We start from the raw sequence: 71,835 nt of genomic DNA on the forward strand, positions 1-71,835 counted from the left end.
TATAGCCTCCCACTTGAGGAGCCACCACTAAGGCCAGGTGGCCCGGGTTATCCACCCGGGGAGGGTGATCCTCCCTACTCCACACTATAGGCTGCTCCGACCACCGTAAGTAGCGTGGAACCGCCGGCTCAACAGCATTAACAGCCCTCTTGTGAAGCTTCTCGTCTCGTTTGCACAAACTAGTGGTGAACACGTGATACTGTCCGCCGCTGAGCTGCTTTGGGTTGGTCTGATAGCCCCCCTGTTGCTGTTGATGACCCTGACCAGACTGTTGATTAAAGCCCCCTTGACCGTTCTGAGGACCGGAGTTTGAGCCACCTCCCGGGCCATGAAAGCCGCCAGCGCCGGAGCCGCCGGCGCCTGAGCCGCCGCCCGGGCCATTGTAGTTTTTAAAGGCCTTCATGATAGCACAATCCTTCCACAGATGAGTCGCTGGCTTCTCTCTAGAGCCGTGTCTCGGACAAGGTTCATTCAACAGCTGCTCCAGAGAAGGTCCTGACCCGCCGCCTCGGGGAGGGGGCCTCCCCTTGCGTCGCTGGTTGTTACCTTGGGTGTTGGCTACGAACTCCAGGCTGCCATCGGCCTTACGCTTGCCTCCTCCTTGATTCCTCGGGTTAAACTGAGGACTCTTGCCATTGCCGTTCTTCTTTCCCTTCCCTGCCCTTTCATCATCTGAAGGGGGATCCTTGGTACCGTCAGAATCAGCGTACTTGACAAGAGCCGCCATTAGTGTACCCATATCCGTGCAGTCACGTTTAAGCCGCCCAAGTTTCATCTTTAGGGGCACAAAGCGACAGTTCTGTTCCAACATCAAGACTGCAGAGCCGGCATCCATCTTATCTGATGAATGTATGATCTCTTTGACCCGGCGAACCCAATGGGTCGTGGATTCACCCTCCTGCTGCTTACAGTTAGTCAAGTCCACAATTGACATAGACTGCCTACAGGTATCCTTGAAGTTTTGAATGAAACGGGCTTTCAGCTCAGCCCAAGACCCAATGGAATTCGGTGGTAGCCCTTTTAACCATGTGCGGGCAGTTCCATCTAACATCATGGAGAAATATTTAGCCATGGCCGCCTCGCTGACCTCTAGCAGTTCCATAGCCATTTCATAACTCTCAATCCAGGCCGCAGGCTGTAAGTCAGCTGTATAGTTAGGCACCTTCCTAGGGCCCTTGAAATCCTTAGGTAGACGTTCATTACGGATGGCTGGCACCAAACAAGGGACACCTCCGGTCCTGGTAGAAATACCCACATCAACGGACGCCGTCGGATAAGCCGGGGGGGGGGTCTGATAAGCCGTCAATTGCGGCACCCGCTCCGCCTCTTGCCGTGCTTGGTCTGCTGCGTAGAAGGCTCCAACATGAGCTGGGCCATGGCCAGGGGGTGGGTCATGGTGTCGGACATTACTTGAGCCGGTCGCTGAGACCATGTGCCGGCTGTAACTCGGGCTCTGGCCTGGGCGAGGAGTTGAGTGGATCCTGTCCCGGCTGTAGGAGTACGCCTCTTGCTGTGCTAGAGCTGTCTGCAGGAGTTCCCTGACCCGGCGGGTTTCGACGGCTGCCGGGGAATTGCCGTCAACGGGAAGAGCCGCCAGTCGTGCTGCCGCAGCTACCATGTTCTCCAGCGGGTTATCATAATGACCCGGGGGTATTGGCACATACTGAGGCGGGGCAGGGGCACCCGGGGAGGCCCCATTACTCGTGGCTGAATAAGGGGTCCCGACCCGGGCGCAATGACCCCTGTCGGGTTACTGGATCCCGCACCCGGCGTGTTGAAGAGATTGCGCGGATCGTAAACCGGCGGGAGTCGGGACCGGGCCTTCTGATGCCTCCTTCTCATGACCTCGTTGGCCGCGTTCTGATCCATCGTGAGTTGGAAGGACTGCGCCTGAATCAACTGAGTCTGGGCATCGAGAGCCGCCCGCTCCGCAGCCAGCCTGATTCCTTCTGCTGCAAGATCCTCTTTAGCTTTTATCAAATCCAGTTTCAACTGTGCCACCTCCGCATCGTACTGGGCTTGATCCACCGGGTCAACCGTGGCGGTTAACAGGGCCGTCATCTTGTCTGTGAGATCCATCAGCACCTGAGCCGGAGAAGGCACCGGGTTTCCCGATCCAGCAGCGGGGTTCTGAACAGGCTGTGCACCAGCCATAAAAACTCCAACCTGACTTGGCGGCTCAAAGAGGTCCGGAATACTGTTGCCATCGGAATAACTCATGAGCCTGCCATCTTGAAGTTGGTACAACGAGTTTGACTCATCAGTGGCCGACTCGCCGTCAGAGCCGGCGGCCGCCTCATCCCCAGTCCCAGATGGATCCGAGGGCCCTCCGTGGATGCATCCTACAAAAGCGCGTTTTAAGGCAGGCCGGGCCCGGGCAGGTCGCGCGCGCTGAGCCGTTTCGATGAGGTCGGTGCGGAGATCTGGCTCGGGGCCCGGTTCTCCAATCTTGCCGATGAAGACATGAATTCCACCGAAGGGGACCCGGTACCCGTACTTCATTGAGCCGGCGTCGGGGCCCCAGTCCGCATCGTCGATGTAGAGCTTGCCGCGACGACTCTTGGTCATCCGGCCCACAGCGTATCCCTTGAGCCCTTCGAAGCTGCCCTTAACACCCTTTATATTACGCCTCTCTCTACCCATTTCGCCGTGATCTGCCTCCGCTGGCCGTATCTGTTCTGGAGTTTTACGGCGGCGATCTTCTAGAGCAGCGTGTGTACCCCATGGAAAGACCCAGCAGCGGGGAGGATGGAGAGGGGGACTCTCCCAACGAGACGAGGATCTCGCTGGAGACGGCGGCGGCAGAGGCGGACGACTCCGTCCCGTACATAGGGCAGCGGTTCCCGACACACGAAGCGGCGTACGAGCTCTACAGCGGGTTCGCAAAGCAGTGCGGGTTCTCGATCCGGCGGCACCGTACGGAGGGGAAGGACGGCGTGGGCAAGGGGCTGACCCGGCGGTACTTCGTGTGCCACCGCGCCGGCAACACGCCAGCGAAGCCCTTCGACGACGGCGCCAAGCAGCAGAGGAACAGGAAGTCCTCTCGCTGCGGCTGCCAGGCGTACCTACGCATTGGCAGGGATGCGGGAGCCGGCGGTCTGGAGTGGCGAGTCACGGGGTTCTCTAACCACCACAACCATGAGCTCCTCCGGCAGGATGAGGTGCGTTTTCTCCCGGCGTACCGTATCATCTCGAACTCGGACAGAGACAGGATCTTGGTGTTTGCAAAATCTGGGATCTCTGTGCAGCAGATGATGAGGATAATGGAGCTGGAGAAGTGCGTCCAGCCGGGGAGCCTCCCATTTACTGAGAAGGATGTGAGGAATCTCATACACTCCTTCAGGAGGTTCGAGCTGGAGGAGGAGAGTGTCGACCTGCTTCAGATGTGCAGAAATGTTAAGGAGAAGGATCCCAATTTCAAGTATGACTTCACCAAAGACGCCAACAACTGCGTTGAGAATATCGCCTGGTCGTACGCATCATCGATCCAGTCTTACGAGGTATTTGGTGATGCTGTTGTGTTGGACACCACTCATCGGCTAACTTCTATTGACATGACACTGGGTATTTGGATTGGAATGAACAATCATGGGATGCCTTGCTTCTTCAGTTGTGCGCTTCTGAGGGAAGGAAATCTGCAATCCTTCATATGGGCATTACAGGTAACCATTGAGGGTGAAAAACTCACAGTCCTCTTTACAACAGTTCTCTTAGGAAGTCTTTGTTGTTGACAGGTATTTCTCAACTTCATGAACAGAAAAGCTCCACAGACAGTATTGACTGATCAAAATATGCATCTCAAAGAAGCAGTTCAAAAGGAGCTACCAAACACAAAGCATGCCCTCTCCATCGGGCTTATTGCATCCAGGTTTCCATCTTGGTTCAATGCAGTTCTCGGGAGACACTATAATGACTGGGAAAACGAGTTCTATAGGCTGCACAACATGGAAAGCACAATGGACTTCGATCTTGGATGGAGTGACATGGTGAGCTGCTATGGATTACATGGAAATAGGCACATTGCTAGCTTATTTGCATCACGGAAGCTTTGGGCATCGCCATATTTGAGAGGACATTTTTTGGCAGGGCTGGCTGCTTTGCCGGGAATTTCAAAAATAAAGGATTTCATTCAGCGGTTGTTGAGCGCCCAGACATGCCTATCCCGTTTGATTGAGCAGGTGACCATTTCATCTCATGTTTACCAAATGCCAAGTTTTTTTCGCCCCTTGTAAGAAAAATGTGATACCCTTTCACTAGTCACTACTGCTCCTGTTGAGTTCATTATAGTTTGCTGCAAGCCAACTTTGTGCAAAGTAAAAGAGTAATGTAATTTAGTGTTCATTGTTTTTACATAGGTTGCGGTAGTTGTTGACTACAAAGATCAAGCTGGGGAACAACAAATAGCGCAACAAAACTCGGAAAATACAATTCTCAAGACGGCAGCTCCAGTGGAAGGACATGCTGCAGCTGTTTTCACCCCATATGCATTCTATGAGCTACAGGATGAGCTTGTAGAGGCTGCCCATTATGCCTACTTCCACTTGGAAGGGAATGCTTTTCTTGTCCGGCACCATACCAAGACAGATGGCGGTTGCAATGTCACATGGAACCAAAAGGAGGAACTAATTTCTTGCAGCTGCCAAATGTTTGAGTCATCAGGGATCCTCTGCCGGCATGCCCTCCGTGTGCTCACAACGTTAAACTACTTTCAGATCCCGGACCATTACCTTCCTGTCCGATGGCATAGAACCCAGCCACAACCTTCCAAGTCATTGATTGGCGGTCCTGATCATGGCAGATCATATGAAAGGGTGAAAGCGCTCCAGTCCATGGTCTCAGTTCTGGTGAGCGAAGCAGGCAAATCGGAGGAACGGATGGATCTCGCGACACAGGAGGTCTCTGTCCTACTGTCCCGGATAAGGCAGCAACCTGTTGTGCCGAATGTATCAGGTGATAGTGTTCGTCGGCAGCGGTGACTGACAATTTTGGTAGCTTTCCAAGGGGCAACCATTTTGAACTGTCCAACCAGTTCTTTATAAGTATTTAGGCTCAGTTTGCAGTTACTGAACTGTATGGTTTATTTGATCATTTTTGCTAAATTTCAATAGACTGATTTTGATTTCGTGCTCGGTCAAATTTTGGGGCCGTTAGATCTGGAGACGCACATCTCAGCGCGCGATTCTGAAAGCATCCGTCTTTTTTGGTTTCGGGTTTTCTGTTCGTGCCTTTTTACGGGGTGTGGGTTTCAGTGTTTTCCCTAATGACTGACCCGGGTGGTGGTGGTGGGGGGGGGGGGGGGTGGGGTGGGGGGTGGAGAGGGCTTGGTGTCTTCTCTTTCTGGATTTTCCTATGCGTGTGTCACTTCATCAGTTTTGCCTCTGTCCCCAGTCAAGGAGAGAGGGGCGAGCTGCTAGTTGGGGGAGAGAGGTGGAAATGGAGGGGAGGGGCCGACCGGCGGCAGCGAAGTAGTCTCCGCGCACTGATTTCCTGAAAGAAAAAAAAACAGCCGGTTTGGGTCTGTTAGTACTCGACACGGTTGAGGTCTGTGTTGGGGTGTGGTTTGTGTAGAGAGCAGGGGTTTCAGGAAATCGGTAGGGAGCTGTTCTGTACATGGTCTGCTTGTATGTAGAGTAGCCAGCCCTGTGTGTTCTCATCGATTTAAGTCAAGTGCTATGCTAGAAGTGGACATGTTTGTATGCTTATCTGAATTTAAACCGGAACCAGATGCTTGAGGTGGTCAGGTTTCCCAACCTAGTTTTCTTGATGTGGTCAGGCTTTCAAAAAAGCATTTGGGGTATTAGTTAGTTGAGCTCTAGCTTTTTCAGAAGACCACCACCGGTGAATGGGTACAGAATTTTGCATGTCATTATACACTACTGTTTTTTCTTTGATACCACTGTTTGCGCCACTAAAATCTTCATTTCTTCTTAGGATAGCAAAATTTGCATGTGTATACTTATATTTGCTTTTGCTGAGTGATGCTGTGTTTACGAGAGCATTTCATAATAAAATTTGTGTTTGAGGTAAGAATTATATCTTCATGTGATATTCTCTGTCATCTATCTCTCCATTTTGTTGCACAGATCCATATCTGTTTTTCTGCCTATTCTTAATAAATTTTATTTTAGACAATCATGGAGGCCCTCACCTGCCCCATTTATATAAATGAAACCAACTTCGCACACAACAATCTTCTTCATAAAATGTACTGCCTCTGTAAACTAATATAAGATCGTTTAGATCACTAAAGATCACTAAAGTAGTAATCTAAACGATATTATATTAGTTTACAGAGGGAGTATTAGATTACCAATCAATGAGGCAAGCTACCTCTGGCTCTGCAAGTTTTTTCTCTTCCGAATTTCTGTAGCTATTTTGTTGCCCCTAATTATCTATACCGATTCATAGCTAAAGTGAGCGGTTAGTTTTGTACTAACATGACAGCCCATCAATATTTCTTGTCATTCTTCAGTTTACTTTTTAGCCCCTCGGTATGTATCTTTTTTCTTCAGTTTATCTATTTTTCTCAATTTGTTATCAGTCTTTTTCAGTCAATGTTTAGTTCCCTTGCCTATACAGTTTCTTTTCATTTAGTCAGTGTTTCAATTGTTCAATTTTACTTGTGCATTTGATTTTCAGTCTCATGTTTCATTATTCATTCTTCAGTTAGTGAGATCTTTTTCCCACGGCTCTTGTAGTTAGGACTTAGGACAATGACCTCTTATTTTCAGAATTTTACGTGTAGCATTATTCAGTTTGTTTTTGTTCTATGCAGTTACTTTTTATTTAGTTCATGTTCAGTCCTTTATGCTCATTGTTCATTAAGTCAACATATCTATGGAATTTTCGTTTCTATATCAGTTTTAATTTATTTGCCTTATCTTCTTCAGTACTCCCTCCGTCCCAAAAAGCTTGTCTTAGATTTGTCTAGATATGGATGTATCTACTAGATACTCCCTCCGTCCCGAAAAGCTTGTCTTAGATTTGTCTAGATATGGATGTATCTACTAGATACTCCCTCCGTCCCATAATGTAAGACGTTTTTTGGGACGGAGGTAATATATCAGTTAATCTTCAGTTTTCAGTCTATAAACAAGAGTGTCATCACTCACTTTATTTCTTCTTTATTTAGTTCTCTTCAGTTTGCTCAGTCTTGTTTAGCATTTCTCTCAACCCCTTATTTCCTCTTTAGCCAATTTGTCTATTATTTTGTTCTTTCATTCACTCAGTTTTAGATTTTCAGTGCACACATACAAGGCTGTGTTTTTGCCTTTTGGAGCAGAACCCCGCATGCTTTTATCTCAAATTTTTTTCTCCTTTCCCCAGGCTAGGGGTATCATCCAACCTTTCTCTGAAAGATTAAAAGAGTCTAATTAGTTTCACTCTGTAGAATTTTTTCAGACTCTAGGTTTTGGAAGGGTATCACCAAAGAACTAGCTATGGACAGGGGTGCGTGGAAGCTTGCTATCCATGTGCCATAGCCATGAGTTGGTCGCGAGATCTTATGGGTTTCACCTCTAGCCTACCCCAACTTGTTTGGGACTAAAGGCTTTGTTGTTGTTGTTGTAGGTTTTGGAAGGGTAGGTAGCTCTGGTTGTCCATTTAGGTATAGCGTTATTATGTTGATGCATGCATGCCTCTAATTTAAACATGAGTATTGTATCTAATTTAAACATGGTTCTGGCTGTCCATTTTGTCAGTTTCTTTATTCTGTCTTTGGTTTGGGTATCATTTCTTCTTCAGTGTTTCATTCTTCTTCAGTATTCAGTCCTCCATTTTTTTCGTGAGTATTCTTTTCTATGTCTATGGGATAGAATGCAACAAGTAGTCATACGAGACGGGGATTTGGATCATTTGCCCCACTTTCCATGGGGTTTGATGATTTGCCCCAGGGTTGTCTCAATGGCGAGTGGCCCCGTCCCCACCCGTCAATATCGGGGGGGGGGGGGGGGGGGGGGGGGGGCGGCAAATGATCAAAGTTAGAAGTAAAGTGGGGCAAAAGATCCAGTTTCTCCATACGAGACTATCTTCGATTTGATTTACTTTCTTCAGTTTATCCTTGTTACTGTTAAGTTCGCAGTGGTTCAGTTTCTATGATTTAGCCTTTAACTTTAGTTAGTTCAGTTCTCCCAGTCATGTTTTGTCGTCTATCTGATGAGATTATCATCATCAGCTTTGGTTGGTTCAGTTATCATTTATTTCTTCAGTTATTCATTATTCCTTAGTATTACATATTTTCCCATTCTTTGAGCTTACATCATTGTTCGATCTCCCAGTCTCCACAGTTTTCTTCAGTACAATTTTCAGTACTTATCGTCTACTCCCTCCGTCTCATTATGGGACGGAGGGAGTACCATTTTTCCAGTTTCGATTTCTTCAATTTCGTAAGTTTCTTCTTCATTTTGTTTCTTCATTATATACTTCTTCAATCTACTTTTCAAATCTTCCCTTGTCACTTTTCATTCTAATCCTTCTGTTCTGGGTCTGTGTATTTTCTATCCTTTTTCATTGTCTTTCGCCATTCTTCCCTTGTCAATCCGTGCTGGTGTCGTATGGACTTTGTGCAGAGAAACAAGTGAGCAACACCTCTGTTTTATTTCGTCTACAACATTTTTTCCATTTATTTAGCCGATTTTTTTGGGTTCTCTTTTGTTCTGATGTTGATTAGTGATTACTCCCTATTTAAAGAGATATAAGAGCATCTCGCAAAAAAAAGGAGATATAAGAGCATTTAGATCACTATTTCTTTAGAGGGAGTACCATATAACTTCTAACTGGTTTTGTGTCTGCAGAAAATCGATAAGTACATTGCTTTTGAGCTCAACACCCGAGGGTGGTTGCATTGGCGATTACACAAATTCAGGCATATGAAACTACACCTGACGAGCTCGTGTATCTTTTAAAGGCGGGATGTATTGTCGTTTTAAGGCTGACCTCAAGACAGGAATAGCTTATCAATTGTTTTCGGTGCTCTCTAGTATTCATGTAAGCATGATGGTTCTACTGTCGAATTCCATGTTGTGAGGGCTAGGGTTTGTATTAGGCTGTCGCCATGAATCTGGAGCTACAAGGAGTAGAATGACGAGAGGAAGGGGATCAGCTCAAGCAGGAGCGCACGCCACACACGCAACACACTAGCCGTTCTGCCATCGCCATTCGAATCTTATTGCTTACCGGTTTAAGTACAAAGTTATTGGACCCACTCTGGCCCAGCAAGCCAGCCGGAAGGCGAGGTTGCCTCTTGGGCCGGCCCATTGTTTGAGCCTCCTCTTGGCGCTTGTCTCTGCCGCTGACAATCCCTCCTCCCTTGACACGGCTTGACCCCAAGCCTGAGCTCTCAGGAACCTTTGCTGAAGCGCAACCTTGTCTTCCCAGGTAGCCAGCTCCGCTGGCGCCGAATTCCATTTGATCAGGACCTGAGCAACTGAATCAGAGCCACGACGCGCCACTCGTTGATGCAAGACTTGCTCAGGGATTTGGAACTGATCGTCAGGTGAGGGAAGAAGAGGTAAAACTTAACAGTCTGGTGTAAGCACTTTCTTCAGCAGGGAAACATGAAACACAGGGTGGACCTTACTGTAGAGGGCAAGTCCAGACGATAGGCTACTTGCCCAATCCGTTCCAGTACTTCAAATGGACCATAAAATTTGAATGCCAGTTTATGATTTGCCCGGGGAGGTACTAACGACTGAAGATACAGTTGCAGTTTAAGGAATACCTTGTCACCTACTGCAAATTCTCGATCATAGCGGTATTTGTTAGCTTGGTGTTTCATCCTTTGTTGAGCTCGGAGCAAATGCTGCTTCACTGAGTCCAGAACTATAGTACGATCAAATAGCCATTGTTGCAAATCACCATTTTCAATTGTATCATCAGCAGAGAGGCCAAAGTGGCGAGGAGCGTGCCCATAGATAATCTCCAATGGTGTCTTTCTTGTCGTTGAATGCCAATTGGTATTATACCAGTATTCACACAGAGGGATCCACTTTGCCCAGTGGGTCGGGTGTCCACTGACGAAACAGCGCAAGAAACACTCCACTTGCTGATTTACTCGCTCGGTTTGCTCATCAGACTGTGGGTGTCGAGCTGAGCTCATCTGAAGTAGTATGCCTGATTTCTGAAAAGGCTCACTTCAGAATTTGCTAGTGAAGATTTTGTCACGGTCAGACACAATGGAAAGGGGCATGCCATGCAACTTGTAGACAAAGTTCAAAATGCATCAGCCACAGATTTAGCAGTAAACGGATGGTGCAGGGGAATGAAATGTCCATACTTGGACAACTTATCAATGACCACAAGCAAGCAGTTGTAACGCCCTGATGGAGGCACTCCTTCCACGAAATCCATCGTGACCATCTCCCAAGGAAGAGAAGGTATGGGCAGAGGCTGAAGTAGACTAGGGTAAGGCACTCGTTCAGGTTTAGCCCGCTGACAGGTAATGCAGTGTTGCACATAGGATTTGATGAATCCCCGCATTTTCTTCCATCTGAACAGCTCCCTGATACGTTTGTAAGTTACTGGAAAACCTGAGTGGCCGCCCAATGGGCTGTCATGGAAATCAGCACAAATTTTGCTGTGGAGGGAAGGACTGTTACCAACCCACACACTTTTTCCTTGCCTGAGTATTCCAGCCTTAAGAGAGAACTTGTCATTGGAGGTGGGAGACACTGTGAGTTGCTGCATCAGTTCAGTTGCAAAGGGGTCATTGCAATAACTCTGTGCAATTTCATCCAACCAAGCTGGTTGTGCAACAGAAAGGTGTTGCAGCTCTGGCAACACATCAGTAGCTATGGGAGTTCTCCTGGACAAGGAATCTGCAGCACTATTTTCCACACCTTTCTTGTACTCAATAGAATATTGCAATCCTAGCAGTTTAGTCAAAGCCTTCTGCTGCCATCTGGTGTGCAATCTTTGTTCAGTTAAACAAGCCAAGCTCCTTTGATCAGTTCTGATGACAAATTCAGATACTTGCTGATATTGTCTCCAACGCTCCACTGCCAACAAGATTGCAAGATATTCCTTCTCATATACAGATAAAGTTTGATTTCTAGGTCCCAATGCTTTACTGACATAAGCAATAGGATGCCCTTTTTGCATTAGTACTGCTCCGACCCCTATATCACAAGCATCAGTTTCCACCACAAATTTCTGTGAGAAATCTAGCAATGCTAGCACATGAGCTGAGATTAGGGCCTGTTTCAGGAGTATGAAAGCTTGTTGTTCATTATCTGTCCAATGGAATGGTACCCCTTTTTTCAACAGGTTTGACAAGGGTTTGCTCAGTATACCATAATGGGAGATAAATTTCCTGAAATATCCTGCAAGACCCAAGAACCCTCCAACTTCTTTAGCAGATTGAGGTACTGACCATTCCTTTATAGCAGATATTTTAGCAGGATCAGTGGCCACTCCCTGCCCACTGATAATGTGTCATAAATAGGCAATCTTGGTCTGAGCAAAAGCACATTTAGATAGTTTGACCTGCCACTGGTGTTGAAGAAGTAGTTTCAAAACTTCAGCCAAATGTTGCAGGTGCAATTCATAAGAAGCACTGAACACGAGTATGTCATCAAAGAAGACCAATACAAATTTCCTAATGCATGGAGCCAATGTGTCATTCATCCCAAAGTTGAAAGTGTTAGGTCCACCAGTAAGGCCAAATGATAACACTAAAAATTCAAAGTGACCAATATGAGTTTGGAAAGCAATCTTATGTTCTTCTCCTGGTGCCAGCCTGATCTGGTGATATCCTGATCTCAGATCCAACTTAGAAAACCAGCCAGCACCTGCAAGCTCATCCAGCAGTTCATCAATAATTGGGATGGGGTACTTGCCTTTTATGGTGATAGCATTTAATTTCCTATAGTCAAATGCTGGTCTCCATGTTTTATCCTTTTTCTGCACCATAATCATGGGTGAAGAGAAAGCACTATTGCTAGGTCTGATAATCCCAGCTGCAAGCATTTCTTTGACTTGTTTCCCCATTTCATCTTTTAGGACTGGAGGAATTCTGTAAGGTCTGCTCTACACAGGTTGAGCTCCAGGAATTAAGGGAATTGTGTGGTCATATTTTCTTCGAGGAGGAAGACCAGTTGGAGCTTCAAATACTGGAGTAAATTGTTGTAATAGCTCCTTAACTTCAGGAGGTATATCAGTCTCATCAGTATTTTCAGTGGCTAACATAGCTGACAGTTCAACCAAAGCAATCATTTGAGGAGCAGCATCCTGGCCCAGTAGTGTGATATTACTCCCCCCTAACTGAAATGACATCCAATTATCAGCCCAATCAATTTGCATGGGGCTATGAGTAGCTAACCAGTCCAAACCCAATATGCCATCATATGATCCCAGAGCAAATATCTTAAAGTTGCTGACAAATTCATGTCCATCACAGCACCAACTGCCATTCAGTAGCTCTTGGTTGCAAGAAACCATATCACCAATAGCTACTTTGACCATCCTGACTGGCATCTGGGAAATCTCCTTAACTGAATCTGCAATTGCACAATCCTGAAATGTGTGGGTACTACCTGAGTCGACCAGGAACACAAGAGATTTTCCTTTGCAGATAAACCTTCAGTTTCATAGTGGTAGTTGCTGGAGCTGATAAATCCCCCATTGCTGCAGCAGAAATACTAATGGCATTTGCTTCAGCACTGTAACGGCCCGAGACCGACTCTCCAGACGCCTGCCATGTTTTGCGTGACCGTCGTGTGTTTATTTTTTTTGTTGCTTTCATCATGTCTTCATTTGCATTGCATCGGCACTCGTTGCCGTCATTGTTTTTAAAACATGCATCCGCTCGTAGTTGCCGCGTTCCCCCTTGCTTTCGTGACCGTTCCGAGACCAACCTTGTTCTTCGTTTTCCCTCTTGCTTAAACCGAAGTCCCTCTTTGCACAGTGCATCGCCCCCTCGCCCGTGTCCGAAACTTCCCCGAACCCGAATCGGACTATCGTTACCATTGGGTTCGGATCATCCCCAAACATCTATAAAACATCACCGTTTTCTTTGTTGGACTCTCCTAGCTTATTTTTCTTAACCGTCCGATTTAAATCGGAGGGACCAAATATCCCCTAACCTAAATTCATCTGCTATATATATTAGTCTAACCCTAGCCTTGTCCCATCCAACCATCAAATCCTCCCCGCCGCCGCCAGCCCACCTGGTCTCCTCCTCGTCTTCCCCACCGAGCCAACCACCATCCACCTCAGATCCGCCCCCTCCAACCGTAGCCTCCGACCAACTCCCGTGATTTCCGCGCCACCCAAATCACCAGCAAGCCGCAGCCTCCTCCTTCCCGCGCCTGCAACCAGCTCCTTATCCCAAGTGTCCCCGCTTTCCGGGCGCGTCCCGCACCAAGGAGAGGAGCTCCTCGAGCCCCTCGGCTCCAGCGCCTGGCCTCGACTACAGCCGCCCTGCCGGCGAGCTGCACCACAGATGAGCCCCGCGCCGCCCCTTCCTTCCTTTCCTGCTTCTCTCTTCTCCCTCTCACATCTCTCGCTCTCTGCAACAGGAACATCATGGAGCCCCGCAGCAGATGCTCGCCGTTGCCGCTGCTCGCCCCGCGTCCCCGAGCACCTCGTCGCTGCTGCCCAAACAACCGCCGGCGACCAGCAGGTCACCAGCGCCACGCCCCTGTCTTCCTTCTTCTTCCCCTGCTCCACTTCCTCCTTCCTTCACGCGCCCCTCTCTCTCGACCTGCAGGAACCATGGTGCGCGAAGGCCTCCGAGCTCGCCCACCTCCTGGTTCCGACGACCGCTGCTGCGTGGTCACCGGAGGACGGCGCCGCTGTCGCATGGGAGCTACTAGGTCGCCCTGGCTCCTCCTTTTCTTTCCCGTTTCCTCTCCCTGTCTCTCCCCTCTGAATTCGTTCTCTCTCTGTATTTCTTCACAGGAGTCGAGTCGCCGTCGTCCTGTTCGACTCCCACCATCAGGAACCGGCTCCCCTCGTCAGATCCGGTGGATCCTCGCCGCCGTCCGCCGCCTATAGGCCCCATCTCGCCGCACTCCCTCCGTTCCTTGCGCCCACGTCGCCGAAGTCCATCGCGCCCAGCCGCTGGCGTTTGAACCTGCTGCTGTTTCTGTTCTTCAGAAACGAGCAGCAGCAGCTCGCTCGCCTCATCCCTGCGTTGACCCGCGCGCTGCCTCGCTTGACCGGTCTCCCCTCCTCGCTGTTGACAGCATCAAGGCCCAGCGCGCCTCAGCCGCATGCATCGACCGCGTGGACCAGGAGGCCTCGATCGCCTCCAGCCAAACCGCACCAGGCCCAGATCTGCCAGCTCTCTGAAGCCCAATGTGAGCAGCCCCCTGGCCTTTCCTCTGCTGGGCTTCCTATTCCAGATTCGGCCCAGTGTAGTTTTTTTCCATGTCTGCGATTTTAGCTATTTTTCCAGGAGTTTACAGATTTACAGAAAAGTCCCTCTAGATCATGCATATAATAACTCAACAACCGTGCATCGGATTAAAATGATTTATATATGTAAAATGCTTAGAATTTTATCTAGTTTCACATTATGCCACTTTCATCTATGTTAAAAATGTTTAACTTGCTGTTTGTTTAATTTTGCATAAATGCCATGTTAAAATGCTTTATTTCATAACTAAATAACCGTAGCTCCATTTTAAATAAACTATATATGTAAATTGTCTAGAAAAATGCATAGATTAACATGGTGCACTTTATTTTGCTGTTTAACAACATTAAAATTGCGTTTATGGCAGAACAGTACCAAATCTAAAATATGCACATGGGGATTTCCCGGAATTGTTGTTTGTTGTTCCGGCCTCATTTAAACTTGCCTAAATAGGTAGTTTTCATATGCTTCACCTCTTGCCATGTTTAACAACATTTAATATTGTTGGGTACATAAACGAGAGAGAACTAAATAATTGATGTGGTGTTTCTCCAATATGCAACTCGTTGCTTATTGAGCTCCACTTAATTTGTAGTGTTGTTTGTTGCACTTTGCCATGCCATGCTCATTAAATCAGACATGCACCATACTTGTTTCTGCATCATGCCATGTGTATGTGGTGGTTGTTTACTATGTTGTTTGCTTCTTTCCGGTTTGCTTCTCTCGTTAGCTTCGGTTTCGTTCCGGAGTTGTGAGGATTCGTTCGACTACGTCCGTTTGTCTTCTTCATGGATTCGATCTTCTTCCTAGTGGGATCTCAGGCAAGATGACCATACCCTCGAAATCACTTCTATCTTTGCTTGCTAGTTGTTCGCTCTATCGCTATGCTTGCGCTACCTACCACTTGCTATACCATGCCTCCCATATTGCCATGTCAAGCCTCTAACCCACCTTTCCCAGCAAACCGTTGTTTGGCTAAGTTACCGCTTTTGCTCAGCCCCTCTTATAGCGTTGCTAGTTGCAGGTGAAGATTAAGTTTGTTCCTTGTTGGAACATGGATATCATGAACTTTGTTGGGATATCACAATATCTCTTATTTAATTAATGCATCTATATACTTGGTTAAGGGTGGAAGGCTCGGCCTTATGCCTGGTGTTTTGTTCCACTCTTGCCGCCCTAGTTTCCGTCATACCGGTGTTATGTTCCTTGATTTTGCGTTCCTTACGCGGTTGGGTGATTTATGGGACCCCCTTGACAGTTCGCTTTGAATAAAACTCCTCCAGCAAGGCCCAACCTTGGTTTTATCATTTGCCTACCTAAGCCTTTTTCCCTTGGGTTCTGTAGACTCAAGGGTCATCTTTATTTTAAACCCCCGGGCCAGTGCTCCTCTGAGTGTTGGTCCAACTTGTCAGTCGCCGGTGGCCACCAGGGGAAACTCTGGGCTCGCCTATCGGAAGCTTGGACAATCCGGTGTGCCCTGAGAATGAGATATGTGCAGCTCCTATCGGGATTTGTCGGCACATTCGGGTGGCTTTGCTGGTCTTGTTTTACCATTGTCGAAATGTCTTGTAAACCGGGATTCCGAGACTGATCGGGTCGTCCCGGGAGAAGAAATATCCTTCGTTGACCGTGAGAGCTTATAATGGGCTAAGTTGGGACACCCCTGCAGGGTATAAACTTTCGAGAGCCGTGCCCGCGGTTATGTGGCAGATGGGAATTTGTTAATATCCGGTTGTAGAGAACTTGACACTCGATTTAATTAAAACGCATCAACCGCGTGAGTAGCCGTGATTGTCTCTTTTCGGCGGAGTCCGGGAAGTGAACACGGCTTTTGGGTTATGTTTGACGTAAGTAGGAGTTCAGGATCACTTCTTGATCATTGCTAGCTTCACGACCGTTCCGTTGCTTCTCTTCTCGCTCTTATTTGCGTATGTTAGCCACCATATATGCTTAGTCGCTGCTGCAACCTCACCACCTTACCTTTTCCTACCCATAAGCTTAAATAGTCTTGATCTCGCGGGTGTGAGATTGCTGAGTCCTCGTGACTCACAGATTCCTCCAAAACAGTTGCAGGTGCTGACGATACCAGTGCAGGTGATGCAACCGAGCTCAAGTGGGAGTTCGACGAGGACCTTGGTTGTTACTATGTTTCGTTTCCTGATGATCAGTAGTGGAGCCCAGTTGGGACGATCGGGGATCTAGCATTTGGGGTTGTCTTCTCTTCTTTTGGTTCCGTAGTCGGACCTATGTGTGTACTCTGATTGATGTATGAATTTAATTTATGTATTGTGTGAAGTGGCGATTGTAAGCCAACTCTTTATCCCATTCTTGTTCATTACATGGGATTGTGTGAAGATGACCCTTCTTGCAACAAAACCATAATGCGGTTATGCCTCTAAGTCGTGCCTCGACACGTGGGAGATATAGCCGCATCGTGGGTGTTACAAGTTGGTAATCAGAGCCATCCCCGACTTAGGAGCCCCCTGCTTGATCGAATCGCTGGCGTTGTTGAGTCTAGAACAAAAATTGTTTTGAGTCTTAGGATTATATATATCGGAGAGTAGGATTCTTTTTACTCCTCAGTCCCTTCGTCGCTCGGTAGAGGCCTCCTGACGTAGAAGTTTTGACTCTTCTCTCCTCAAATTTCACTAAATTTTTTTTAAGGATCACGCGGGTATCTTGGAATTGTTCCGATGGTTTTGTGATGAGAACATTGTTCTTGGTGCCTCCTGACATTTAGGGGTTGTGGCAGTGTCCCGGGGAGTTGAGCTCTGAGGTGTTGTCGTCACAATTTTATCGCTGCAGTTCTGGAATACCTGAGTTTCGCCGACATCGAAAATTTCTTTTATGCAGTTGTTGGTGAAATTACCTCGACGCCACCCAGTACTGGGGCGGGAGTTCGGGAGTATTGCCATAACTCGTATAACGGATGCTTTTCGAAGGTTGAGGTACACGATTTCCAGAGTTTTCTTGGTTATGTGTTGAAGGATGGATACAGCTGGATCTAGGTATTGTTAGTTTGGGTGAGTTATATTGTGTCCCGTGTATCCCCAACACCTGATTGCATAACCAGAAAGTTTCGGGAGTTTATAAGTGGGAATTCAAGTAGCTCCTAGGATATCTTTTCGACAGATGCATGATATGAGATTGGGGTTCGACGTCTAGTGGTCCGCCTTTCCACGGTTGGTTTTACAGTGGTCTCATAGTGTCTTAAAGAGTCCTTGGCTATGCCGACTCGGGGACGCTTCGTATGTCATGTGCACTGCCTTGTACATGATGGTGCTGTACGATCGAGCCTGTGTGGGCCCCACCACGAAAACTTCGGACGAAATCTCTATCATATGTTTGTTCCGGCTTATTTTGCAAGCCAATCCTTTGTTTTGTCTTGAGTTGTGGTATTCGAGTTGCTTCATTGTCAAGTGTTGATCCATACCTTCCCTAAATGGTGTTCTCATATTTCTATGGGAGTGTTAATCCTTCTTGGTCATCAAGAGTGCCATCCCAATTCTATTTCTAACCGGTGCGCTTCTCTTCAAGATGATCCCATCATTCTCCCCATCCGCAAGATCAATTCTAAGTTCTCTCAATGATGTCTGTTTCATTCATCCCAAGTTGCCTTTGTTTTCCCGCCCTCCCACCCTTTTCTTCAAGGACTCAGATTTCTTAATCAAGTATCCTTTTTATTGTAGTCTCTTCATTCTTTTCTTTCAATGTTCTTATCCGGTGATTTCCCATGAAGATACTAACGGAGCTTCAAGTTTATTATTCTTCGTTCTTTTTTCTTCTCCGGTGGACTCAAGTCAAGCTTTTAGTGTTGATCGTATTCTTTTCCTTGTTTCAAATGCTTTCTCATGTCGGTGCATCTCTTAATCATCCACCTCTTGCTATTCATGTTATCTGGAGTGCTGAAGATATCTCAGAAGAATCGCATTTCCATTCCCAATCCGTTCAAGCTATCTCGAGGTTGTTATCTCTTTTGAGCCATTTAATTCAACCGGCGCAATCTTTCTTTTATCGTTCAACGGTGTATCTTTTGAGTGGGCCCTAACCCACAGGTCTTTTCCCAGGATCTTACCTAACTCTTCTAATTCTTTCCGGAGCTATTCCCAAATTCTTTTCGAAGTTTGACGTAAGAATGAATTATCATCAGTCAAATGTTTTTCTCCAAGATCTTTCAAACTCTTTTCATTGTTGGTTCAAAATTTTTAATTTTCATTCCGGAGTGCCTCAACAATTCATGGTGGTGTTTCTCGTTGTCATTCTCGGATCTTGAAGACCGAAGAGGAGTTCCTCTTAAATCCTTACCCGTTCTTCCAAAGATTCATAGTTCTAGCTTATGCCATCCTCTCATAATTGTTTTTGATTGTGAGAATTCTTTTCATACCCATCCGGAGCATTTCATGAGTTGTTTCCATTTCTTTCCTCCGAAGCCCATCATGTCATAATTACTCATTCCAGCTTTCAGCTCTTGTTCTCCAAATCTTACCGGTGAATCGTTCAAATATTCTCTAATCAGTTCGTGATCTCTTCGTTCTCATGTATCTAAATCCCCTCAAGTATCTTCATTCGTTTTCCAATTCTTCCCGGCGAATTGTGCCTTTGCTACTTTCATTTTCAATTCTTACGGTGGTTCGTTCAAGAGTTCTCTTCCTTGGTTATCATATCAATTTATTCGTTGTTTCAATCCTACCGGTGGTTCGATGAAGACCTTCCCAAGTTTGCGCAATATCTATCTTAATCCTTTCTACGAGAATAAGTAGTATGCAAAATCCGTTGCTTGTCATCAATCTAAATTGGTGAAGGCTAAGCATAATGTAATTCTTATTCTTGTTTCATCCAAGTGATTAATTCCTTATTCCAGAGATTCATCAAAAATTCTTGATCTCATTTGTTCATGTTTCTTTCCGGAGCTCCAAGTTATTTCAATTATATCATTTCAAAGCTTCATCTAAATCATTGCAAGGATCACCTTGTTCTTTCAACTTCTCTTCCTTTCTATCATTCTTTTATTACGGGAGTTCTTCATGGAGGCTCTACATGGTGGTTCATCAAGGAGTCTTTTCATTCTTCAATTGTTCTTCAAGATTTCTCTTGAAGTTAAGATCCGCCAAGCTATACTCTAAAATAAACATGGTGTTCAACACATGTTTTGTTTTGGGGAATTCAAGTATTCTTCATCTTGCATTCCAAAGTGCAATTCTTTCTCTCTTATGTTTTGAGGTGGTGTTATTTCATTCTTGACAATTTCCTTCATGTTTCATGATTCACAAGTTGTAAGGAATGAGATATTTAAACCCATCATTTCCTTCCTTGGTGTTATCTTGGTATAGATTTCACCTAAAGCCTTCCTTAAGGAATGTTGCTATTGTGGTGCTTACCTATGATCCAACTTTTCTCCTATCCTCTCGGCGGAAGAAGTTTTTCATCTTCTCGTCGATCTAAAGCAAGCAATTGTTTCCGTTTGTGGCAGAATTTCACCTCATAATTTTGAGATGTGTTCCATAAGCCCACAACAAGCTTGTTCTTTTCGTTGTTGATTTCCCAACAACTCCGTTATAACCTTCTTGGAAGGATGCTTTCCAAGCTCATTTGTGGCAGAAGTTGTCATTTTCTTCTCCATTCTTTATTCCAAGGATCTATCTTCTATTATTTATTTCTTCCGGAGGCATTGTGATGTTGCTCTCGTCACTCATCTTCTCGGTTTGTGAGGACCGTGTTATTTTCGTGCTTATCCATTTCCAACCGGAGTGTCGTGCCCTCTTTTCAAGTTCTTCCCGTTCTGTCAAGTTTGCCTCCCTTCTCAACCGGAGTGCTGTCTGAAATCTTTCTGACCCATTGTGCCATTCTTTCAATAGTTTTGGAGGCAGTGTGTTGTTGATTTCATTAAGTATCCTCTCATCTTGTAAAATTCATGTTCAATTCCTTCCATTTACAGTTGGAGTGCTGTCCAAATTATATCACCCTTATTCCTTCTCTATCTTGTTTTAACCAGAGTGTTGTCGTAATTGATCTTTATCCTTCCTTGTACATCTCATTTCAACCGGAGTGCTTGCATGTACTTCTTGTCCATCGTAACCATTTTTGTTTGTCTTTCAACCTACAAGGTTCTTGTAATGTTCCTTGTTCCTCTTGCTGAACGGAGTGTTTTAAATTTTGTTCACCTCCGTCGTGTCATTTCTTCAAGATTTGCGACCTCTCAAGGTTCAATGGTTTCACTCGTTTGTCAAGAAGCAACTTTGTTTCACCTCTTCCTCTTCCGCTTCTCTCCGGTGCCATCCTAGATCTCGGGACGAGATCCTCTTGTAGTGGTGGAGTGTTGTAACGCCCCGAGACCGACGCTCCAGACGCCTGCCATGTTTTGCGTGACCGTCGTGTGTTTATTTGTTTGTTGCTTTCATCATGTCTTCATTTGCATTGCATCGGCACTCGTTGCCGTCATTGTTTTTAAAACATGCATCCGCTCGTAGTTGCCGCGTTCCCCCTTGCTTTCGTGACCGTTCCGAGACCAACCTTGTTCTTCGTTTTCCCTCTTGCTTAAACCGAAGTCCCTCTTTGCACAGTACATCGCCCCCTCGCCCGTGTCCGAAACTTCCCCGAACCCAAACCGGACTATCGTTACCATTGGGTCCGGATCATCCCCAAACATCTATAAAACATCACCGTTTTCTTTGTTGGACTCTCCTAGCTTATTTTTCTTGACCGTCCGATTTAAATCGGAGGGACCAAATATCCCCTAACCTAAATTCATCTGCTATATATATTAGTCTAACCCTAGCCTTGTCCCATCCATCCATCAAATCCTCCCCGCCGCTGCCAGCCCACCTGGTCTCCTCCTCGTCTTTCCCACCGAGCCAACCACCATCCACCTCAGATCCACCCCCCTCCAACCGTAGCCTCCGACCAACTCCCGTGATTTTCGCGCCACCCAAATCACCAGCAAGCCGCAGCCTCCTCCTTCCCGCGCCTGCAACCAGCTCCTTACCCCAAGTGTCCCCGCTTTCCGTGCACGTCCCGCACCAAGGAGAGGAGCTCCTCGAGCCCCTCGGCTCCAGCGCCTGGCCTCGACTACCGCCGCCCTGCCGGCGAGCTGCACCATAGATGAGCTCCGCGCCGCCCCTTCCTTCCTTTCCTGCTTCTCTCTTCTCCCTCTCACATCTCTCGCTCTCTGCAACAGGAACATCATGGAGCCCCGCAGCACACGTTCGCCGTTGCCGCTGCTCGCCCCGCGTCCCCGAGCACCTCGTCGCTGCTGCCCAAACAACCGCCGGCGACCAGCAGGTCACCAGCGCCACGCCCCTGTCTTCCTTCTTCTTCCCCTGCTCCACTTCCTCCTTCCTTCACGCGCCCCTCTCTCTCGACCTACAGGAACTATGGCGCGCGAAGGCCTCCGAGCTCGCCCACCTCCTGGTTCCGACGACCGCTACTGCGTGGTCACCGGAGGACGGCGCCGCTGTCGCATGTGAGCTACTAGGTCGCCCTAGCTCCTCCTTTTCTTTCCCGTTTCCTCTCCCTGTCTCTCCTCTCTGAATTCGTTCTCTCTCTGTATTTCTTCACAGGAGCCGAGTCGCCATCGTCCTGTTCGACTCCCACCATCAGGAACCGGCTCCCCTCGTCAGATCCGGTGGATCCTCGCCGCCGTCCGCCGCCTGTAGGCCCCATCTCGCCGCACTCCCTCCGTTCCTTGCGCCCACGTCGCCGAAGTCCATCGCGCCCAGCCACCGGCGTTTGAACCTGTTGTTATTTCTGTTCTTCAGAAACGAGCAGTAGCAGCTCGCTCGCCTCATCCCTGCGTTGACCCGCGCGCTGCCTCGCTTGACCGGTCTCCCCTCCTCGCCGTTGACAGCTTCAAGGCCCAGCGCGCCTCAGCCGCATGCATCGACCGCGTGGACCAGGAGGCCTCGATCGCCTCCAGCCAAACCGCACCAGGCCCAGATCTGCCAGCTCTCTGAAGCCCAATGTGAGCAGCCCCCTGGCCTTTCCTCTGCTGGGCTTCCTATTCCAGATTCGGCCCAGTGTAGTTTTTTTCCATGTCTGCGATTTTAGCTATCTTTCCAGGAGTTTACAGATTTACAGAAAAGTCCCTCTAGATCATGCATATAATAACTCAACAACCGTGCATCGGATTAAAATGATTTATATATGTAAAATGCTTAGAATTTTATCTAGTTTCACATTATGCCACTTTCAACCATGTTTAAAATGTTTAACTTGCTGTTTGTTTAATTTTGCATAAATGCCATGTTAAAATGCTTTATTTCATAACTAAATAACCGTAGCTCCATTTTAAATAAACTATATATGTAAATTGTTTAGAAAAAATGCATAGATTAACATGGTGCAATTTATTTTGCTGTTTAACAACATTAAAATTGCGTTTATGGCAGAACAGTACCAAATCTAAAATATGCACATGGGGATTTTCCGGAATTGTTGTTTGTTGTTCCGGCCTCATTTAAACTTGCCTAAATAGGTAGTTTTCATATGCTTCACCTCTTGCCATGTTTAACTACATTTAATATTGTTGGGTACATAAACGAGAGAGAACTAAATAATTGATGTGGTGTTTCTCCAATATGCAACTCGTTGCATATTGAGCTCCACTTAATTTGTAGTGTTGTTTGTTGCACTTTGCCATGCCATGCTCATTAAATCAGACATGCACCATACTTGTTTCTGCATCATGCCATGTGTATGTGGTGGTTGTTTACTATGTTGTTTGCTTCTTTCCGATTTGCTTCTCTCGTTAGCTTCGGTTTCGTTCCGGAGTTGTGAGGATTCGTTCGACTACGTCCGTTTGTCTTCTTCATGGATTCGATCTTCTTCCTAGTGGGATCTCAGGCAAGATGACCATACCCTCGAAATCACTTCTATCTTTGCTTGCTAGTTGTTCGCTCTATCGCTATGCTTGCGCTACCTACCACTTGCTATACCATGCCTCCCATATTGCCATGTCAAGCCTCTAACCCACCTTTCCCAGCAAACCGTTGTTTGGCTAAGTTACCGCTTTTGCTCAGCCCCTCTTATAGCGTTGCTAGTTGCAGGTGAAGATTAAGTTTGTTCCTTGTTGGAACATGGATATCATGAACTTTGTTGGGATATCACAATATCTCTTATTTAATTAATGCATCTATATACTTGGTTAAGGGTGGAAGGCTCGGCCTTATGCCTGGTGTTTTGTTCCACTCTTGCCGCCCTAGTTTCCGTCATACCGGTGTTATGTTCCTTGATTTTGCATTCCTTACGCAGTTGGGTGATTTATGGGACCCCCTTGACAGTTCGCTTTGAATAAAACTCCTCCAGCAAGGCCCAACCTTGGTTTTACCATTTGCCTACCTAAGCCTTTTTCCCTTGGGTTCTGTAGACTCAAGGGTCATCTTTATTTTAAACCCCCGGGCCAGTGCTCCTCTGAGTGTTGGTCCAACCTGTCAGTCGCCGGTGGCCACCAGGGGCAACTCTGGGCTCGCCTATCGGAAGCTTGGACAATCCGGTGTGCCCTGAGAACGAGATATGTGCAGCTCCTATCGGGATTTGTCGGCACATTCGGGTGGCTTTGCTGGTCTTGTTTTACCATTGTCGAAATGTCTTGTAAACCGGGATTCCGAGACTGATCGGGTCGTCCCGGGAGAAGAAATATCCTTCGTTGACCGTGAGAGCTTATAATGGGCTAAGTTGGGACACCCCTGCAGGGTATAAACTTTCGAGAGCCGTGCCCGCGGTTATGTGGCAGATGGGAATTTGTTAATATCCGGTTGTAGAGAACTTGACACTCGATTTAATTAAAACGCATCAACCGCGTGAGTAGCCGTGATTGTCTCTTTTTGGCGGAGTCTGGGAAGTGAACACGGCTTTTGGGTTATGTTTGACGTAAGTAGGAGTTCAGGATCACTTCTTGATCATTGCTAGCTTCACGACCGTTCCGTTGCTTCTCTTCTCGCTCTTATTTGCGTATGTTAGCCACCATATATGCTTAGTCGCTGCTGCAACCTCACCACCTTACCTTTTCCTACCCATAAGCTTAAATAGTCTTGATCTCACGGGTGTGAGATTGCTGAGTCCTCGTGACTCACAGATTCCTCCAAAACAGTTGCAGGTGCCGACGATACCAGTGCAGGTGATGCAACCGAGCTCAAGTGGGAGTTCGACGAGGACCTTGGTCATTACTATGTTTCGTTTCGTGATGATCAGTAGTGGAGCCCAGTTGGGACGATCGGGGATCTAGCATTTGGGGTTGTCTTCTCTTCTTTTGGTTCCGTAGTCAGACCTATGAGTGTACTCTCATTGATGTATGAATTTAATTTATGTATTGTGTGAAGTGGCGATCGTAAGCCAACTCTTTATCCCATTCTTGTTCATTACATGGGATTGTGTGAAGATGACCCTTCTTGCGACAAAACCACAATGCGGTTATGCCTCTAAGTCGTGCCTCGACACGTGGGAGATATAGCCGCATCGTGGGTGTTACAAGCAGTAACTGAATCTTCTGAGTCACTGTGTTCAGATGGCATATTTTGTACATAATCCAACATCTCATGTACCACATGTAGCTGCACTTCCTGTTTGCATCTGTGTTCTCTTGCCCATCGCTCTCCACAAATGAAGCACAACCCTTTGGATTTTCTGTAAGCACGCAGAGCAGACCAATGGTTGTCAGGGGCAGTAGGGCGCTGCAACTCAGGGGAGCGTTTGTCCTCCACTGTTTTACTTGTCATTGTCCTGCTGGAGAACATCGAACTGCGTCTATTTTGGACTGCACCCATGGGCTTTGCTGAATTATCTCCCAATTCTTCAGTTAACAGGCCAGGGCGTATGCTGAGTCCAGGTCTGCAGGTTGTTGGATGCCCACCATGAGCCTGATTGACGGAGTTAATCCCTCCATGAACCGTGTCACATAATGCACTGGATTAGGATTAGTTTCATAAGCAGTCAACTGATCATACAACTTAGAAAATCGCTCCACATACTCTCCCATTGAATTAGTCTGACGCACATGAAACAGTTGCCTCAGGATATTCTGGTGCTTGTTACGCCCAAAGCGTGACTACAACATTTCACAGAATTCAGTCCAGGATATGTTAGGTGCCCGACACGCACTGATTCGAGCCAACGAGCAGCTGTGCCTTCAAAGAGGGCAGATGCAAACGATATCCACTGAACCTGCGGTGTGTTCCAAAACCTGAAGTAATCCTCACAGCGAGATTGCCATAATTTTGGATTCGAACCATCAAATCGGGGCAGTTCAATTCGGGGACCAAAACTCACAGCATCCGGTTGGTATTGCCGAAATCCTTCACTAACAAGCACAATCTGATGCGTTGATGGAATTGGATCGACAGACATACCTCGGGCAGGCGGGGGCACATACTTGGGGCCTGAATTTCTCTGCTCCGCTTTAGATCGAAATCCTTCAGATCCACTCGAGCCTGTGCGCAAGGTGGCCTCTCGCGGAGACGATGGTGCGGTTGGGGATGAAGCTGCTCCTCTGTCAGCTCCGATCTCGCCATGCAGTTCGTCCGGATCGACGCCTATGGACAGCTTGACGTCGTCGATGCGGCCGGAGAGCAGGTTCAGTTTGGAGTCGAGCTTGGCGAAGACCGTCGTCAACTCCTCGCTGCACTCCGCCGTGCTCTTGGACAAGGCGGCGTCGAAATCGGCCCGGAGGAGATCGTAGATCGCCTTCGTCTCGGGAGAAATTTTCTCCATGGCTTCTGCTCGTCGTCAGTCAGCGAGTCTGGTACGATGACGGTGGCCGGGGAAATCCAGAGCGGGAGGTGGCTAAGGGAAGGACGGCTCTGATACCAGATTGTGAGGGCTAGGGTTTGTATTAGGCTATCACCATGAATCTGGAGCTACAAGGAGTAGAATGACGAGAGAAGGAAGGGGATCAGCTCACGCGGGAGCGCACGCCACACACGCAACGCACTAGCCGTTCTGCCATCGCCACTTGAATCTTATCGCTTATAGGTTGAAGTACAAAGTTGTTGGACCCACTCTGGCCTAGCAAGCCGAGCCGGAAGGCGAGGTTGCCTCTTGGGCCGGCCCATTGTTTGAGCCTTCTCTTGGTGCTCGTCTCTGCCGCTGACACATGTCTTCAGTTTAGTCGGTTTGGGACATCAAGTTATTCAATTACTTATGTGTCACCAGTTACTTTGTGTGGGACACCATCTTTTATGTTTCATGAATATGTGTACATTTTGTATAAGTTATCAAATAGACCTAGACAATCATTTGTGAACGAATATACATGATGCACTAGGTTTTAGTTCAAATTTATATCCTTTATTTGGGACTTGCTGTCCATTCGGAAGAAAGCAAAACATTTTATAGTATTTCGGAAAGCAAGACATTTTTTTATAAGTGTAGAAGGTGTCCTGTGTTTTTTTGCCATGTAGGCACTAGGACCAGTAAAAAAAGAATCAGCTTGTAACGACGAAAAGGGCAGACCAAACCCAAAACTCTTTCGGGTTGAAAATATCCGTTAGAGCATCTACAACCGGGCGCTACAAACCCGTCTCATACGTCCGGGCGGGCTGTCTGGTCATGATTTTTCGACCCAAACGGGCCTCAAACGCCCGGGCTAACCGGCGCCACTCATATCTTGCGCAAATATGGGGCGGAGGGGGCGCCCGGGCGCGTTCGCCATGTAGGACAGACGATGGGGTCCCATGTGGACTAGCCCAGAAACTTGGTGGTTCGACGGACGCCTCCTTCGTCGTCGCGGTGTGAACGCCGCGTGGCGCCGCTCCGGCCCGGCGTCCGAGACCAAATCCACCTATTTTAGCCAGTCGACGTCCCGCAACCCTAGCCCATCCACCCCCTCTCTGTGCCGCCAGTCCGAGCACATCCACCTCCTCCCTCTCCTGCTCCGGCGCTCTGCCCATGCTCCGGCGCTCCGCCATGGTCCGGAGGAAGATCATCTACTATGCAATCCTCACGCCGGAGCGCTGTACGAGATCCAGCAGGAGATCGGGCCAGACAAGCCGCGTGCGTCGCCCGCATCGTTGTCGGGCTGCCTCCAGACTCGCCGGAGCCGGAGGAGGATGAGGAGGAGCCTGGGGAAGAGGAGAGAGAGGAGCTGGCTCCGATGAAGGTGGAGGAGGCGGAGCAGCCGGAGCCGGAGCTGCTGGAGCAGGAGCTGTCGGGTTTCAACATGGAGCAGGCGGAGGCGGAGTTCGCCGTCGCCCAATCGGAGGAGATGACGGAGCAGCAGGCCATCCTCGAGTCCATCCAGGATGAGGCCTATGTGGAGGCCAACCGGGCGTTCCTCCGGCAGGATCAGGCGGCGTCTGACGAGCTCTTTGCCGAACTCGATGTGGAGATAGAGGAGGAGGAGGAGGCCGGAGCGGAGCAGTCGGAGGCGCCGGAGGAGCAGCTGCCACCCATGCTACCGGAGCCGGGCACGGAGATCGTCGACATCTCCGACGAGGAGTAGCTAGGTGATCGACGTAGTAGTACGTAGGTTTATTTCATTTGCTTGTTTGGATTAAGAATCTAGTATGAGATGTGCGGATGCAACTCGTAAAATTTGAGACCCCCGGTCACTGCCTGCGGATGCGCCCGGATGCGTCCGCGGGCGTTTGAGGACCATATTTGACATATCCAGCTATAGATGCTCTTAGTGTCTCCCCTCCGTCGGGCCAGTACAATAAGGCTTGAACTACAAGTGGCTGAATTTGACGGGACAAAATTTTGACCGAGACTAATATCAAATTAAGTCGATTGATTAATAGCTAGTCCCTATTTGATTAATTCGTCGTGGAAACTTAGCCACAAAAGTAGGCAACAAAGGGGTGCAAGAAACACTTCAAAAACTAGTGAAGCGAATGAGATTATCATAATCCGTCATTACTAGATGTAGCATTGGTCTTTTCTGTGACAAATCACGCTTTGATGATTTTCCAACAAGCTTGAGATGGGAAACCTGCAAGATCACAGTGGGCTTGTAAACTCGGTTTGATATCCCCTCGTTTTTTATGAAAACCCTTGTTGCATATATAAAAACGTGAGCCGTCTTAGCTCAGTTGGTAGAGCGCATGGCTTTTAACCATGTGGTCGTGGGTTCGAGTCCCACAGACGGCGTATAATTTTTTCGACGCATTTTGGTTAGGGCGTTATTTTCTTTTGTGCTTTTGTTACATCACACATACACATTTTAAAGTGTCCATTTTGGTTAGGGCGTTCTTATTTTCTTTTGTGCTTTTGCTACATTACACATTTTGAAGTGTCAAAAACACAGAAATCCGTTGGTCTGGGAGTGTGTGCTCCTGCACGCGAAAGAAATATTTCAGAGTGTGAAAAATTTCCAAACAAAAATTTGGTGCATACATCTCGATATTATATGTGTGCAGGTTAAGTTTCGGAGAAAACTAACATTTTTTGTGGCTTGTGTAAAAAAAACAAAAGGATGTCTGGTGAAAATCATTTTTTAACACCGGATTTTGTCTTTTTTACACGCGACACATAAGTTGTTGGTTTCTTGTGAAATGACCTTGTGAGTACAATATCGTGATGTACGCGCCAAATTTTTGTTTGAATTTTTTTGAGATTTACAAATAGGTTTAAAACGCATTTTTAAAACCAGGAGCGCACACTCCCATGTGCCAAAACACCACTCTAGTCAAAAACATCTGATATTAATCAACATGTAGTACAAAATTGTTGCATTTTGGTTCATCTTATGAGATCAGATGTGTCCAAGCTTAATTACTACTCTATCTGTTTCTTTTTAGTTTACATATAAAATTTGGTCAATTTCAAGCTTTGAAAAGTTTGACTAACTTTATATTAAAAACTAAAACAATCAGAATATGACATCAATATCATCATATGCATCATGAAATATATTTTCATACTTTGCAGATGTTTATTTTTTTTAATATAAATTTGATCAAACTTTGCATAGTTTGACTTCAAACAGATTTTATATGCGGAGTAAAAAAAATGAAGGGAGTACTTGTACCACGATCTTGTTTGTCTTGTCAGATCAGATGTGTTCTGTGTTCAAGATCTATTTTTGCTAGCGGAATTCGTGATGGGATTTGCCTACCGGAGACCATAAATGTAGCTTCCTCTCGTCCGCTCCTCTAGTCTTTAGACGGCTAGTGCAAATTTTCTTCAGACTTCGCCGGTGATTCCGTGAATTCGTCTTCTCTTTGCCTGCCGGTGGTGGGTGATACAGAAGAGAATCCCGGTGCCTCCGCTCCGGTTAGTAGTTTAGGTTTTGCCTGCCGAAGACCACAATGTAGCTTCCTCTGGTCTTAGATGACTAGTGCAAATTTTCTTCAGACTTCACCGATGAGTCCGTGAATTCATCTTCTCTCTGCCCGCCGCTCTGGCGGTCGGTGACAGGGAGGAGAATCCCGGTGCCTCCACTTCGGTTAGTAGTTTAGGTTAGGGCATTTTAATCCTCACAGGTGCGGCGCTCGAGCAGATGGCGACACTTCTTCTAGTTTGTCTTCCGGGCTTGATCCTCCTCGAGTTCGTCCGTTTGGACTTAGTCAATGGAGCACTGACGTAGATTCCCATCCTTGGGATAGTGAGGTTAGGGTTTCTCGTTATGTGGCGAGATCTGGTGTCAGGTGCTTCATATCTATGCAAGGGTTCAACTGGGACGACTGTGGCTCTAGGGTGCTGGTCCTTAGGGACATGTGCGCGAAGACTTCCCGGCTGTCATCGGTAATGTCAAGCCTGCTCTGGTAGGGAAGCTGCAACAACGATGCGTTGACGGCTCATTCTGGCAGCAATAGTGATTGTTCGCTGTTTTCGAAATCTCGATGTATTTTTTATTATGTTTGAGATGCTTTCTACTTCCAATGAACTTTTATAATAGATACGATCATTTTCAAATAAATTTGTTCAAGCTTAATTAGAACTTGCAGCACGACCAGATAATTTTCTTGAAAACTTTCATGGCAAATCTCTCCAATAATAAATGCCCCATATATGCAGACTATCAACATACACATGCCTTCTTCTCGTCGGCGGGGAACCACCAGCAGTGAGCGTTGCCCCCCTAACTGACCCGCTTCGCCCACACCTTGGTAAAGCCTATCATCGCGACCTCCACCGCCAGACACACCACCGCACCGCACCACCATCAGTGCCCGAAAGCCACCTGAGATGGCCAACCAGTGCCGCCCACGCCAGATTGGATCGGCAGATCCACCGCCACAACCCTGAGGATGCCCTGCCCCATAGCACCACCGCTAGTCCCTCCCGTACCACGGGTAAGACCCCACGCCACTGCCAAGGTTACCCAGGCGCCACACTACCCTGTACAAGCGTTCCACCACCACACGGGGATGTCGGCCCGTGCCGAGCCCCACTGCGCCAAGGAGAGAGAGGACCCCGCCGCCACGAGCACCTACTAGGCTTTGCCGGCGACGGCGAGGGGAAGCAGGAGGCTAGTTGCCGTCGTCTAGGGTGTGGAGGGACGCGGGTGAAAGAGGAAAAGTCTCTTCCTCAGAAGTAGTACATGTTTTGTGTGAAAGTATATATTCTTTTCATGGTTATATGGGTCTCAATTTTTTTAACACGATACAGATAAAGACGCGCATACACTTATCCCTATGAACACACACGCACACCCTACCCCTATCAGCACCTCCGAGAGACTGAGCCGGCGAATCATCTTGAGACTGACGAAATCACCAAAGGCGCCTCGTGGTCGACGCAAACATCTCCTCCCACTGAACGCGCAATGCCGAAAATCCTGAAATAAATTCGAGCACCAGGACTTGAACCCTGATTGGTTTGGGATATCATTGTCCACCTAACCATCCAACCACGTGTTGGTTATATGGGTCTTATTTATATCATAAGATTATAAACAGAAGAAAAGACAACAAAACGCTAGTCTTTGCACAAATAAACACCAACGAAGAAAGAAAATTACAATCAAAACAAAAGAAACCCCTGCGCTTGACACCAACACATATTGTCACCTGCCTTCGCACTACTAGGAAAATGCTCATACATAGAAGTCTAGCAGTAGCGTTTGTTTGGGCCCCACGCTACTGGTAATTACCACTAGCGCTTGGTGAAGGAAATATGCCCTAGAGGCAATAATAAAGTTGTTATTTTATATTTCCTTATTCATGATAAATGTTTATTATTCATGCTAGAATCGTATTAATCGGAAACCTCAATACATGTGTGAATACATAGACAAACACAGTGTCCCTAGTGAGCCTTTACTTGACTAGCTCGTTGATCAAAGATGGTTAAGGTTTCCTGACCATGGACATGAGTTGTCATTTGATAAAGGAATCACATCATTAGGAGGTTGATGTGATGGACAAGATCCATCCGTTAGCTTAGCATATTGATCATTCGATTTAATTGCTATTGCTTTCTTCATGTCAAATATATATTCCTTCGACTATGAAATTATGGAACTCCCGGATACCGGAGAATGCCTTGTGTGCTATCAAATGTCACAACATAACTGGGTGATTATAAAGATGCTCTACAGGTATCTCCGAAGGTGTTTGTTGAGTTGGCATAGATCAAGATTAGGATTTGTCACTCTGAGTTTCGGAGAGGTATCTCTGGGCCCTCTCGGTAATGCACATCATAAGAAGCCTTGCAAGCAAAGTGACTAATGAGTTAGTTACAGTATGATGCATTACGGAACGAGTAAAGAGAGTTGCCGGTAATGAGATTGAACTAGGTATGAAGATACCGACGATCAAATCTCGGGCAAGTAACATACCAATGGACAATGGGAATTGTGTATGTTGTCATAATGGTTCGACCGATAAAGATTTTCGTAGAATATATAGGAGCCAATATGAGCATCCAGGTTCCGTTATTGGTTATTGACCGGAGAGGTGTCTCGGTCATGTCTACATAGTTCTCGAACCCATAGGGTCCGCACGCTTAACGTTCGATGACGATATAGTATTATATGAGTTATGTGATTTGGTGACCGAATGTTGTTCGGAGTCCCGGATGAGATCACGGACATGACGAGGAGTCTCGAAATGGTCGAGAGGTGAAGATTGATATATAGGACGATGGTATTCAGACAACGAAAGTGTTCCGGATGGTACCGGGTACATATAGGGTCACCGGGAGGGTTTCCGGGCACCCCCGACAAAGATATTGGCTTAATGGGCCAAGGGAGGGACATACCAGCCCACAAGGGGATGGTGCGCCCCTCCACCAGGCCGTCCAGCCCTAGGGAAAGGAAAGGGCGGAGGGCAAGTCCCTCCTTCCTCCCCCCCTTCAAGGGAGAAAGGAAAGGGGGCGCCACCCGCTTCCTTCCCCTGGCGCCTATACAAGGAAGGGGGGGGGGGTTGAACCAGGGTAGGAGCCCAAGAGGGATTCGGCCCCACTTGGGGCGCCCCTTGGCCTCTCCCCTCTCCCTACCACCTATATATATGAGGGGGGGGGCGCCTAGAACACACAACATCAATTGTTAGCCGTGTGCGGCGCCCCCTCCACAGTTTACATCCCTGGTCATAGTTTTGCGGTGCTTAGGCGAAGCCCTGCGAGAATCACATCACCATCACCGTCACCACGCCGTCGTGCTGACAAAACTCATCTACTACCTCAACACCTTGCTGGATCAAGAAGGCGAGGGACGTCACCGAGCTGAAGGTGTGCAGAACTCGAAGGTGCCATATGTTCGGTACTTGATCGGTCAGAGCTAGAAGAAGTTCGACTACATCAACCGCGTTGTCAAACGCTTCCGCTTACGGTCTACGAGGGTACGTAGACACACTCTCCCCCTCGTTGCTATGCATCTCCTAGATAGATCTTGCGTGAGCGTAGGAATTTTTTTGAAATTGCATGCTACGTTTCCCAACACTTGGTACAAAGAGTGCTACTTGTGGGGGAACGCGGTATTTCAAATTTTTTCCTACGATCACGCAAGATCTATCTAGGAGATGCATAGCAACGAGCGGGGAGAGTGTGTCCACGTACCCTCGTAGACCGAAAGCGGAAGCGTTAAGTAACGCGGTTGATGTAGTCGAACGTCTTCACGATCCAACCGATCAAGTACCGAACGCACGGCACCTCCGCGATCTGCACACGTTCATCTCGGTGACGTCCCTCGAACTCTTGATCCAGCTGAGGCCGAGGGAGAGTTTCGTCAGCACGACGACGTGATGACGGTGATGATGAGTTACCGACGCAGGGCTTCGCCTAAGCACTACAACGATATGACCGAGGTGGAAATCTGTGGAGGGGGCACCGCACACGGCTAAAACAATCAACTTGTGTGTCTATGGGGTGCCCCCCTCCCCCGTATATAATGGAGGGGAGGAGGGGGCCGGCCGGCCTCATGGTGCTCCCCAAGGGGGGGAATCCTACTCCTACTAGGAGTAGGTTCCCCCCTTTCCTAGTCCTAATAGGAGGGGAAGGAAGGGGAAGAGGAGAAGAAGGAGGGGGCGGGCCTCCCAATTCGGATTGGGCTTGGGGGGGGGGGGCGCCCCTCCTCTTGGCCGCCTCCTATCTCTTCCACTAAAGCTCATGTAGGCCCATTAAGCCCCTGGGGGGTTCCGGTAACCTCGCGGTACTCCGGAAAATGCCCGAACTCACCCGAAACCTTTCCGGTGTCCAAACATAACCTTCCAATATATCAATCTTCATGTCTCGACCATTCCGAGACTCCTCATCATGTCTGTGATCACATCCGAGACTCCAAACAACCTTCGGTACATCAAAACACACAAACTCATAATACGGATCGTCATCGAACGCTAAGTGTGCGGACCCTACGGGTTCAAGAACTATGTAGACATGACCGAGACTCATCTCCGGTCAATAACCAATAGCGGAACCTGGATGCTCATATTGGTTCCCACATACTATATGAAGATCTTTATCGGTCAAACCGCATAACAACATAAGTTGTTCCCTTTGTCATCGGTATGTTACTTGCCCGAGATTCAATCGTCGGTATCTCAATACCTAGTTCAATCTCGTTACCGGCAAGTCTCTTTACTCGTTCCGTAATGCATCATCCCACAACTAACTCATCAGTCACATTGCTTGCAAGGCTTATAGTGATGTGCATTACCGAGAGGGCCCAGAGATACCTCTCCGACAATCGGAGTGACAAATCCTAATCTCGATCTATGCCAACTCAACAAACACCATCGGTGACACCTGTAGAGCATCTTTATAATCACCTAGTTACGTTGTGACATTTGATAGCACACTAAGTGTTCCTCCGGTATTCGGGAGCTGCGTAATCTCATAGTCATAGGAACATGTATAAGTCATGAAGAAAGCAATAGCAACAAACTAAACGATCATCATGCTAAGCTAACGGATGGGTCTTGTCAATCACATCATTCTCTAATGATGTGATCCCGTTCATCAAATGACAACTCATATCTATGGTTAGGAAACTTAACCATCTTTGATTAACGAGCTAGTCAAGTAGAGTCATACTAGTGACACTCTGTTTGTCTATGTATTCACACATGTACTAAGTTTCCGGTTAATACAATTCTAGCATGAATAATAAACATTTATCATGATATAAGGAAATATAAATAACAACTTTATATTGCCTCTAGGGCATATTTCCTTGAGTCTCCCACTTGCACTAGAGTCAATAATCTAGATTACACAGTAATGATTCTAACACCCATGGAGTCTTGGTGCTGATCATGTTTTGCTCGTGAGAGAGGCTTAGTCAACGGTTCTGCAACATTCAGATCCGTATGTATCTTGCAAATTTCTATGTCTCCCTCCTTGACTTGATCACGGATGGAATTGAAGCGTCTCTTGATGTGCTTGGTTCTTTTGTGAAACCTGGATTCTTTTGCCAAGGCAATTGCACCAGTATTGTCACAAAAGATTTTCATTGGACCCGATGCACTAGGTATGACACCTAGATCGGATATGAACTCCTTCATCCAGACTCCTTCATTTGCTGCTTCCGAAGCAGCTATGTACTCCGCTTCACACGTAGATCCCGCCAAGACGCTCTGCTTGGAACTGCACCAACTTACAGCTCCTCCATTTAATAAAAATACGTATCCGGTTTATGACTTAGAGTCATCCGGATCAGTGTCAAAGCTTGCATCGACGTAACCATTTACGACGAGCTCTTTGTCACCTCCATAAACAAGAAACATATCCTTAGTCCTTTTCAGGTATTTCAGGATGTTCTTGACCGCTGTCCAGTGATCCACTCCTGGATTACTTTGGTACCTCCCTGCGAAACGAATAGCAAGGCACACATCAGGTCTGGTACACAGCATTGCATACATGATAGAACCTATGGCTGAAGCATAGGGAATGACTTTCATATTATCTCTATCTTCTGCAGTGGTCGGACATTGAGTCTGACTCAACTTCACACCTTGTAAAACAGGCAAGAACCCTTTATTTGCTTGATCCATTTTGAACTTCTTCAAAACTTTATCAAGGTATGTGCTTTGTGAAAGTCCAATTAAGCGCCTTGATCTATCTCTATTGATCTTGATGCCTAATATATAAGCAGCTTCTCCGAGGTCTTTCATTGAAAATTCTTATTCGAGTATCCTTTTATGCTATTCAGAAATTCAGTATCATTTCTGATCAACAATATGTAATCCACATATAATATCAGAAATGCTACAGAGCTCCCACTCACTTTCTTGTAAATACAGACTTCTCCAAAAGTCTGTATAAAACCATATGCTTTGATCATACTATCAAAGCGTATATTCCAAATCCGAGATGCTTGCACCAGTCCATAAATGGATCGCTGGAGCTTACACACTTTGTTAGCACCTTTGGATCGACAAAACCTTCTGGTTGCATCATATAAAACTCTACTTTAAGATATCCATTAAGGAATGCAGTTTTGACATCCATTTGCCAAATTTCATAATCATAAAATGCGGCAATTGCTAACATGATTCGGACGGACTTAAGCATCGCTACGGGTGAGAAGGTCTCATCGTAGTCAACTCCTTGAACTTGTCAAAAACCTTTCGCAACAAGTCAAGCTTTGTAGACAGTAATATTACCGTCAGCGTCAGTCTTCTTCTTGAAGATCCATTTATTCTCTATGGCTTGCCGATCATCGGCTAGTCAACCAAATTCCACACTTTGTTCTCATACATGGATCCCATCTCAGATTTTATGGCCTCCAGCCATTTCGCGGAATCTGGGCTCATCATCGCTTCATCATAGTTTGTAGGTTCGTCATGTTCAAGTAACATGACCTCCAGAATAGGATTACCGTACCACTCTGGTGCGGATCTTATTCTGGTTGACCTACGAGGTTCCGTAGTAACTTGATGATCATCATCATTAGCTTCCTCACTTACTGGTGTAGGAATCACTGGAACTGATTTCTGTGATGAACTACTTTCCAATAAGGGAGCAGGTACAGTTACCTCATCAAGTTCTACTTTCCTCCCACTCACTCCTTTTGAGAGAAACTCCTTCTCTAGAAAGGATCCATTTTTAGCAACGAATATCTTGCCTTCAGATATGATCTGTGATAGAAGGTGTACCCAACAGTCTCCATTGGGTATCCTATGAAGACACATTTCTCCGATTTGGGTTCGAGCTTATCAGGTTGAAGCTTTTTCACATATGCATCGCAGCCCCAAACTTTAAGAAACGACAACTTGGGTTTCTTGCCAAACCACATTTCATATGGTGTCGTCTCAACGGATTTAGATGGTGCCCTATTTAACGTGAATGCAGCCGTCTCTAAAGCATAACCCCAAAATGAAAGCGGTAAATCACTAAGAGACATCATAGATCGCACCATATCTAATAAATACGATTATGACGTTCAGACACACCATTACGCTGTGGTGTTCCGGGTGGCGTGAGTTGCGAAACTATTCCGCATTGTTTCAAATGAAGACCAAACTCGTAACTCAAATATTCTCCTCCACGATCAAATCGCAGAAAATTTATTTTTCTTGTCACGATGATTTTCCACTTAACTCTGAAATTCTTTGAACTTTTCAAATGTTTCAGACTTATGTTTCATCAAGTAGATATACCCATATCTGCTTAAATCATCTGTGAAGGTCAGAAAATAATGATACCCGCCGCGAGCGTCAACATTCATCGGACCGCATACATCAGTATGTATTATTTCCATTAAATCTGTCGCTCGCTCCATTGTTCCGGAGAACGGAGTTTTAGTCATCTTGCCCATGAGGCATGGTTCGCAAGTACCAAGTGATTCATAATTAAGTGATTTCAAAAGTCCATCAATATGGAGTTTCTTCATGTGCTTTACACCAATATGACCCAAACGGCAGTGCCACAAATAAGTTGCACTATCATTATCAACTCTGCATCTTTTGGCTTCAATATTATGAATATGTGTATCACTACTATCGAGATTCAACAAAAATAGACCACTATTCAAGGGTGCATGACCATAAAAGATATTACTCATATAAATAGAACAACCATTATTCTCAGATTTAAATGAATAACCGTCTCGCATCAAACAAGATCCAGATATAATGTTCATGCTTAACGCTGACACCAAATAACAATTATTCAGGTCTAAAACTAATCTCGAAGGTAGATGTAGAGGTAGCGTGCCGACGGCGATCACATCGACTTTGGAACCATTTCCCACGCGCATCGTCACCTCGTCCTTAGTCAATCTTCGCTTAATCCGTAGTCCCTGTTTCGAGTTGCAAATATTAGCAACAGAACCAGTATCAAATACCCAGGCACTACTGCGAGCATTAGTAAGGTACACATCAATAACATGTATATCACATGTACCTTTGTTCACTTTTCCATCCTTCTTATCCGCCAAATACTTGGGGCAGTTTCGCTTCCAGTGACCAGTCCCTTTGCAGTAGAAGCACTCAGTCTCAGGCTTAGGTCCAGACTTGGGCTTCTTCACTTGAGCAGCAACTTGCTTGCCGTTCTTCTTGAAGTTCCCCTTCTTCCCCTTACCCTTCTTCTTGAAACCGGTGGTCTTATTGACCATCAACACTTGATGCTCCTTCTTGATTTCTACCTCCGCAGCCTTTAGCATCGCGAAGAGCTCAGGAATTGTCTTATCCATCCCTTGCATATTATAGTTCATCACGAAGATTTTGTAGCTTGGTGGCAGTGATTGAAGAACTCTGTCAATGACACTATCAATTGGAAGATTAACTCCCAGCTGAGTCAAGTGATTATGATACCAAGACATTTTGACTATATGTTCACTGACAGAACTATTCTCCTCCATTTTGCAGCTGTAGAACTTATTGGAGACTTCATATCTCTCAATCCGGGCATTTGCTTGAAATATTAACTTCAACTCTTGGATCATATCATATGCTCCATGACGTTCAAAACGTCGTTGAAGTCTCGGTTCTAAGCCGTAAAGCATGGCACACTGAACTATCGAGTAGTCATCAGCTTTGCTCTGCCAGGCGTTCACAACGTCCGGCGTTGCTCCTGCAGCGGGTCTTGCACCTAGCGGTGCTTCCAGGACGTAATTCTTCTGTGCAGCAATGAGGATAATCCTCAAGTTACGGACCCAGTCCGTGTAGTTGCTACCATCATCTTTCAACTTAGCTTTCTCTAGGAACGCATTAAAATTCAAACGAACAGTAGCACGGGCCATTGATCTACAACAACATAGACATGCAAAATACTATCAGGTACTAAGTTCATGATAAATTAAAGTTTAATTAATCATATTACTTAAGAACTCCCACTTAGATATATATCCCTCTAAACATCTAAGTGATCACGTGATCCAAATCAACTAAACCATGTCCGATCATCACGTGAGATGGAGTAGTTTTCAATGGTGAACATCACTATGTTGATCATATCTACTATATGATTCACGCTCGACCTTTCGGTCTCAGTGTTCCGAGGCCATATCTGCATATGCTAGGCTCGTCAAGTTTAACCCGAGTATTCTACGTGTGCAAAAATGACTTGCACCCGTTGCATGTGAATGTAGAGCTTATCACACCCGATCATCACGTTGTGTTTCGGCACGACGAACTGTAGCAACGGTGCATACTCAGGGAGAACACTTGTACCTTGAAATTTAGTGAGAGATCATCTTATAATGCTATCGTCGAACTAAGCAAAATAAGATGCATAAAGGATAAACATCACATGCAATCAATATAAGTGATATGATATGGCCATCATCATTTTGATCTCCATCTCCAAAGCACCGTCATGATCACCATCGTCACCGGCTTGACACCTTGATCTCCATCGAAGCATCATTGTCGTCTCGCCAACTATTGCTTCTACGACTATCGCTACCGCTTAGTGATAAAGTATAACAATTACATGGCGATTGCATTTCATACAATAAAGCGACAACCCTAAGGCTCCTGCCAGTTCCCGATAACTTTTACAAAACATGATCATCTCATACAACAATTTATATATCATCACGTCTTGACCATATCACATCACAACATACCCTGCAAAAACAAGTTAGACGTCCTCTACTTGTTCTTGCAAATTTTACGTGTCTGCTACGGGTTTAGCAAGAACCGTTCTTACCTACGCATCAAAACCACAACGCTTTTTCGTCAAGTGTGCTGTTTTAACCTTCAACAAGGACCGGGCGTAGTCACACTCGATTCAACTAAAGTTGGAGAAACAGACACCCAGTAGCCACCTGTGTGCGAAGCACGCCGGTAGAACCAGTCTCATGAATGCGGTCATGTAATGTCGGTCTGGGCCGCTTCATCCAACAATACCGCCGAGTCAAAGTATGACATGCTGGTAAGCAGTATGACTATTATCGCCCACAACTCTTTGTGTTCTACTCGTGCATATAACATCTACGCATAGACCTGGCTCGGATGCCACTGTTGGGGAACACAGTATTTCAAAAAATTTCCTACGATCACGCAAGATCTATCTAGGGGATGCATAGCAACGAGCGGGGAGAGTGTGTCCACGTACCTTCGTAGACCGAAAGCGGAAGCGTTAAGTAACGCGGTTGATGTAGTCGAACGTGTTCGCGATCCAACCGATCAAGTACCGAACGCACGGCACCTCCGCGATCTGCACATGTTCAGCACGGTGACGCCCCTCGAACTCTTGATCCAGCTGAGGCCGAGGGAGAGTTTCGTCAGCACGATGGCGTGATGACAGTGATGATGAAGTTACCGACGCAGGGCTTCGCCTAAGCACTACAACGATATGACCGAGGTGGAAATCTGTGGAGGGGGCACCGCACACGGCTAAAACAATCAACTTGTGTGTCTATGGGGTGCCCCCTCCCCCGTATATAAAGGAGGGGAGGAGGGGGCCGGCCGGCCTCATGGTGCGCCCCAAGGGGGGGAATCCTACTCCTACTAGGAGTAGGTTCCCCCCTTTCCTAGTCCTAATAGGAGGGGGGAGGAAGGGGAAGAGGAGAAGAAGGAAAGGGGGGCTCCCAATTTGGATTGGGCTTGGGGGGGCGCCCCTCCTCTTGGCCGCCTCCTATCTCTTCCACTAAAGCCCATGTAGGCCCATTAAGCCCCCCGGGGGTTCCGGTAACCTCCCGGTACTCCGAAAAATGTCCGAACTCACCCGAAACCTTTTCGGTGTCCAAACATAACCTTCCAATATATCAATCTTCATGTCTCGACCATTTCGAGACTCCTCGTCATGTCCTTGATCAAATCTGGGACTCCGAACAACCTTCGGTACATCAAAACACATAAACTCATAATACCGATCGTCATCAAACGTTAAGCGTGCGGACCCTACGGGTTCGAGAACTATGTAGACATGACCGAGAATCATCTCCGGTCAATAACCAATAGCGGAACCTAGATGCTCATATTGGTTCCCACATATTCTACGAAGATCTTTATCGGTCAAACCGCATAACAACATACGTTGTTCCCTTTGTCATCAGTATGTTACTTGCCCGAGATTCAATCGTCGGTATCTCAATACCTAGTTTAATCTCGTTACCGGCAAGTCTCTTTACTCGGTCCGTAATGCATCGTCCCGCAACTAACTCATTAGTCACATTGCTTGCAAGGCTTCTTATGATGTGCATTACCGAGAGGGCCCAGAGATACCTCTCCGACAATCGGAGTGACAAATCCTAATCTCGATCTATGCCAACTCAACAAACACCATCGGTGACACCTGTAGAGCATCTTTATAATCACCTAGTTACGTTGTGACGTTTGATAGCACACTAAGTGTTCCTCCAGTATTCGCGAGTTGCATAATCTCATAGTCATAGGAACATGTATAAGTCATGAAGAAAGCAATAGCAACAAACTAAACGATCATTGTGCTAAGCTAATGGATGGGTCTTGTCAATCACATCATTCTCTAATGATGTGACCCCGTTCATCAAATGACAACTCATGTCTATGGTTAGGAAACTTAACCATCTTTGATTAACGAGCTAGTCAAGTAGAGGCATACTAGTGACATTCTGTTTGTCTATGTATTCACACATATACTAAGTTTCCGGTTAATACAATTCTAGCATGAATAATAAACATTTATCATGATATAAGGAAATATAAATAACAACTTTATTATTGCCTCTAGGGCATATTTCCTTCACTACTGGTATGGCTTAGCAGTAGCGTTGGTTAGCATGGGTCGCTCTGCTATTATGTGGGCCGCAGGGCCAAAAACGGCAGCCAACTTAGCTGTGGCGTGGGCTAACCACCGGCGCTATAGCTACTGGGCTTAGCAGTAGCTGGCCCTTGTGCAAAGCTACTACTACAGCAAAAGAAAACCCGTGGGCCGCCCTCCCCCCCCCCCCCCCCCCGCACCCTCATCACTTCCGGTCGTCCCCCTCCGCCCGACGCCGCTGCGGTTAGGGTTTCTCCCCCAGCCACCGCCGCCGCAGGTAATGCTCCTCGCCCCTCTCGCCCCTTCCGCTGCTCCTCCATCCTTTCGCCGCCCGCGAGCTCTGGCCGGCCGCATTTGACCGACGGCCGCCCTTCCCGCGCCGGCCGCTGTCGCCGCCTCCCTCGTGGGAAAGTCACCGGCCTTCCCCCTCGTCAGCACCCTCAACCGAGGTCACCATGCCATCCCCCCTCCTCGCCAGCACCCCGAGGGCTGCCCTAGCTAGATGCAGCAAGGACTTACGAATTTCAGATGGATAGGCAGCGTCGTAGTGAGGTGTAGTTCGTTACCTCTAAAGATTTGGCACGACCTAGCTAGATGCTTGGAAAGAAACACACCCTTTTATTGTTATTTTTTCTGTACATGGATAGCTAGATGCTTTTGTTTTTCTGTAATAAGTTATTTTTTGGCAAAATGTAGGTGCTAATTTAGTTGAAATGCTTTGGTAGGTGGTACCGTGATCTGGTAGATATTGGTTTTGATACAAGTATTTGGTTTGCAAGTGCTAAGTTAATCCCAAATTTGCCACTTGTTTTTTTAATCAGTTATCTTAGACGACAGGGGCCAAATTAGATGAAATGTTTTGGTAGGTGGTACCCTGATTTGGTAGATATTTGTTAAAAGTTTTTTCGGCAATAGGTGCCACTGAAATGCTTTGGTAGGTGGTACCTTGTCATCTTATATGTTACTAGATCTTAGGATTTAATTGTCCATCAAATTGCTTCTCGCGGAAGAATCTCATCTAGAGATCGGTGATATACATGGCAGTTTGTAAATATTCCGTTTTTCGATTAAGATCGATGCATTGTAGTGTTGACGGTTTTTATGTAAATATAAAAGCTGGACGGAAGCATGTGCATGCTGTTAATTTTAGTTACTAAACCTGAATATTCTGTTTTTCGATTAAGATCGATGCATTGTACTGTAGCAACTTTGAAGGGTGCTTTCTAGCTAGCTAGCTTGTGTAACGGTGAGTCTTGTTGGCTGATTTGGCATTTGCACATGTGTTAGTAAGTGTTGTCTAGCTAGCTGTTGAGTCTTGTTGTCTAACGATTGTAGTGTAGCAACTCTGAACGGTGAGTCTTGTCTAGTTAGCTGTTGGTTCTATTCTAGAAGGTGTTAGCAAGTTAATTGAGAACTTTATGTTATTATTATTTTTTCGTGTGAAGTGGATCGTTCATCCTTGCTCATATTGCTTTAAGAAAATGACGCCATCATTATCACCACCATGTCGACTGTGCAAGTCAAGGTGCGCCAGCAGCCTTGCAATTGGCACGCTGTTTGGCATCTACTTCCAGCCGAATTTTCTTCATGTCGTCGATATCATCTAGAACTACATATGTGTGTGGCCATATGACTAGACTGCTATATATGTGTGGCTGTATGACTACCCAGTACTGCTTATCATATCTGCTACTGTATGAACCATATATGTGTGTGAGGACGCATGTTGACTATATATGAGTACCTATAATGCTTAATGATATTGTATGACTACTGTATGACTATATATGAGTATCTGGTATTGTGGTTAATGATATTGTTATCTGGTATATGTGAAATTGCAGTTTATTAAAATGGGGTACTGTTCTACATCAATAGAAAGCAGAAAAAAATATTGAAAGATACAACAGCAGCGCGGGAACAGAAAAGCGCTACAACTACTTAATAGTAGCACGTGACAGAACAACGCTACTGATACAGTTATTAATAATAGCGTCGGGCTAGACCGCGCTACTACTACCTGTTAGCTGTAGCGCTGTAGTAGTAGCGTGGCCACCCGCGCCACTACTAGGGTTTCCCTAATAGTGTCGGCACCACCACAACAGTCATGAAAAGAAAAGAAAAAATCACGGATCACCTCCTCACCTGATTTCGACGCGGTTCCATCACTGATATGCAACTTTGCGGCCCTTTAAGGTGACTCGTGAAAGATGAAATCATTACCGTTAAACGAACCAGACTAGGGCAACACCCTAGACACGCTACCGAACCCGAGACGTGACTTCCCCGCACGATTAAGACGTCGGAGGAGCAAACAATACAGCCACAAACTTGCGGGAAAGTATATAGTTGACCAACAAATATGCTCATATCATGTGTGGATGTATATCCGTATATACACACACGTATTCAGTATTCCTTCCTCCAGCGTCATACAAGTACGTACAAGTGTACACCAATCGTGGCGTAAGAATCGCAACAAACTAACTGCTCTAGTAGTAGTACAAACTAAGCTACATCCACCACGGCGGCGCCGGTACTGCAAAGCGGACTGGCCTTGAAGCCAACGGCAGGGAACGACTTCTTGACGGGACCGACGCTGAGGGTGACGACCCCGCCGCCAACCTCGACGCCGGTGACGGGGATCCAGACGAACAGCACGCGCACGCGGACGCCCTCGAGCCCCGTGACCGCCCCGGGCGCCACGGACCCGGAGAGCTTGATGTCGTACAGGACGCGGTAGCCCCCGGCCTCAATCTCGCAGCCGTCGTCGAGGAAGAGCTCGAAGGAGCCGTCGGAGTGGAGGAGGTACCGCCGGGCGGTTTTCGGGAGGAGAGCGCGCGGGAGGCCGAATCGATCCATCAGCTCCGGCACGGTGGGAGGGTCGTAGGGCGCCGTCGAGGTGGAGCTAGCGAGGAGGTTCAGGCCGAGGAGGAGCAGGAGGAGGCGGCGGCTGGGGGCTGCGGCCGCCATGTTGACCATTGGGGGTCTTGCTTGTTCTTGGTTTCGGCTCTGGGCGTTTGTTGTTTCTCTCTCGACGGATGGATAGGAAAGTGCTACCGGCCAAGGGAGCTCTATTCTAGTTGGCCTTGGTTTGGGGAGGATGGTAATGCAAACATCGCCATTGCCTTTGCAGAATTTCATAATCTGTTCGAAAGAGCATCTACAGTGAGACTTTGCAAATCCGACCCCGCAAACGTCCTGGCGCGCCCGCGGACGGTGACCGGTCACCCCTCAAAAAAAGCATTCCACATCCGCATACCTCAAATTAGAAACCTCACATCTATATTATCACATGCAACGTGAAACCTAATCTACGCGGAGCTCGTCCGGTTCCGCTCCCCGCTCGCCCGGCTCCGCCCTGGCCATGTCCGGCGGCCGGTTGTGCTCCTCAGAATGTTGGGCCGTTCGCCGGCAAGGTAGGGTAGGGCATGGGACACGAGCTGGCTCACGGGACTCAAGGCCCCGCCGTCTCCCATGCCCTACTCTTCCTCGTCGGAGACCGGAACCCGAACGGTGCCGATGGATGTCAGATCGATGATGGATCCATTCGGGGACGAGCCGTAGACGTCCAGCACGATGCGGTTGCGGCGCCCGGATTGATACTCCATACAGGGTGCCGGAGAATGCGACTTTGCCTCGCCGATATCCGCCGCCGCGAGGCCTGCCGCCGCCTCCTGCGCCCGGTGCCTTGCACGGCGGGCACGCCGTGCCATGGCCTCGTCGGACGAGGCCCATGGTGGTTTGGGGAGGATAGAATCAAAAGGAGGAAGCTTGAAATATTCTTTTAGCTTCAGCGCAGGGTGGTAATGCAAACATCCCCATTGTCTTTGCAGAATTTTATAGTCTGTTCCTAATTAGCCAGCTACTTTTTCTACTGCGAACCAACCTGTGGTTAGATGGTTAGGAGGCATTGGTATCCGTGCCGACCAATCTCAAGATAATGTGTCGGCTCAGTCTCTCGTAGGTGATCATAGGAGTAGGATGTGCGTGTGTATTCATAGGAATGAGTGTATGCGCGTGTATATTAGCACTTACGTCTATACCGTGTTAAAAAAAGCTAGACTTCTACCAATAATAAGTGCCACATGTGTGGCATGAAGCAATTCCGCCCTGACATTTTTTGAGGGTCTTTTTTTTAAACTGAGCTAGCTAAGTATAATACTGTAAAAAAGAAGATGTGTTTAATCTTCATGGCATCTAAAGCGTTTCCCATTAGAATTTGATCTCATTCAAATAAAGTTTTGATCCAGTGTATAAGAAAATCTGGTCGAAAATCTTAACAAATTGACCCCATTTATGAGGAAAACCAAACCAAATTACGCACAAGTAATAAGGGTGAAAGAAGGCCAGAAATATAGACGCTCACAACAAGGCACGACCTAACTAGCAGACAGAAGGACCATCACCACAAGAGACAAGAGTACACATAGGGTGTTGTCGAAGGATCACAATACCAAGACTGTACAAATAGCCGACATCACTAGCGTGCATACCGAACACTATGACAACAGGAACATCCCCAATCAACGAGTGCCATAGCATGACTGCATGTTCTGTTTAAAGGGGCAAGAATTCGAGAGATGCAAGCCCAGAGAGTACCATGAACACGAACCTTGACTGTGAGCTCTGCCACAGGAAATCAGAACGAGCGAGTGGGGGAGGCATCTTGTGTCATCACTGAGTAAAGATGAACCGAGACAATACCAAGAGTGCGAAGCTCACTGCAACACAGTGACTGCCATGAAAGGGTCTTGAGCAAGCAACACTAGGGATGTCGCGCCACACAATGGGCAGGGCCGGATGGATGGCAACAAAGGGTTCGGAAATGGCGCCTTTAGGAAGGTGAGCAACGTTCGTGGACGTCGTCGTTGATGACCCACAAGTATAGGGGATCAATCATAGTCCTTTCGATAAATAAGAGTGTCGAACCCAATGAGGAGCAGAAGAAAATGACAAGTGGTTTTCAGCAAGGTAATTTCCGCAAGCACTGAAATTGTCGGCAACGAGAAGTTTGATAGTAAGATAATTTGTAACGAGTAAGTAACGGTAACGGTAAATAAAGTGAAGCAAGGTAGCCCAATCCTTTTGTGGCAAAGGACATGCCAAAATGGTCTCTTATAATAAGCAAAGCGTTCTTGAGGGCACACGCGGATTTCATCTAGCCACTTTCATCATTTTGGTTTGATTTGCGTTCGCTACTTCGATAATTTAATATGTGGATGGACCGGTGCTTGGGTTTTGTTCTTACTTGAACAAACCTCCCGCTTATGATTAACCCCCTCGCAAGCATCCGCAACTACGAGAAAAGTATTAAGATAAAATCTAACCATAGCATTAAATATATGGATCCAAATCAGTCCCTTACAAAGTAGCGCATAAACTAGGGTTTAAGCTTCTGTCACTCTAGCAACCCATCATCTAATAACTACTCCATAATGCATTCCCTTAGGCCCAAAGATGGTGAAGTGCCATGTAGTCGACGTTCACATGACACCACTAAGGGAATCACAACATACATATCATAGAAATATCGAACACATATCAAATTCACATGATTACTTGCAACATAACTTCTCCCGTGGCCTCAAGAACAAAGGTAACTACTCACAAATGATATTCATGCTCAAGATCAGAGGGGTATTAAATAGCATAATGGATCTGAACATATAATCTTCCACCAAATAAACCATATAGTAATCAACTACAAGATATAATCAACACTACTAGTCACCCACAAGTACCAATCTGAGGTTCCCGCACAAAGATTGAACACAAGAGATGAACTAGGGTTTGAGATGAGATGGTGTTGTTGAAGATGTTGATGAAGATTGGCCTCCCAAAGATGAGAGGGTTGTTGGTGATGACGATGGCTTTGTTTTCCCCCTCCAGGAGGGAAGTTCCCCCGACGGAATCGCTCCGCCGAAGGGCAAAAGTGCTCCTGCCCAAGTTCTGCCTCGAGATGGCGACGCTCTGTCCCAGAAGTCATCTCCTTATTTTTTCTAGGTCAAAAGACCTTATATACCAGAAGATGGGCACCGGAGGTGGGCTGGGCTGGCCACAACCCACCAGGGTGCGCCTGGGGGGCCTGGCGCACCCTGGTGTCTTGTGGTCACCAGGCGGCCCCCTCCGGTAGTTATTTACTCCAGTATTTTTATATATTACAAAATAATTCTTCGTAAATTTTCATCTCATTTGGAGATGTGCAGAATAGGTATCTCTGACGTAGCTTTTTCAGGTCCAGAATTCCAGCTGCCGGTATTCTCCCTCATTGTGTAAACCTTGCATATTATGAGAGAAAAGGCATTAGAATTACTCCATAAAGCATTATTAAGCATAAAAACATTATAAATAACGGTAGGAAAACATGATGCAAAATAGACGTATCAACTCCCCCAAGCTTAGACCTCGCTTGTCCTCAAGCGGAAGTCGATATCGAGAATCATGTCCACATGTTTAGAGAGAGAGAGAGAGAGAGAGAGGTGTCGATAAAAACAAAATATGGACATAGTAGCATCATGCTTATTATTATAACAGCAACAAACTTTATCATATAACTTCTTATGAACAAGTAACAATTCATCACTGAAGGAAATATGCCCTAGAGGCAATAATAAAGTTGTTATTTATATTTCCTTATATCATGATTAATGTTTATTATTCATGCTAGAATTGTATTAATCGGAAACTTGATACATGTGTGGATACATAGACAAAACACAGTGTCCCTAGTATGCCTCTACTAGACTAGCTCGTTAATCAAAGATGATTAAGTTTCCTAACCATAGACATGTGTTGTCATCTGATGAACGAGATCACATCATTAGGAGAATGATGTGATGGACAAGACCCATCCGTTAGCTTAGCATAATGATCGTTTAGTTTTATTGCTATTGCTTTCTTCATGTCATATAAATATTCCTTTGACTATGAGATTATGCAACCCCCGGATACCGGAGGAATACCTTGTGTGCTATTGAATGTTACAACGTAACTGGGTGATTATAAAGATGCTCTACAAGTATCTCCGAAGGTGTTTGTTGGGTTGGCATAGATCGAGATTAGGATTTGTCACTCCGAGTATCGGAGAGGTATCTTTGGGCCCTCTCAGTAATACACATCATGATAAGCCTTGCAAGCAATGCGATGAGTTAGTTGCGGGATGATGTATTACAGAACGAGTAAAGAGACTTGCCGGTAATGAGATTGAACTAGGTATGAAGATACCGACGATCGAATCTCGGGCAAGTAACATACCGATGACAAAGGGAATGACGTATGTTGTCACTACGGTTTGACCGATAAAGATCTTTGTAGAATATGTAGGAACCAATATGAGCATCCAGGTTCTGCTGTTGGTTTTTGACCGGAGATGTGTCTCGGTCATGTCTACATAGTTCTCCAACCCTTAGGGTATTACGCTTAACGTTCGATGACTATTTGTATTATGAGTTATGTGTTTTGGTGACCGAAGATTGTTTGGAGTCCCGGATGAGATCACAGACATGACGAGGAGTCTCAAAATGGTCGAGAGGTAAAGATTGATATATTGGATGATAGTATTCGGACACCGGAAGTGTTTCAGAATGTATCAGGTACGTATCAGAGTACCGGGGGGGGGGGGGGGGGGTTACCGGAACCCCCCGGGGGAAGATATGGGCCATAGGAGGGAGGGAAGGCAGCCCATAAGGGGTGGCGTGCGCCCCCAGGGGAGGAGTCCGAATTGGACTAGGGGAGGGGGCGGCGCCCCCCTTTCCTTCTCGTTCCCCCTTTCCCCCTCCGATAAAAGGAAGGGGGCCGAATTGGACTAGGAGCCCAAGTGGGACTCCTCCCACTTGGGGCGCCCCTAGGCTAGCCTCCTCCCCTCTCCCTCCTTTATATACGGGGACGGAGGGGCGCCTCTAGGAGACACCAATTGTTCTTAGCCGTGTGCGGCGCCCCCTCCACCGTTTACTCCTCCAGTCATATTGGCGTAGTGCTTGGGCGAAGCCCTGCGTGGATCACTTCACCATCACCGTCACCACGCCGTCGTGCTGACGAAACTCTCCCTCGATACTTTGCTGGATCAAGAGTTCGAGGGACGTCATCGAGCTGAACGTGTGCAGAACTCGGAGGTGCCGTACGTTCGGTGCTTGATCGGTTGAATCGAGAAGACGTTCGACTACATCAACCACGTTAAGCTAATGCTTCCGCTTTCGGTCTACGAGGGTACGTGGACACACTCTCCCCCTCTTGTTGCTATGCATCTCCTAGATAGATCTTGCGTGAGCGTAGGATTTTTTTTGAAATTGCATGCTACGTTTCCCAACAGTGGCATCCGAGCCAGGTCTATGCGTAGATGATATGCACGAGTAGAACACAAAGAGTTGTGGGCGATCATAGTCATACTGCTTACCACCAACGTCTTATTTTGATTCGGCAGTATTGTTGGATGAAGCGGCCCGGACCAACCTTACATGACCACGTTCATGAGACCGGTTCCACCGACAGATATGCAACTTGTTTTGTATAGAGGTGGTTGGCGGGTGTCTGTTTCTCCAACTTTAGTTGAATCAAATTTGACTACGGCCGGTCCTTTTTGAAGGTTAAAACAGCAAACGTGAGGAAACATTGTTGTGGTTTTGATGCATAGGTAAGAACAGTTCTTACTAGAAGCCCGTAGCAGCCACGTAAAACTTGCAACAACAAAGTAGAGCACGTCTAACTTGTTTTTGCAGGGCATGTTGTGATGTGATATTGTCAAGACATGATGTGATATATGCTATTGTATGAGATGATCATGTTTTGTAAAAGTTATCGGCAACTGGCAGGAGCCTTATGATTGTCGCTTTATTGTATGAAATGCAAACGCCATGTAATTGCTTTACTTTATCACTACGCGTTAGCGATAGTTGTAGAAGCAATAGTTGGCGAGACGACAACGATGCTACGATGGAGATCAAGGTGTCAAGCCGGTGACGATGGAAATCATGATGGTGCTTTGGAGATGGAGATCAAAGGCACAAGATGATGATGGCCATATCATGTCACATATTTTGATTGCATGTGATGTTTATCTTTTATGCATCTTATTTTGCTTAGTACGGCGGTAGCATTATAAGATGATCCCTCACTAAAATTTCAAGGTATAAGTGTTCTCCCTGAGTATGCACTATTGCGACAGTTCATCTTGCCGAGACACCACGTGATGATCAGGTGTGATAAGCTCTACGTTCACATACAACGGGTGCAAGACAGTTTTGCACGTGCGTAATACTCAGGTTAAACTTGACGAGCCTAGCATGTACAGACATGGCCTCGGAACACTGGATACCGAAAGGTCGAACGTGAATCATATAGTAGATACGATCAACATAGAGATGTTCGCCATTGTAAACTACTCCATCTCACGTGATGATCGAACATGGTTTAGTTGATATGGATCACGTGATCATTTAGATGACTCGAGGGATGTCTATCTAAGTGGGATTTCTTAATTAATATGATTAATTGAACTTAATTTATCATGAACTTAGTCCTGATAGTTTTTGCATATCTATGTTGTAGATCAATGGCCCGTGCTACCATTCCCTTGAATTTTAATGTGTTCCTAGACAAAGCTAAGTTAAAAGATGATGGTAGCAACTACACGGACTAGGTCCGTAACTTGAGGATTATCCTCATTGCTGCACAGAAGAATTATGTCCTTGATGCACCGCTAGGTGAAAGGCCTGCTGAAGGAGTAGATGCTGATGTTATGAACGTCTGGCAAGCTCGATCTGATGACTACTCGATAGTTTAGTGTGCCATGCTCTACAGCTTAGACCGGGACTTCAAAGACGTTTTGAACGTCATGGACCATATGAGATGTTCCAGGAATTGAAGTTAATATTTCAAGCAAATGCCCGAGTTGAGAGATATGAAGTCTCCAACAAGTTCTATAGCTGCAAGATGGAGGAGAACAGTTCTGTTAGTGAACACATACTCAGAATGTCTGGGTACCATAACCACTTGACTCAGCTGGGAGTTAATCTTTCGGATGATAGTGTTATTGACAGAGTTCTTCAATCACTGCCACCAAGCTACAAAGGCTTCATGTAACGACTAGACCTCAAACAGTCTAGTCTCTGTGCATCAGTGTCATCCCTGGATCGGTAATGCTGACACGCACAGTACTTTGAAGGATTTATAACAGAGTAGGAATCACACACTTATTACATCGAATAGTTCAAGAGAACTCAATACAACAAATATGGCTTAAGGCCATTTAAAATACGATAACAGCGGAAGGCTTGGAAGATAAAGTGAGTCCATCAACTCCAACGGCATCACTGAGTATAAGACCACGACCTAAGGCTCCTTACTCGTCGTCTGAAAAGTCTGCAACATGATACGTTGCAGCCCGAAAACGGGTCAGCACATGGAATATGCTGGCAAAGTAACACATAGAGAGTAATGAACAGAATAATGCTATCACTACATGCATATTTGGCTGGTGGAAAGCTCTATGGTTACAGTTTTGCGAAAAGCCAATTTTTCCCTACCTCAAAGGAATAAATTTTATTTAACTATCATGGTGGTTGTTAAACATTGAGAAGGTACCTCCAACTCAATCCCAATTAAGAACGTGATTAACCCAATTAAATTAAATTAAGTAACATGATGATGAGATTCACATCATAATCCAAGAACTAGATACTCAAGATGTCCATAACCGGGGACACGGCTAATCATGATTAGTTTGTACACTCTGCAGAGGTTTGTGCACTTTTCCCCACAAGACTCGATCGCCTCCGCTTGATTTCTCGCACTACATGGTGTTTCAGAAACGGATGACCGAGACACAGTCTTTCAGAAACACTACTCTTTACTCCGGGTGGACAGTTACACCTACTTTCCCCTACATCTGCTAGCCCACCTCTTCAAGAGGTCATGTAACCTACTCAACTATGCTAGAGCCCATAATAGCTTGTGGCTGCACACGGAAGTTTCTAGCATGAATAATCTCATGATCCCTTTGAGTCTGGGTGGCGGTCCATAGGATGATCACACGGGTACTCCGGGATATCCAAAAATACAGGCAACACTGGTTTCTCCAGGTGCCTCAATCCACCCAGATGTAAATTAAAGTAGCCACCTTAAGTTGAACCATAAATTAATAATCTCACATCTGTCATGAAGAATTCACTCAAACCCAATCCACGTCTACGAGCATAGCATAGCAATATAAGCAAACGTAGAAGTAACTCCCAAAGGTTTGATAGTAAACAGGACAATAGGTACTACCTCATCTATTTCCCAAAACCCACATATTAATCAGATCCTAATCATGCAACTGTTTGAGGATTGATCTAATGCAATAAAACTGGGTGATGAAAAGTATGATCAAAGTGTTATTTGCCTTGCTGATGATCCGTGAAACCTAGAGACTCGTAGTAGCACACTTCGCACTCCGGGTACTCTATCGCAAACAAACAATACATACATAAGGAATCAAGCAAGGGTGTACGAAATAAAACTCAAAATAAGAGATCTAACCAGAAAGTTCAACTTAAGAACTCCGGTTTACGAAAAGAATCAATTCAAACGAAGCAACGAAGGTCAAACGGCGAAAGAAACAAGCTTCGTTTACTAATCTGGATCTAAGTCAAATTTTACAGTAGCAAAAACTTGTTTGAGTTGGTTAAACGGAAAGAGAATTTCGAGACGAAACCCTAGGCGTTTGAATCGCCTGATTCCGATAAACGAGCGAAAAGTTATACTAAAACGAAAAACAGATCGCAAATCGCGATCAGGAATAATCGCGGAAAATCCGAGAAAAAGAAAAACTGACGAACAGGCTAACGATCGAACGTTCGCTGTCTGTAAAAAAACGAAAACCGTTCGTTAAAACGAACGAAGAACGGGCGTTTGCTATTTAACCAAACTGGAAAAAAAGTAAACTGATCTAATATAAAAAAACGCATCTCGGTTTCGAAATAAAACCGAATGGTTTTTTGAGAAAAACCGGCGGCTACCTCGGTTCGCGTGACGGCGGCGGTGGCGGCGTCGGGCGAGAGGCGGCGGCAGACGGCGGCGAGGCTCCGGCGGGTGGCGGGTCGGGTCGGGCGGCGGGGCGACGCGGGCGGCGGGTGGCGCGGGGCGGCGGTGGCGGCGCGGGCGGCGGCTAGGGTTTCGGGGCGGCGGTGACTTGGGCTGAGGCGGGGCTCGGGCCGCGGCTTTAAAGGCCGGCCGGGCTGAGGTGTCCGGGTCGGACACGGCCCGTAAGGCGGTTAACTTAAAAAATCGGACGTGCAGAAAAAGTAAGAAAAGAAATACTAAACAGACTCCAAAAATCTCGAAATAAATTTTCCCTATCCTCTAAAAATAAGTCGGACAAGATGAACAATTATTTGGGCCTAAAATGCAATTTTGAAAAACGCGTATTTTTCCTAATTCGAATAAAATCAAATAAAATCCAAATAAAATCAAATATTTGTTTTTAATAATTTTCCTCCAATATTTCATTATTTGTGGAGAAGTCATTTTATCCCCTCTCATATATTTTGATATGATATATTTTTGGAGAGAATAATAATTAAAACAAATGATCGTATTTTCAAAATTTGAGAAAACCCAAATATGAAAATAACGAAATCCCCAACTCTCTCCGTGGGTCCTTGAGTTGTGTGAAATTTCTAGGAACACAAATGAAAATGCAATAAAATATGATATGCATGATGATCTAATGTATAACATTCCAAATTGAAAATTTGGGATGTTACAAACCTACCCCCCTTAAGATGAATCTCGCCCTCGAGATTCGGGTTGGCTAGAAAATAGGTGAGAGTGGTCCTTCCGTAGATCTTCCTCTCGCTCCCAGGTGGCTTCATCCTCGGTATGGTGACTCCACTGAACTTGGCAAAACTTGATAATCTTGCTGCGGGTGACTCGGCTGACATATTCAAGAATCTTAACTGATTTCTCCTCATAGGTCAAATCACTATCCAGCTGAATCTCTTCCAATGGCACTGTATCTCTCAGTGGTATCTCAGCCATCTCTGCGTGGCACTTCTTCAGCTGAGAAACATGGAACACATCGTGAACTCCTGACAATCCTCCGGGAAATTCCAACTTGTAAGCAACTTCACCCATACGCTCCAAAACTTTGTATGGTCCTACAAAACGTGGCGCTAACTTTCCCTTAACTCCAAAGCGCTTTACTCCTCGAAGTGGTGATACTCGAAGATAAACTCTGTCTCCGACTTCGTAAACTGTCTCCTTGCGTTTAGAATCCGCATAACTCTTCTGCCTGGACTGGGCTACCTTGAGCCTATCGCGAATCAACTTCACTTTCTGTTCAGACTCTTTAATCAAATGTGGTCCAAACAACTGGCGGTCTCCAACTTCGTCCCACAACAACGGTGTCCTGCACCTCCTTCCGTACAGAGCTTCGAAAGGGGCCATCTTCAAACTGGATTGATAACTGTTGTTGTAAGAGAACTCTGCATATGGCAAATTGTCGTCCAAACTAGATCCATAATCTAGCGCACAAGCTCTCAGCATGTCCTCCAAAATCTGATTGACTCTCTCGGTCTGTCTGTGGATGAAAGGTTGTACTGAACTCTAGCCTGGTACCCAAAGTCTCGTGCAACTGATTCCAAAACTTTGAAGTAAACTGGGTTCCTCTATCTGATACAATGGTCCTCGGAACTCCATGCAGACATACGATCCTGGTCATGTATATCTTTGCCAACTTAGCACTTGTATAAGTGGTCCTTACTGGGATGAAATGAGCTACCTTCGTCAAACGATCGACTACAACCCATATCGAGTCATAGCCTGAACGAGTCCTGGGCAATCCTGTGATAAAATCCATGCCTAGCTTATCCCACTTCCATTCGGGTATCGGCAATGGTTGTAGCAATCCTGCTGGCTTCTGCTGCTCTGCCTTTACTCTCTGACATACATCACAAACTGCTACATACTCCGCAATATCCTTGTTCATTCCGGTCCACCAGAAACTGTCCTTTAAATCCAGGTACATCTTGGTATTTCCTGGGTGAATTGAATATGGTGAATCATGGGCCTCTTGCAAAATCAACTTCCTGATCTCCGGATCATTGGGCACAGAAACGCGGTCCTCAAACCATAAGGTATCGTGTTCATCCTCACGAAATCCCTTGGCTTTTCCTTTACTCATCCTTTCCTTTATCTCAGCAATTTCCTTATCTGTTTTCTGAGCTTCTCTAATCTTATCCATCAAAGTAGACTGAATCTCCAATGCTGCTACAAAACCTCTTGGAACTATTTCCAAACATAGTTCACGAAGATCCTCTGCTAACTTCTTGGGTAACTCTCCGGTCATGAGCGTGTTGACATGGCTCTTGCGGCTCAACGCATCGGCTACTACGTTAGCCTTCCCTGGGTGATAATGCAATCTCATATCATAATCCTTAATGAGCTCCAACCATCTCCTTTGCCTGAGATTCAACTCCTTCTGCGTGAAAATGTACTTCAAACTCTTGTGATCCGTGTACACCTCACAATGGTTTCCGATGAGAAAATGTCTCCATGTCTTCAACGCATGCACTACGGCTGCTAACTCCAAATCATGTGTAGCATAATTCAACTCATGGGGTTTAAGCTGTCGTGAGGCATATGAAACAACTCTTCCCTCCTGCATTAGCACTGCTCCAAGTCCTCGACGAGAAGCGTCGCAATATACTTCATAATCCTTGCGTTGATCTAGCAGAATCAACACTGGCGCTGTAACCAAACGTTTCTTCAATTCCTGGAAACTAGCCTCACATTCCTCAGTCCAAATGAATTTGGTGTCCTTCTTCAACAACTCCGTCATAGGCTTTGCAATCTTCGAGAAATTCTCGATGAATCTCCAGTAATATCCTGCGAGTCCAAGAAACCTCCGGATTTTCCAACTGTCGTGGGTGCTTCCCAATTTGTCACAGTGTTAACCTTGGTGGGATCTACTGCTATTCCTTCTCCGGATATAACATGTCCAAGGAATCGAACTTCCTTTAACCAAAACTCACACTTGCTGAACTTGGCATATAACTGATGTTCTCTGAGCTTTCCAAGTACCAAACGCAAATGCTCCTTATGCTCTTCTTCATTCTTCGAATAGACCAGAATATCATCAATGAACACTACGACGAACTTATCCAAAAACTCCATAAACACTTTGTTCATCATGTTCATGAAATAGGCAGGTGCGTTAGTCAGGCCAAATGACATAACGGTGTACTCATATAGCCCATACCTTGTGGTAAAAGCTGTCTTGGGTATATCCTGCTCTCGAATCTTCAACTGGTGGTATCCTGATCGCAAATCAATCTTGGAAAATACTTTAGCTCCTTGTAGTCGGTCAAACAGATCATTGATCATCGGCAGTGGGTACTTGTTCTTGATTGTTACTTCATTCAATCCACGATAATCAACAACCATCCTCAACGATCCATCTTTCTTCTCCACTAGAAGTACGGGTGATCCCCAAGGTGACAAACTTGGGTGAATATATCCTTTATCCAGTAACTCCTTAATCTGCTTCTTAATTTCTTCCAAATCCTTAGCGGGCATCCTGTACGGTCTCTTAGATATTGGCCTAGTGCCTGGCAAAAGCTCAATCAAAAACTCGATGTCTCTATCCGGTGGCATGCCTGGGAACTCCTCTGGAAATACGTCAGGGAATTCCTTCACCACTGGTACTTCCTCCTGTACAACTCCTGATAAGGAATTCACTTGAGTCCTCTTCGGCACATGTCGGGATACATGCTTAAGCCTTCTTCCTTCTGGGTAGTAAGCAAAATCGTCTTACTGGCGCAATCGATGTTTCCTCCATACATCGATAGCCAATCCATTCCCAAAATCACATCCAAACCTTGTGACTCCAAAACTATTAGGTCTGAGGGGAAAACATGCCTACCTATGGCCAATGGCAACTGAAAACATCCTTGGCTTGCCATATACTCTGCTCCTGGCGAGGTTACTAACATAGGTGTTCTAAGAACTTTGGTGGGCAACTTAAACTTATCCACAAATCCCCTTGATATGTATGAATGTGATGCACCAGTATCAAAAAGAATGATTGCAGTAAATGACTTAACCAAGAACTTACCTATTACTGCATCAGGTCGTGCTTCAACCTCCTCCACATTAACGTGGTTCACCTGTCCCCTGTTGAAAGGGTTCGGCTTCTTCCCCGAGCTTCCATTGCCATTTCCATTCTTTGCTTCTGGACAATCAGTGGCATAACGTCCAGTCTTCTGGCACTTGAAACAGGTAACGTGGCTTAGATCCCTGTTGGCTAGGGTTGATGGGTTGGTACGGTTCTGTCCGTTGCTTCCTCCGTTCCCATTGCCATTCTTGGGGCCACTATGATTGTGCGAGCTCCCTCCATTGTGATTGTGACCTCCATGGTTATGCTGAAGGTGTCCTCCCGAGTTCGGGGTAAAACGAGGCTTCTGGTGAGCTCCTGTACTGTACTTTCCTTGTCCATACTTCCTCTTACGACTCTCAATCTGCTGCTGCTTCCCTTCAATCATGAGAGCTCTATCTACCAACTCCTGGTAGTTGTTAAAAGTTGCCACCATCAACTGCATGCTCAGCTCATCATTCAGTCCTTCCAGAAACTTCTCCTGCTTAGCTGCATCCGTAGCAACGTCATCTGGGGCATAACGTGCTAACTTACTAAAATCCTCCACGTACTGGCCAACGGTACGTCCTCCTTGGCGTAGGTTGCGAAACTCATGCTTCTTCATGGCCATAGCTCCTGCTGAAACATGGGCAGTACGAAAAGCTTGCTGAAACTGGTCCCATGTGACAGTGTCAATGGGGTGAGTGGCTGCGTAATTCTCCCACCATGATGCTGCGGGTCCATCAAGCTGATGTGCGGAAAAACACACTCTCTCCGCATCTGTGCATCCTGCAGTGGTCAGCTCCCTTCCAACCTTGCGGAGCCAATCATCTGCCACAATCGGCTCAGTGCTACAGGAAAACACCGGCGGATTCAGCCTAAGAAATCGGGCTAAGTGATCAACAGGTGGTGGTGGTGGTGGGTTGTTGTTGTTGCCTTGGTTTTGAACTAGCACTTGCATCAGGGCATTCTGCTGCTGAATCAACTGAGTGATCTCCGGTGGGAAAACAAATCCGGTGTCGCGTCTCGGAGGCATTTGATGGTTTAGAAAAGATGAGAAAATAGAATAGAATGAGGTCTAGAGGGAAAACACTACCCATATGCACATGAGACAAACACAATCATATCACTCCAATCAATTCAAACAAGGCATACAATCGATCTAACTATCGTTACAAAGTGCTTGGACTATAATATATACATGGTGGAATACTACTACTAATTTGGTGGTCTACTAGAAAAATTGCTCAGTCGAAGACTCCATGATATCTGCTCCGGCTTCATCCTCCAAATCATCCTCACTGGGGTCCGAGTCGGTGTCGTCAATGATGATGTAATTCTCCGGGCAAGTAGAATCGTCATCATCTCCTCCTGGTGCTGGGTCTCCCATGAAAACTCCTAGCTTCTTTGTCAGGTCGTCATTCTTCTCCACTAGTGCTACGATTTCCTCCATATAATCCTCGCGTGTAGCCTCGAGTTCTTCCTCCAGTTACATGATCCTAGCCTTTGACTTCTTTAGTTCTATCATGTCTGCGCACATCTGGTTCTCCTGGCGACGAATGTGCTGGTTTAACTCCTGGATGAAAGCTGCAATAGATCTATCCTTCCTGGTACTGATCATCTCACATTGCTCGTCTCGGCGCCCACAAATCTGATAGATAGTATCCTTGAGATCATTGTGGTACACTTCTCCAATGCGTCCCATAGTGATGTGGGCTGCCATGCTCTTTCCTAGACTCCAGGTTGGTGCATCAAAGGAAAACTCTATGGGCTCAGTGATTGGCGTGAACGTCCTTCCTGGAACTTGAACTTGAATCATCCAGCGCTCCTCTTCTCGTAGTGTGGCGTTGTAGGTTCTGGTGAAGCTTGGTATTCCGATGTTCAGGTACTTAGTAACTTCCTTCAAGTGTCGTCCAAAAGGTGTATCCTCATCTGGTTGCGCGAACTTGTTCCTTGCATCCGTCATCCTAAAAGAGTGGAAGAAAGGAGAGGAGTCAGAAATGAGAAGAGAGTAGTGATCTAGGGCTTTAGCTTAGTGGTCGTGTCCTACAGTCAGCGTGTGCTCTGATACCATCTCTGTAGCGACCAAACCTCAAACAGTCTAGTCTATGTGCATCAGTGTCATCCCTGGATCGGTAATGCTGACACACACAATACTTTGAAGGATTTATAATAGAGTAGCAATCACACACTTATTACATCGAATAGTTCAAGAGAACTCAATACAATAAATATGGCTTAAGGCCATCTAAAATACGATAACAGCGCAAGGCTTGGAAGATAAAGTGAGTCCATCAACTCCAACGGCATCATTGAGTATAAGACCATGACCTAAGGCTCCTTACTCGTCGTCTGAAAAGTCTGCAACATGATACGTTGCAGCCCGAAAACGGGTCAGCACATGGATTGTGCTGGCAAAGTAACACATAGAGAGTAATGAACAAAATAATGCTATCACTACATGCATATTTGGCTACTGGAAAGCTCTATGGTTATAGTTTTGCGAAAAGCCAATTTTTCTCTACCACAAAGGAATAAATTTTATTTAACTATCATGGTGGTTGTTAAACATTGAGAAGGTACCTCCAACTCAATCCCTAAGAACGTGATTAACCCAATCAAATTAAATTAAGTAACATGATGATGAGATTCACATGATAATCCAAGAACTAGATACTCAAGATGTCCATAACCGGGACACGGCTAATCATGATTAGTTTGTACACTCTGCAGAGGTTTGTGCACTTTTCCCCACAAGACTCGATCGCCTCCGCTTGATTTCTCGCACTACATGGTGTTTCAGAAACGGATGACCGAGACACAGTCTTTCAGAAACACTACTCTTTATTCCGGGTGGACAGTTACACCTACTTTCCCCTACATCTGCTAGCCCACCTCTTCAAGAGGTCATGTAACCTACTCACCTATGCTAGAGCCCATAATAGCTTGTGACTGCACACGGAAGTTTCTAGCATGAATAATCTCATGATCCCTTTGAGTCTGGGTGGCGGTCCATAGGATGATCACACGGGTATTCCTGGATATCCAAAAATACAGACAACACTGGTTTCTCCAGGTGCCTCAATCCACCCAGATGTAAATTAAAGTAGCCACCTTAAGTTGAACCATAAATTAATAATCTCACATCTGTCATGAAGAATTCACTCAAACCCAATCCACGTCTACGAGCATAGCATAGCAATATAAGCAAACGTAGAAGTAACTCCCAAAGGTTTGATAGTAAACAGGACAATAGGTACTACCTCATCTACTTCCCAAAACCCACATATTAATCAGATCCTAATCATGCAGCCGTTTGAGGATTGATCTAATGCAATAAAACTGGGTGATGAAAAGTATGATCAAAGTGTTACTTGCCTTGCTGATGATCCGTGAAACCTAGAGACTCGTAGTAGCACGCTTCGCACATCGGGTACTCTATCGCAAACAAACAATACATACATAAGCAATCAAGCAAGGGTGCACGAAATAAAACTCAAAATAAGAGATCTAACCAGAAAGTTCAATTTAAGAACTCCGGTTTGCAAAAGAATCAATTCAAACGAAGCAACGAAGGTCAAACGGCGAAAGAAACAAGCTTCGTTTACTAATATGAATCTAAGTCAAATTTTACAGTAGCAAAAACTTGTTTGAGTTGGTTAAACGGAAGAGAATTTCGAGACGAAACTCTAGGCGCTTGAATCGCCTGATTCCGATAAACGAGGAAAAAGTTATACTAAAACGAAAAACAGATCGGAAATCGCGATCAGGAATAATCGCGGAAAATCCGAGAAAAAGAAAAACTGACGAACAGGCTAACGATCGAACGTTCGCTGTCTGTAAAAAAAACGAAAACCGTTCGTTAAAACGAATGAACGAACTAATATAAAAAATAAACCGATCTAATTAAAAAAAACGCATCTCGGTTCGAAATAAAACCGAACGTTTTTTTCAAGAAAAACCGGCGGCTACCTCGGTTCGCGTGTCAGCGACGGTGGCGAGCGGCTCCGGCGGGTGGCGGCGTCGGGCGAGAGCCGGCGGGGCACCGGCGGGGCTCCGGCGGGTGGCGGGTCGGGCGGTGGGGAGACGCGGCCGGCGGCGGCTATGGTTTCGGGGCGACGGTGGCTTGGGCTGAGGCAGGGCTCAGGCCGCGGCTTTAAAGGCCGGCTGGGCTGAGGTGTCCGGGTCGGACACGGCCCGTAAGGCGTTTGACTTAAAAAAATAATTCGGACGTGCAGAAAAAGTAAGAAAAGAAATACTAAACGAACTCGAAAAATCCCGAAATAAATTTTCTCCGTCCTCTAAAAATAAGGCGGACAAGATGAACATTTATTTGGGCCTAAAATGCAATTTTGAAAAACGCGTATTTTCCTAATTCGAATAAAATCAAATAAAATCCAAATATTTGTTTTTAATATTTTTCCTCCAATATTTCATTATTTGTGGAGAAGTCATTTTATCCCCTCTCATATATTTTGATATGAAATATTTTCGGAAAATAATAATTAAAACCAATGATCCTATTTTCAAAATTTGAGAAAACACAAATATGAAAATAACGAAATCCCCAACTCTCTCCGTGGGTCCTTGAGTTGCGTGAAATTTCTAGGATCGCAAATCAAAATGTAATAAAATATGATATGCATGATGATCTAATGTATAACATTCCAAATTGAAAATTTGGGATGTTACAAAGCCCGAGGCAGGCGCTCGCTGCCATGCTTTAGACAGGTTGTTGTGCTGTGTTGCCGGAATAAAAAAGTCAACCTATGTGTGGTACGTTAGGTGAGGACAAGAGTAGTCACTGTGCAGCTGAATAAACAAATAGCATCTCATACTGCCAAGCATACTACTCTAGAAAAACAAACATGTACATTTCGTAGTCCATCCGAACACATTCTCTTGAGAGTTTCCTCCGGTTCGCTGTTCCATAGTTTTATACCTACATTCCTTTCCTATTCTTCTATTTTTCATCAAGACCAATGTTTTCTGCCCCTTTATTCCGAACGGAGCCTAAATATTTGGTATAAGGGCGTGGGACAGTGGATGCACCAGCAATCCAGCACCATGTACGTAAACAGGGGCATAAAGTGGTGATTCATAGTTTGTTGCCCCGAGAAACAAACATCCAAGAAACATATCTGGGTTGGTCCCATTTTTGTTCACTCTAGCCACCTACTCCTATGTGTGGATAGCAAATCTAGTCCTGGTCATACCACTATGTACAGCGTTACCCCTATATTTCCCTTTTCGACCAAGAGACCGGTTGGATGACCAGTCTGTACTACTTTCACCCCCTTTCCTTCCTGTTTGTACCAAGTCCGATGTACATACTAAATTCCCCCACCCCCACTTTATTTCTTGTTTGAACCAAGTACTCCCTCCGTCCGGAATTACTTGTCATCAAAATGGATGTGTCTAGAACTAAAATACATCTAGATACATCCATTTCAATGACAAGTATTTTCGGACGGAGGGAGTACAAGATTCGACTGCATGAAGTAGCTTTACCTCTAACAATAGAAAAAAAATGTGACGTTGGACCATCCAATCGAGAGGGGCTGAGAGGTAGAAAATGATGCACATGCAGCGATGTAGCGAGCTGGGGAAGTAGAGCTAAGGCAGTTTCGAATGAAGATATACCTGAAGGTCGTCGGGATGTGGATAGGTGGGCGGCGGGAGGCCGGATCCGCCCACAGGCAACGACGAAGGGATCGGAGGACCTCCCGCGCCGGCGCTCGGCCAGAGATAACGGTGCGGCCGGCAGTGAGTCTCCTCCCTCGCTGTCCACGACGGCCTAAACGCTGCCCCTCCTCCCCTTCACCGGCGGAGGGGATACGTCCGGATCTGTAACCAGCAGTGAGGATAGAAAGCCAGTGTTTTTTGAAGGGAGAAAGACAATGTTACTACCCCTATCTTGTTTAGATCTGGAGAGGATGAGAGTGTGTGAATAGAGCAACCCTAGCAAGCAAGCGCGGAGGCTCCGGCCTATATATATGTAGTGGGGTAGTTTTCCTTTTTCACTCCATCAAAACAATCGTTTAAAATTGTGTACTACTACATGCCAGGTCGCGGTTTTTTTAGTTGTTGATTGTTTTTTGAGATAGCTACCCGCTTGTTCCAAGTGGTGTTACGGTGTGCCAGGTCGCACTTTGTATCGTTCAAGTCTGGTACTACAAGTCCCTCCATTAAATGAACAACCACCCCGTCGTAAAAATTGTGAACAAGCCCACGGCTAAAATTAGCGGAAACGTGGGTTGCCCCAACATGCATTATTATTTATATTTTCTACTCCCTCCATTCCTAAATATAAGTCTTTTTTATTAGCCACACCTAAGACAAGAATTGTTTTATTAGCAGTGAACCCCACATGTCATAGACACAAAAATTGTGGCAAGATTCCCTTAGGCAAGCCAAAGTGTGTCTAACAATTTGAGCAACTCAGGTTAGGCAAGTGTGGGAAAAATAATGTGGCAACATAAGACAAACATAGTCACAATCCAAACAGCCCCGTAATTTTTTGTGACATGCATGGAAATTTGGTTAGTTAAATTTATAGTCAAAATTTGGCAAGGTGCATCCAATCAACACATGCAAGTATCAAAAGGAAAGTCACGGCATGCATGCATGCGTTGTACTCCCTCCATTTCCAAATATAAGTCTTTTTAGAGATTGCAACAAGTGACTACATACAAAGCAGAATATGACTACTCCTACATACGAAATAGCCCATTTGAAATGTGTAAAAAGACTTATATCGAGTGCAGTGCTTTGATGTGTCGCGTCAACTCATACAAGACCGAGAAATTTGATTACTACAAGGCCCTCTCCCTCGCGGACTGAGCTCCGGTGCCTTAACTGCACCTGCCTTTGGCTGCATGACAGGTGGGCCAACCACCTGTTGGGCCCACCTGTCATAGACGCAAAGGCAGGAGCAGTAAGTAGAAGCTTTCGCTACACGCTATCCCTCGCGCACGAGGTGGACGGACATGCAGCAGTGGATTCGATACTGTAGAAGTAGGAGTAACATCATTGTTCGTCTTCTCGAAGAGGCGAAGAGCCAAGCGCAACCCGAACGTGGCAGTTGCAAACGCTCGCATGGTGCGGTTCCTTGGAGTACTAGCCAGGCTCTTGCATGAGACAAAATTGCTATTGTTTAACAATTAAACTCCATTATCCATTGGTTGATACTCATTCTGCATAGGTCCACGCGCTTAGCACCGTTTCCTCCTGGGGTCACCAATGTTTATTTGCTAATTAATAGCATTGCATGCAATGAACTAGCCATTGCAAGTCATTAAAAGCATGCACACCTCTCATCTCTTATTGGTTGATATGTCAAGAAACAAGAAACAAGGTAGAAGTTAATGCACCGCGCCTAAGTGTTTTGGGACTATTTGGTTTTCGTAAGATGACTTACACACCTAGACGGAGGGAGTAGTATAGTCCTGTAAACCGGAAAGGAGTATTTGCCTTTCTAGAGATTTCAACAAGTGACTAGACTACACCGTGTGCAGTACTCCCTCCCTTCCGGTTTATAGGGCTCAAATCTCATGAACCAAGGCATTTTGCGATTGGAGGAATGTATCTCGTACTTTACAAAACTACCCTAATTAAACTCATGCATTAGTTACGTAGTTCTCTCGTTTTCCTCTCCGCCTTGGTCGCGGTGCACAATATTAGGCACTCCTATATGACTAGCCGCTCTATCTACATGCGGGACATTTCAAAGCATCCGGGCCCGCGTGCCATCCACCAAATCACAGCGAGGTGCTACAGTCGAGACTCACCTGTCACCCCGGTGTGGCCGTCATGACCCGTCATATCACAAAACCCACACCTTTACCAGCAGTGGTAAGGTGGCCTCCAAGTTGGACTGGACGAAGCAACCATCATTTCACTGGAACGCTCGTTCAAGCCCTTTCTTCCCTTTCTTGAAGAAAACCTCACTCCAGGCTACTCACTTCTGCCATTTTTCTTCTGTACCGACGAAGGAAAGGTGGGCGAATCAGTTATGCTGCTATATTTTCATTCCAAGAATATTCTTTTTGCGAAGCACCGACCGATTCTCACATCCTATTCTTTTCTCGTTTTCATTGCGATTGTGGTTTCCTTTCGATTGCTTTTTGTTTGTCAGTTCATTGATGGATCCTGGGGCACAAGGCAAAGAGTTGCCGGCGGATAACCCACTGGAGACAGCGATCTCCAGGAAGCGAGCACCGACCAACGAGTTGACCATGTTGGCGGGCCAACCCTGGAGACGAAGAACTCCAAGAAACAAGCACTGGCCAAAGAGTTGAGGACGTTGGCGGACGAACTCCTCAAAGAAAGTTGGAAGAACAGCAAGGGCCCCACCATGCCTACCCCAGGAACTCTGATTGCCACCTATGTGAGGCTCAAGACCGAGTTTGAGGAGATAGTCGCCGTTGAGAAGCAGTATTCCCCTGGCAAGGTGATGGCCCCCATCGAGGACGAGGATATGGCCCCCGGAGGGATGAGATCCCCCGGTGAGCTGCACAAGGTAAAAAATAATGGCTTATTACCATAGTTGTGGTTTTTGATTATTTGCAATGTGCTTGCTAATATGTTAGGGTTGTGCAGGTGCCGGTGGACATCCTTGATGATTCTGATGTCGTGGCCCGTCCTGTTGGCATCGCCCCGGAGATCGATTCCGATGCCACTGTCCATCCTGTGGACATCGCCCCAGAGATCGATTCCGATGTCGCGGTCAGTCCTGTGGACATCGCCCCAGAAATCGATTCCCATGCCGCTGTCCGTGCTGTGGTCATTGCCCGAGAGATCGATGACAAGAAATAGTTGGTCGCGCTAATCCTTCAGGGTAGTTTGCATTGCCCTGTGTTTAATTACCAGAATGATGCGTGTTATCAAACCATCTTAGGGCTAGTGCACTGTCTTGTGTGGGCGGATCTTGCTACTTTTGTTTGATAGTGAATCATGCGATGAATCATGCAAACCCTCTCCGAGTTATGGAAACAGATGTATCCTCACCAGCTTTTGATGTAATATATGGCATGCTTAGATGTAAGTTTGAACTGTTTATCATATCAGCAGGGCTTGTTTGATGATTCTTGGTGTTAGTAGGCTAGCTACTGTGCGAGCTATAGTACTTGCAAAACACTCACCGAAGAGAAACGTTGGGGCTGATGAGCTCGTGGTACGCTTATACTTATCCCTCGTCGATCGACCAATAGCCCTAGCTCCTAAAATTGTAGGCTTAGAGATCGATCAGACAATAGTCGACATACATTCAGGCCTCATTTGGTTCATAGGGTAGGAAAATCGTAGCAAAAGTACAGAGAACGTGCAACACAAAATCATAGCAGTGCAGAGACATACTCCCTCCGTTCCAAAATAGATGACCAAGGCAGGCTAGTTTGGCCTAGTGGGTTTCAGTGATATGACGTGGTACAGTGCCGTCCAGTCTTCGCGTGTGGTAGCAGTATTGCGGGTACAGTAAGTTTTCTTGAAGAAGCGGAATTCAACGAATTCATGATGGTTCCTTCGTCCGAACAACTTACAGTGGGAAAGGTTGGGCCTGAGATACGACCGGGGTAGACCAGGATAATTTTGTGCATGGCAGGTGGACTAGGATGGTCGACGTCCCACATGTCGGCGAATGAAAGTATTCTTTCCGATATAGAGGACGAGCAACGAGTATTCATTGTTTATTTTTGATGAAAGCTATTGTCTCCACTATTATGACGGAGGAGTGTGAAACACGGCAGCCCAGTGAACTTGGCATGTGCACCACTCCCTCCTTCCTCATGTAATGCCCAGGTTACAGCTTTTTCTCACTTTCTCTCTATCCATTTCCTCTCAAATGTTTTTTACCTTTCTTTTTTTAAGACACAATTGTTTTTATGCCTTTTTTAGAATTATTATTTTTATACCTAGGAGCAACTGTAGAGACGGGCTCTTGCAGAGCCCACTCCTTGACTTTGTCAATGCCTCTCTCTCCTCCACATAAGGAGTACTACTTGCTATGCATGCATGCGGCGGGCAGCTGGCGTCTTGAGGGGCCAGGGCGGTGAGAGCGGGCTCCGGAAGCGGTCTGTACTCCAGCATGGCCCACCTCACATTATCACCATATATTTCTTGGAGTCCGTGCGTGGCGGGAGGGCGATCTCTTCTCCCTCCCCCATTTCTCTCTTCTCAGCCGACGCCCGCTGAGCGATTAGATTTCGGCTATCGACGGGTTATTCAATTACGGTCCCACATGTCAGTGAAATTGCAAGACAACGTGTGTCCCCTCTGGTGAGCGGCGTGCGAGCCGGACTGTCGGGGTTGCGACGCGTACGAGTCGTAAGTGTGCCGCCTTTTCCTTTAGAACTTGCGAAGCGTAACATTTTCGCGCGATCGATCGATAGAAATCCAGAACAAAATGACGAGGGCGGTGCTTTCCCGCTCGTTAGGCGGGCTAGTTCGAGTGATATGACGTGCTACAGTGCCGTCCACTTGCTCCATTTTTATGTAAGCAAGAGTTTACACTCTTACGCGGGAGGAGTGCGAAACACCGCGGATTTGATTTTGATCGAGGGATAACTGTTCCCTGCCAAATAATGGAGGATTGTTAGCGATTATAGCATGATAGTTAGGGCATCTCCAGCGCTGGCCCACAAATTTACACCGGCATCTGTCCGAGGACACTGATGGATGCCATCCGATGCTGCCCGCATACCTTTCGACAACTATATGAACTAACCGGACGAAATTCGTGCAAACAAAGCAAATTTCAAATTAACCGGATGAAATTCATTACATTTCGAAAACTTTTCCTACAAACTGGACGAAATTCATTACATATTTCGCACAAACTGTACTAAAACCTACTGTAAACCTAATCTAAACGATCGCCGGCGCCCGACCACCATGTCCGGCCATGAACCCGAGAAAGCCGGCCATTGCCTTTGCCTCCTCCTCATCCGCCTCGATAACCTCCTCCTCCAGAGCGGCGGCGACCTACCGTGTACTACTCTTCCTCGCTGCCGGCTGCGTCCGCGCACGTGCACCGGCTTCGTGGTCGTGACGGCGGAGGGCGGCCGGGGGGGGGGGGGGGGTGCCGGCGATCTCCTTCGTTTGCTCCTGCGACAGTACGTCGAAGAGAGCTTTGGAGCGCGCCCGGAGCGGAGCCGCCGATGTCCCTCGTCTGCTCCTGCGACAGTACGTCCAAGAGAGCTTCGGAGCGCCAGGAGGCCATGGTTGAAGTGGTGCCGACAGAAGGAAGGGACCTGAGGAGAATAAGTGTGGGTTTTTCGCTATGGCTGGGAGCTGGGGCTCAAGTTAATATAGCAGGCGAATGGCAATGAGCCGCGGCAGACGGATGGACAACTGGCGCCGGAGTAGGTTCGTCGGGCGTGAATGCGGACGCTGCTTCAGTGACTTAACTGCAGATGCGTTTGGTTTACTGACATGTGGGCCCAACGGGCATCTGGCCCGCATGTCAGTGACACACCAATTGCACCTGCAGTTAAGTCCGGTGAATGCGGCATTGACATTCTGGAGAGACGGTGACCGTTTCAGCCGGGAAGCGCGTGCTAGCGATGGAAGGGGTTTCGGTGTGCAGTGGCACTAAGATCGGTCGCTCACGATAGTACATACTCCGTACCATACTACCATAGTACCCTCTCTAGCTTAGGCTGTTTTATAGATTGTTGTTGTGATGGACGATATACATGAGCAAGGCGGTCCGAGTATGACCGTTGGTGTTGAGCCAGGTGAATACATGCTCGGCGTTCGTGTAGGCCTCCATCAAACATCTAAACAGTAATGTCAGGCACCGCCGGGGCGCGCAGGTGATGGGCTCGCCGTTTGCATTGCGCCATGAGTAGGACTTTGATTTAGAGGGCGACGTGCATGCATTAGCATGCTTTGACAGCGTGAGCGTGAGTGTCTGACGCGAAGTATTTCATTTTCATTTGGCTGACGAGGGTGCGTTGCAGCGATGAGTCTGTGGTTTGATTCCCCACATACGCATAATTTTGGTTTTTACAGTATTTCTTTCTCCATTGACAGGTAGGCCCGCGTAGATAGATAAAGAACACGAGCTGATGAGGCGTATGCGGACTGTTTGACTGGTCAACCAGACAAATACGGAGCTATACGCTAAGCTAGTGACCGTATAATCACCATATCTTGTATACAATGATCAAAGTGAGCTATCAAGACAAGTTCGATGACCGCCAATGCATTTTACTCGGTAATAAATGACCATGATTGAAGGGGAATCCAAATTTGCTTCGTCTTCTGTCCTTGAGCTCTTGACAAACCAATGCACTATACGGTTGTCCGGCCACTCCACCCCAGAGCTCTCACCAAGCGTCGTTCATGCCACCGCGCCACACACTAACCGGTAAGGCAGCGATGGCATCCCGCCGCGCTGAGTTCCTCGCCGCCCACGACCGCACACAAAATGGTAGGGAAGCGATGGCATCCTGCCGTGCCGAGTTCATCGCCGCTCGCGACCTCACAACTATGTGGGAGGAATTTGAAGATGCCAAGGACGAATGGGCGGTAGAGCAAGAGGCGGCCAAACCCGCACAGAGGGAGCGGAAAAGTTAGAAAGCACTCAAGAAAAGAGAGGCCCTCCGCCGCAAGAAAGAAAAGGACGCACGCGCTGCTGCGGAGAGGTCGGCGGAGATCCAAGCACGGTGGGGTATCGCCGACAAAGCCGGGAAGGAGAACAACGGCGTCTGGCCAGCATGTGAGAAGTAGTAGTACTAGTAGTTAGTGTGTGTGTCTGTGTCTGAGTGCGAGCATGTACCAATACTACTAGTTACTACTGTAGTTTTTAGAGCAAATTACCAGTACATTAACCTAGACTAAATGGAAAAATTCCTATCCTAAGCATCAAATGGCATCTCTTTCTCTATAGGAATTGAGATGCATGTCATCTCACTTCCTATGATTTTCATATTCCTATCCTATGAACGAAAGGAGGCCTCTGTTGGAGTAACTACTGTAGCTAGCAGTACTGATGGTACAGTAGTTTTCTTCAAGAAGCGGAATTCAACGAAGTCATGATGGTTCCTACGTCTGAGCAACTTCAAAGTGGGAAGTGGGCCTGTGATTTGACGGCTCATTAGTCATTGTTACTGCGGCGCGACGACATGGGTGACTCTCCCTTGGAGTTCTGCATGCATGGCAAGTGGACCAGGATGGTGGACGTCCCACATGTTGGCGAACAGAAGTATTCTTTCCGATATCGATGAGCAAGGAAACCGCGTGGTATAGTATCACTGCTGATTGGTTCGCAAAAAAAAAGTATCACTGCCGATTTATAATTATTTTTTATTTCTGATGAATGCTAGCGTTTCAACTCTTACGACGAAGGGTGCCAAACACGGCACGTGCTGGATGTCCCACACGTCAGCGAAAGGAGTGGGACATGAACAGCGTGGTAGATCCCAGCGTAAAAAAACAGCGGGGTAGAGCGTCTCCACTTCTTCCACTTCTGGGTCGGAGACCACACGTAGTAGTACTTAGTGGTATGAACGATACAAAGTGCGACCTGGAGAGAAAGACACGTCTAGTTGGAAGGTCTCGGGGCATACACGTAAACAAATATAAAAGTTAATATGTGTCTCCAACTAATATAGTAGTAGTAGTAGAGTACTTAGGCACGTACTCCATAACATCACCGTGCATTGCACGTACAACATTTAGTGGTAGTACGTAGTAAGAGAGAAATGCCGCCCAAGAGTTCCCTTCTCGACCTACTTTTGGGTGTTTGGTAGAGTGTATGGAGGGTGCATGAGTCCACACTAGTTTAGCACAAATACACTAGAAGCATGCATGAAGAGAGCATGCATGAAGAGGGGTGTTGAGTTGAGCATGCATGAAGAGGGAA

The 71,835-nt window shown here is 46.4% G+C and overlaps 2 protein-coding genes, 2 long non-coding RNA genes and 1 other non-coding gene across 8 annotated transcripts; 4 read left to right on the forward strand and 1 right to left on the reverse strand.

Moving 5' to 3' along the window:
• The first annotated feature begins 2,620 nt into the window (after positions 1-2,620).
• On the forward strand, positions 2,621-5,122 carry LOC109766280 (protein FAR1-RELATED SEQUENCE 11). Of its 4 annotated transcripts, none has more exons than XM_040399158.3 (4): positions 2,621-3,500; positions 3,611-3,662; positions 3,805-4,178; positions 4,356-5,122. In XM_040399158.3, exons 1-4 carry the CDS (start codon positions 2,724-2,726, stop codon positions 4,974-4,976), a joined length of 1,824 nt encoding a protein of 607 aa, XP_040255092.2. In that variant the 5' UTR covers positions 2,621-2,723; the 3' UTR covers positions 4,977-5,122. The 4 variants fall into 4 exon arrangements, with proteins under 4 accessions (XP_040255092.2, XP_040255090.2, XP_040255091.2 ...); XM_040399156.3 differs by having other exon boundaries at positions 2,621-3,161; positions 3,249-3,662; positions 3,735-4,178; XM_040399157.3 differs by having other exon boundaries at positions 2,621-3,161; positions 3,252-3,662; positions 3,735-4,178.
• A 7,588-nt stretch (positions 5,123-12,710) lies between these two features.
• On the forward strand, positions 12,711-16,911 carry LOC120974582 (uncharacterized). Its single transcript, XR_006671068.2, has 3 exons — positions 12,711-13,618; positions 13,706-14,297; positions 15,087-16,911. It is a non-coding gene; the product is annotated as an uncharacterized lncRNA (long non-coding RNA).
• Positions 16,912-21,185: 4,274 nt separating this feature from the next.
• Positions 21,186-24,739, forward strand: LOC141042031 (uncharacterized). Its single transcript, XR_012203837.1, has 3 exons — positions 21,186-21,634; positions 21,722-22,313; positions 23,104-24,739. It is a non-coding gene; the product is annotated as an uncharacterized lncRNA (long non-coding RNA).
• A 3,620-nt stretch (positions 24,740-28,359) lies between these two features.
• TRNAK-UUU (transfer RNA lysine (anticodon UUU)) lies at positions 28,360-28,432 on the forward strand. The gene has a single exon. It is a non-coding gene; the product is annotated as a tRNA-Lys (tRNA).
• A 15,774-nt stretch (positions 28,433-44,206) lies between these two features.
• Positions 44,207-44,947, reverse strand: LOC109766281 (uncharacterized). The gene has a single exon (XM_020325047.4). The coding sequence runs from the start codon at positions 44,837-44,839 to the stop codon at positions 44,366-44,368; it is 474 nt and encodes a 157-aa protein (XP_020180636.1). The 5' UTR covers positions 44,840-44,947; the 3' UTR covers positions 44,207-44,365.
• Between the last annotated feature and the right edge of the window lie 26,888 nt (positions 44,948-71,835).

This window comes from Aegilops tauschii, chromosome 2, assembly GCF_002575655.3.
Source record: "Aegilops tauschii subsp. strangulata cultivar AL8/78 chromosome 2, Aet v6.0, whole genome shotgun sequence".
NCBI lineage: Eukaryota > Viridiplantae > Streptophyta > Magnoliopsida > Poales > Poaceae > Aegilops > Aegilops tauschii.

Bases quoted from the DNA above. Each gene is read 5' to 3' on its own strand.
- LOC109766280 (XM_040399155.3), top strand. From the start codon at position 2,724: ATGGAAAGACCCAGCAGCGGGGAGGATGGAGAGGGGGACTCTCCCAAC. The intron at 3,663-3,734 runs GTAACCATTGAG...TGTTGTTGACAG, and splicing joins CCTTCATATGGGCATTACAG to GTATTTCTCAACTTCATGAA. The intron at 4,179-4,355 runs GTGACCATTTCA...GTTTTTACATAG, and splicing joins TATCCCGTTTGATTGAGCAG to GTTGCGGTAGTTGTTGACTA.
- LOC109766281 (XM_020325047.4), bottom strand. From the start codon at position 44,839: ATGGTCAACATGGCGGCCGCAGCCCCCAGCCGCCGCCTCCTCCTGCTC.